Source organism: Phaenicophaeus curvirostris, chromosome 34 (assembly GCF_032191515.1).
Source record: "Phaenicophaeus curvirostris isolate KB17595 chromosome 34, BPBGC_Pcur_1.0, whole genome shotgun sequence".
In the NCBI taxonomy this organism is placed as follows: Eukaryota; Metazoa; Chordata; class Aves; order Cuculiformes; family Cuculidae; genus Phaenicophaeus; species Phaenicophaeus curvirostris.
The window spans coordinates 2,392,966-2,465,054 of record NC_091425.1 but is presented as its reverse complement, the minus strand read 5'-3'; the positions used below and the strand labels follow the sequence as shown (position 1 = coordinate 2,465,054).

At 42.3% G+C, this 72,089-nt stretch overlaps 1 protein-coding gene across 1 annotated transcript; it reads left to right on the top strand.

Annotated features, from left to right (window-relative positions):
* Positions 1 to 29,439: 29,439 nt before the first annotated feature.
* On the top strand, positions 29,440 to 69,571 carry LOC138732646 (putative surface-exposed virulence protein BigA). The gene is made up of 7 exons (XM_069879287.1): positions 29,440 to 29,641; positions 30,672 to 31,229; positions 31,593 to 31,922; positions 66,230 to 66,514; positions 66,596 to 66,862; positions 68,048 to 68,571; positions 69,146 to 69,571. Exons 1-7 carry the CDS (start codon positions 29,440 to 29,442, stop codon positions 69,569 to 69,571), a joined length of 2,592 nt encoding a protein of 863 aa, XP_069735388.1.
* The last annotated feature ends 2,518 nt before the right edge of the window (positions 69,572 to 72,089 follow it).

The following is a 72,089-nucleotide window of genomic DNA, read 5'->3' as shown; positions in this document are numbered from 1 at the left end:
AAGGACGATGATGTCAAAATAGACATAGGCATTGTAAATGCTGCTGATGTCATAATAGGCAGAGGCATTGTAAATTACGATAATGTCACAATAGGTAGAGGCATTGTAAATGACGATGATGTCACAGTAAGCACAGGCATTGTAAATGACAATGATGTCACAATAGGCACAGGCATTGTAAATGTAGATAATGACACAATAGGCACAGGCATTTTATATGATGATGATGTCACAATAGGCACAGGTATTTTAAATCTGGATGTTGCCACAATAGGGACAGGCATTGTAAATGACGATGATGACAAAATAGGCACAGGCATTGTAAATGACGATGATGTCATAATGGACATTGTAAATGACGATGATGTCCCAATAGGCAGAGGTTTTGTAAGTGACGATGATGTCACAATAAGCACAGGTATTGTAAATGAAATTGATATCACAGTAGGCTCAGGCATTGTTAACGAAGGTGATGTCACAATAGGCACAGGCATTGTAAATGACGATGATGTAAAAATAGGAACTGGCATTGTATATGACGATGATGTCACAATCAGCACAGGTATTGTAAATGACGATGATGTCACAATCAGCACAGGCATTGTAAATGACGATGATGAAACAATAGGCACCGGCATTGTAAATGAAGATGATATCAAAATAGCCACAGTCAGCACAGGCGTTGTGAACGCCGATGATGTCACAATAGGCACAGAGGACACAATAGGTTTAAATGACGATGATGTCACAGTAGGCATATGCATCTTTAATGAAGATGGTGTCACAACAGGCACAGGCGAGACAGGCATTGTAAATGATGATGATGTCACAATATGGACGGACGACACAGCCATTTTTAATGATGTTTATGTCAATATAGGAACAGGCATTGCAAATAACGTTGTCACATTAGGCATAGGCATTGTAAGTGACGATTATGTCAGAATACGCAGACAAGACACAGGCATTTTAAATGATGAAGATGGCACAATAAGCACAGAGGACACAGGCGTTATAAATGACGATGATGTCATAATAGGCAGAGACTATACAGGCATTGAAAATGACGATAATGTAAAAATAGGCACAGGCATTGTAAATGACGAAGATATCACAATAGGCACAGGCATTGTTAATGATGAAGATTTCACAATAGGCACAGGCATTGTTAATGACGATGTCACAATAGGCACAGGCATTATAAGTGAATATAATGTCACCTTAGGCACAGATGGCATAGGCATTGTATATGCTGATGAAGTCACAATAGGCAAAGACAACACAGGCATTGTATATGATGATTATGTCACAATAGGCACAGGCATTGTAATTGAATATGATGTCAGAATAAGCACAGGGATTGTAAATGACGATGATGTCACAAGAGGAACCAAATAAAAAGGCATTGTACGTGACGAAGATTTCAGAATATGCACAGATGACACAGGCATTGCAAATGACAATGATGTCACTATAGGCACAGACATTTTAAATGATGATGATGTCACAATAGGCACAGAAAATGTAAGTGACGATGATGTCAAAATAAGCACAGATGACACAGTAATTTTAAATGACGATGATGTCAAAATAGGCACAGGCATTGTAAATGACGATGATGTCACAATAGGCACAGGCATTGTAAATGAAGATGATGTCAAACTAGGCTCAGATGACCCAGGCATTGTACATGACAATGGTGTCACAATAGGTACAGGGATTGTAAATGACGAAGATGTCACAATAGGAACAGGCGACACAGGTATTGTAAAAGACGATGATGTCAAAATAGGCACATATGACAGGCATTGTAAATTACGATGATGTCATAATAGGCACAGGTATTGTAAATGACGTCGATGTCACAATAGGCACAGGCATTGAAACTGACGTGGATGTCACAATAGGAACAGGCATTGTAAATGACGTTGATTTCTCAATAGGCACAGGCATTGTAAATGACGTTGATGACACAATAGGCACAGAGGGCACAGTCATTGTAAACGAAGATGATGTCACACTAGGCACAGACGACCCAGGCATAGTACATGACAATGGTGTCACAATAGGCACCAGCAATGTAAATGGCGATGATGTCACAACAGGCACAGAAAATTAAAGGCATTTTATGTGACGATGATGTTACAATGGGATCAGACGACACAGTCATTGTAAATGACGATGACGTCACAATAGGCAACAGCATTGTAAATGACGATGATGTCACAATGGGTACAGGAATCATTGTAAATGACGATGATGTCACTTTAGGTACAGACGACAAAGGCACTGTATGTGAGGATGATGTCAAATAGGCACACATGACACATGCATTATAAATGACGATGATGTCAAAATAGGCAAAGACGACACAGGCATTGTAAATGAAAATGATGATACAATAGGCACAGTCATTGTAAATGACGAGGATGTCACAATAGTCCCAGACGACACAGGCATTGTAAATGACGATTATGTTAAAATAGTTACATAAGACACAGGCATTGTGAATGAAGATGCAACAAGAGGCACAGACAACACAGGCGTTGTAAATGATGATGATGTCAAAATAGGAACAGGCCTAGTAAATTACGATGATGTCACAATAGGTACAGAAGAAACAGGTATTGTAAATGAAGATGATGTCACAATAGGCAAAGACGACACAGGCATTGTAAATGACAATGATGTCACAATTGGCAATGGCATTGTAAATGATGATGATGTCACAGTAGGCAACGGCTTTGGAAATGATGATGATTTCACAATAGGCACAGGAATAGTTAATAACAATTATCTCACAAGAATCACAGGCATAGTAAATGACGATGATGTCACAATAGACACAGGCATTGTAAATGATGATGATGTCACAATAGACACAGGCATTGTAAATCATGATGACGTCACAATTGGCACAGGCATGTTAAAAGACGATAATGACATTAGGCACAGATGTGACAAGTATTGTAAATGACGATGATGTCACAATACGCTCAGGCCTTGTAAATGACGATGATGTCACAATAGGCACAGGCATTGAAAATGAAGATTATGTCACAATATTCACAGGCATTGTAAATGACAATGATGCCACAACAGCAAAAGTCATTGTATATGTAGATGGTGTCATAATAGCCACAGGCATTGTAAATGACGATGATGTCACAATAGGCACAGGAATTGTAAATAACGATGATGGCACAATAGGCACAGGCATATTAAATGACCATGATGTCACAATAGGCACAGGCTTTGTAAATGACGTTGATGTCACAGTAGGCACAGGAAATATAAATGACAATGACATCACAATAGGCACAGGCACTGTATATGAAGATGATGCCACAATAGGCACAGGAACTGTAAATAACGATGATGGCGCAATAGGCACAGGCATATCAAATGACCATGATGTCACAATAGGCACATGCTTTGTAAATGACGTTGATGTCACAGTAGGCATGGGAAATGTAAATGACGATGACATCACAATAGGCACAGGCATTGTATATGAAGATGGTGTCACAACAGGCAAAGAAAATGGAGGCATTGTAAATGACGAAGATGTCACTATATCCACAGGCATTGTAAAAGAATATGATGTCACAATAGGCACAGACGACACAGGCATTGTAAAAGACGATGGCGCAATAGGCACAGACGACACAGGAATTGTAACTGACGATGATGTAACAAAACGCACAGTCAATGTAAATGATGAAGATGTCAAAATAGGCACAGACGAGGCAGGTAATTTAAATACCGATGATGACAAAATAGGCACAGAAAACACAGGCATTTTAAATGACGATGAGGTCACAATAGGCACAGATTTCAGAGTCGTTGTAAATGGCGATGATGATATAATAGGGACAGACATTGTAAATGATGATAATGTCAAAGTAGGAAAAGGCATTGTAAATGAATTAATGTCACTATAGGCACAGGCATTGTAAATGACGATGTTGTCACAATAGGCACCGACGACAGAGGCATTTTAAATTATGATGATTTCACAAGATTAACTGGCATTGCAAATTACGGTGATGTCACAATAGGCACAGACGACACAGGCATTGTGAATGATGATGATTTCACAAGAGGAACAGGCATTGTAAATGACGATGATGTCACAGTAGGGAGAGAAGACACAGGCATTATAAATGCTGATGATGTCAAAATAGTCACAGACGACACAGGCATTGTATATGACGATGATGTCACAATAGTCATAGGTGAGACAGTCATTTTATGTGATGATGATGTCACAATAGGCATAGGAATTGTAAATGATGATGATTTCACAATAGGCAAAGGCTTTGTAAATGATGATCCTGCCACAATATGCACAGGCATTGTAAATGACGATGATGTCACAATAGGCAAAGGCATTGTAAATGAAGATGTTGTCGCACTAGGCACAGAGGGCACAGGCATTTTAAATGACGATGAGGTCACAATAGGCACAAATTACAGAGTCATTGTAAATGACGATGATGATATAATAGGGACAGACATTGTAAATGATGATAATGTCACAATAGGTAGATGCATTGTAAATGATGATGATGTCACAATAGGCACAGGCATTGTAAATAGAGATGCTGACACTGTAGGCACAGGCATTGTAAATGACGATGATGACACAACAGGCTCAGGCATTGTAAATGACGATGATGTCACAGTAGGCACAGGCATTCTAAATGAAGATGATATGCCAATAGGCACAGGCATTGTATAAGACGATGATGTCACAATAGACAAAGGCATTGTAAATGACGATGATGTCACAATAGGCACAGGCAGTCTAAATGAAAATGATGTCATAATAGGCACAGGCTTTGTAAATGACGATGATGTCACAATAGGTACAGGTTTCGTAAATGACTGTGATGTCACAATAGGCACAGGTCTAGTAGGTGACGAAGATATTACAATAGGCACGGACGACACAGGCATTGTGAAAGACGATGATATCAATATAGGAACAGGCATTTCAAATGATGTCACAATCGTCACATTGTAAGTGACGATTATGTCAAATTCGCAGAGAAGACAGGGACATATTAAATTATGGTGATGGCACAATAGGCACAGAGGACAAAGGCATTGTAAATGACGATGATGTCATAATAGGCAGAGACGATACAGGCGTTGTAAATGACGATGATGTCTATTAGGCACAGGCATTGTTAATGACGAAGATGTCACAATAGGCACAGGCATTGTTAATGTCGATGATGTCACAATAGGCACAGGCATTGTTAATGACGAAGATGTCACAATAGGCACAGGCATTGTTAATGACGATGATGTCACAATAGGCACAGGCATTAAAAATGACTATGATGTCACAATATGCAAAGGCATTGTAAATGACGATGATATCAGAATAGGCACAGACCATACAGGTATTGTATATGACGATGAAGTCACAATAGGCACAGGCATTGTAAATGACAATGATGTCACAATAGGCACAGGCATTGTAAATGACGATGATGTCATAATAGACACAGGCATTTTAAACAATGACGATGTCAAAATTGGCACAGATGGCACAGGAATTGTAAATAACGATGATGTCACAAGAGGTACAGGCCGTGTAAATGACGATTATGTCACAATAGACACAGAAAAAAAAAGGCATTGTACGTGATGATGATGTCACAATGGGCACAGACGACAAAGCCATTGTAAATGGCGATGATGTCACAATAGCCACAGAAACACAGGCATTGTAAATAACTATGATGTCACAATAGGCACAGTAATTTTAAATGACGTTGATGTCACAATATGCACAGGCATTGTAAATGACAACGATGTCACAATATTCACAGGCATTGTAAATGACAATGATGCCACAACAGCAAAAGTCATTGTATATGTAGATGGTGTCATAATAGCCACAGGCATTGTAGATGACGATAATGTCACTATGGGCACAGGAATCATTGTTAATGACGATGAGTTCACAATATGCATGGACGACACATGTATTGTAAATGAAGATGATGTCACAATAGGCACAGGCGACACTGGCACTGTAAATGACGAAGCTGTCACAAATGGCACAGACTGTATAGGAATTGTACATGAGGATAATGACATAAAGGGAACCGACTACACGGATTGTTCAAGACGATTATATCACTAGGTGAACAGACAACACAGGCATTGTACGTGCGATGATGTCACAGAGGGCACAGACGACTCAGGCATTGTGAATGAAGATTATCTCTCAAGAGGCACAGATGACACAGGCATTTTAAATGAAGAGGATGTCACAAAATGCAGAGATGACACAGGTACTGAAAAAGACAACGATGTCACAATAGGTATATGACACAGGAATTTAAGTGTCGATGATGTCACAATAGGCCGAGGCATTGTAAATGATGATGATGTCACAGTATGAACCAGCATTTTAAATGAAGATGTCACAATATGCAAAAGCATTGTAAATGACGATGATGTCACAATACGCACAGGCATTGTGAATGACGATGATGTCACAATAGGCACAGGCATTGTAAATGATGATGGTGACACAATAGGCACAAGCCTTGTAAATGACGATGATATTACAATAGGCACATGCATTGTATATGACGAAGATGTCACGATGGGTACAGGCATTATAAATGTAGATGATGACACAATAGGCACAGGTATACAGTCTTTGTAAATAACGTTGATGTAACAACAGGCACAGGGATGCAGGCATTGTAAATAATGATAACGTTACAATAGGCAGAGGCATGGTAAATGACGATGATGTCACAATAGGCATAGGTATTGTAAATGTACATGATGACACAATAGGCAGAGGCATTGAAATGACGATGATGTCACAACAGGCACAGGCATATAAAATGGCGTTGATGTCAAAAAAGGCACAGGCATTGAAAATGACGTTGATGTCACAATAGGCATATGCATTGTAAATGACTTCGATGTCTCAATAGTCACAGGCATTGTAAATGATGATGATGTTACACTAGGCTCAGATGACCCAGGCATTGTACATGACAATGGTGTCACAATAGGCACAGGCATTGTAAATGACGATGATGTCACAATAGGCACAGACGACACAGGAATTGTAAATGACTATGATGTCAAAATTGGCACATGACTTGTAAATGACGATCATGTCAGAATAGGCACAGACGACACAGGTATTGTAAATGACAATGATGTAAAAATAGCCACGGAAGAAAGAGGTATTGAAAATAATGAAGAGGTCAATACAGAAGCAGGCATTGTAAATGAAGATGATGTCATAATAGGAAAAGGCAGAGTAAATGAAGATGATATAACAATAGGCAAAGGCATTGTAAATGACGATGATGACAACAAAGGCTCAGACACTGTAAATGATGATGATGTCACAATAAGCACAGAAGAACCAGGTATTGAAAATAACGATGATGTCAATACAGAAGTAGACATTGTAAATGAAGATGATGTCACAATAGGCACAGGCATTGTAAATGACGATGATGTCACAACAGGCTCAGACATTGTAAACGATGATGATGTCACAATAGGCACAGGCATTTTATATGACAATGAAGTCACAATAGGTTCAGGCATTGTAAATGACGATGATGTCACAATAGGCACAGGCATAGTAAATGGTGATGATGTCACAACAGGTACAGACGACAAAGGTACTGTAAATGACGATGATGTTACAATAGCCACAGAAGACAGAGGCGTTGTAAATGACGATGATGTCACAATAGGCACAAGGATTGTAAATGACGATGATGTCATAATAGGCACAGATATTGTAAATGACAATCATTTCAGAATAGGCACAAGGATTGTAAATGACGAAGATGTCACAATAGGCACAGGCATTGTAAATGATGATGATGTCAAAATAGGCACAGAGGACACAGTCATTTTAAAAGACGATGAGTTCACAATAGGCACATATGACAGAGTCATAGTAAATGACGATGATGTTATAAAAGGCACAGGCATTGCAAATTACGATGATGCCACAATAGATAGAGGAATTGTAAATGAAGATAATGTCACAGTAACCACAGGCATTGTAAATGAAGATGATGACACAATAGGCACTGACGACACAAAAATGTAAATAAAAATGATGTCACAATTGGCAAAGGCAGAATTGTAAATGATTATGTCAAAATAGGCACAGGCATTGTATACGATGATGATGTCACAGTAGGCACAGGCATTGTAAATTACGATGTTGACACAATAGACACAGGCGTTGTAAAGGACGATGATGTCAAAATAGGCACAGGCATTGTTAATCGAGATTTTGACACAATAAGGAAAAGCATCTTAAATGAAGCTGATGTCACAATAGGCATAGGTATTCTAAATGACGATGACGTCACAATAGGCAGTGGCACTGTAAATGACAATGATGTCACAATAGGCACAGGTATTCTAAATGACGATGATGTCACAATGAGAACTGGCAATGTAAATGACGATTAAGACACAATAGGCACTGGCATTGTAAATGACGATGATGTCACAATAGGCACAGACCTTGTAAATGACGATCATGTCACAATAGGCACAGGCTTTTTAAATGACGATTATGTCACAATAGGCACAGGCATTATATATGACGATGATGTCACAATAGGTTCAGGCATTGTAAATGAAGATGATGCTGCAACACACACAGAGGGCACAGGCATTTTAAATGACAATGAGGATGAGGTCACAATAGGCACAGATGACAGAGTCATTGTAAATGACGACGATGTCACAATAGGCACAGGCTTTTTAAATGACGATAATGTCACAATAGGCACAGGCATTGTAAATGACTATGATGTCACAGTTGCAACAGGCATTTTTAAATGACGATTATGTCAGAATAGGCACAGATGACACAGGCATTGTAAATTACGATGATATCAGAATATGTAGAGGCATTGTAAATGACGATGGTGTCACAATAGAAAAACGCATTGTAAATGACGATGGTGTCACAATAGGAATACGTATTGTAAATGACGATTTCATAAAAAGCACAGACGACACAGGCATTGTATATGAAGATGATGTCACAATAGGCAAAGGAATTGTAAATGATGATGGTTTCACAATAGGCACAGGCATTGTAAATATAGATGATGACCCAATAGGTACAGGCATTCTAAATGAAGATGATGTCACAAAATGCACAGGCATTGTATATGACGATGATGTCGTAATAGGCACAGGCATTGTAAATGACGAAGATGTCAGAATAGGCACAGAAGATACAGGCACTGTAAAAGTGGATTATGTTACAATAGGTACAGACGACTCAGGCAATGTAAATGATGATGGTGTCACAATAGACACAGACGAAACAGGTATTGTAAATGATGATGATGTCTCAATAGGCACAGGGATTTTAAATGACGATGATGTCACAGTAGGCACCGGCCTTTTAAATGACGATGATATCACAGTAGGCACCGGCCTTGTAAATTACGATGATTTCACAATAGGCACATGCATTTTAAATGATGATCATGTCACAATAGGCACAGGCATTGTAAATGATGATGATGTCACAATGGGAACAGGAATTGTAAATGACGATGATGTCAGAATAGGCACAGATGATACAGGCACTGTAAAAGTGGATTATGTTACAATAGGCACAGAAGAAACAGGTATTGTAAATGAAGATGATGTGAAACTAGGCACATACGACACAGGAATTTAAATGACGATGATGTCACAATAGGCACAGACAACACAGGCATTGTGGATGATGATGATTTCACAAGAGGAAACGGCATTGTAAATGGCGATGATGTCACAATAGGGTGAGATGACATAGGCATTGTAAATGAAGACGATTTCAAAAGAGGCACAGAAGACACAGGCATTGTAAATGACGATGGTGTCACAATCGGCACTGGCATTGTAAATGATGATTATGTCTCAATAGGCCCAGGCATTGTAAATGAAGATGATGATGCAATAGGCACAGAGGCCACAGGCACTTTAAAAGATGATGAGGTCACAATAGGCACAGATGACAGAGTCATTGTAAATGACGATGATGTCACAATAGGTAGAGGCAATGTAAATGATGATGATGTCACAATAGGCACAGGCATTCTAAATGATGATGATTTCAAAAGAGGCACAGACAACACAGGCATTGTATATGAGGATGATTTCAAAATAGGCACAGGCATTCTAAATGAAGATGATGTCACAATAGGCACATGCATTGTAAATGACGATGATGTCACAATAGGCCCAGGCATTGTAAATGACGATGATGACACAAAAGGCACAGGCATTGTAAATGACAAGGATGTCACAAGAGGCACAGGTATTGAAAATGACGAAGATGTCAGAATAGGCACAGACGACTCAGGCACTCTAAATGATGTTGATGTCGCAATACGCAGAGATGAAACAGGCATTGTAAATGATGATGATGTCGCAATAGGCACAGATAACAGAGTCATTGTAAATGACGATGATGTCATAATAGGCACAGGCATTGTAAATGACGATGATGTCACAAGAGGCAGAGGCATTGTAAATGACGATGATGTAACAATAAGCACAGGCACTGTAAATGAAATGATGTAACAATAGGCACAGGCACTGTAAATGACGGTGATGTCGCAATAGGCACAGACAACACAGGCATTGTGAATGACGATGATGTCACAGTAGGCATAGATATTGTAAATGACAATGATGTCACTATAGGCAGAGGCATTGTAAATGACAATGATGTCACAATGGGCACAGGAATTGTAAATGACGATGATATCAGAATAGGCAGAGACGATACAGGCAGTGTAAAAGTGGATTATGTTACAATAGGCACACAAGAAACTGGTACCGTAAATGAAGATGATGTGAAAATAGGCACATATGTCACAGGAATTTAAATGACGATACTGTCACAATGGGCAAAGAAGACACAGGCACTGTAAATGACGATGATGTCACAATTAGGACAGGCATTGTAAATGACGATGCTGTCACAATAGGCACCGACAACACAGGCATTGTATATGACGATGATGTCACAATAGGCACAGGCATTGTAAAGGTAGATGATGACCCAATAGGCACAGGCATTGTAAATGACCGTGGTGTCACAATAGGCACAGGCATTGTAAATGACGATGATGTCACAATAGTCTCAAGGATATTAGCATTGTAAACGGCGATGATGTCACAATAGGCAGAGGCAATGTAAATGACGATGATGTTAAAATAAGCACAGACGACACAGGCATTGTAAATGACAATGATATCAAAATATGTAGAGGCATTGTAAATTACGATGGTGTCACAATAGGCATATGCGAGACAGTCATTGTAAATGACGAAGATCACAGAATCACAGAATAACCAGGTTGGAAGAGACCCACCGGATCATCGAGTCCAACCGTTCCCATCAAACACTAAACCATATCCATCAGCACCTCATCCACCCGTGTCTTAAACACCTCCAGGGAAGGTGACTCAACCACCTCCCTGGGCAGCCTGTTCCAGTGCCCAATGACCCTTTCTGTCAAGAATTTTTTCCTAACGTCTAGCCTAAACCTCCCCTGGCAGAGCTTGAGGCCATTCCCTCTTGTCCTGTCCCCTGTCACTTGGAAGAAGAGGCCAGCACCCTCCTCTCTACAACGTCCTTTCAGGTAGTTGTAGAGAGCAATGAGGTCACCCCTCAGCCTCCTCTTCTCCAGGCTAAACAACCCCAGCTCTCTCAGCCGCTCCTCATAAAGCCTGTTCTCCAGCCCTTTCACCAGCTTTGTTGCTCTTCTCTGGACTCTCTCCAGAGCCTCAACATCCTTCTTGTGGTGAGGGGCCCAGAACTGAACACAGGATTCAAGGAGCGGTCTCCCCAGTGCCGAGTACAGAGGGAGGATAACCTCCCTGGACCTGCTGGTCACGCCGTTTCTGATACAAGCCAAGATGCCATTGGCCTTCTTGGCCACCTGGGCACACTGCTGGCTCATATTCAGTCGGCTGTCAACCAACACCGCCAGGTCCCTCTCCTCCAGGCAGCTTTCTAGACAGACTTCTCCTAGTCTGTAGCATTGCATAGGGTTGTTGTGCCCCAAGTGCAGGACCCGGCATTTGGCCTTGTTAAACCTCATGCCATTGGACTCTGCCCAGCGGTGCAGCCTGTTCAGATCCCTTTGCAGAGCCTCCCTACCTTCCAGCAGATCGACACTTCCACCCAGCTTAGTGTCGTCCGCAAACTTGCTAAGGGTGCACTTGATGCCTTCATCCAGATCATTGATAAAGACATTGAACAGGGCTGGACCCAGCACTGAGCCCTGGGGAACCCCACTTGTCACTGGCCTCCAGCTGGATTTCACACCATTTCCCACCACAAAGATGTCAGAATACACAAACGCATTGTAAATGACGATGATTTCAAAAGAGGCACAGAGGACACAGGCATTGTATATGACGATGATGTCACAATAGGCACAGGAATTGTAAATGATGATGATTTCACAATAGGCACAGGCTTTGTAAATGATGATGATGTCACAATAGGCACAGGCATTGTAAATGACAAGGATGTCACAAGAGGCACAGGCATTGTAAATTACGAAGATGTCAGAATAGGCACAGACGACTCAGGCACTGTAAATGATGATGATGTCGCAATAGGCACAGATGAAACAGGTATTGTAAATGACGATGATGTCACAATAGAGAGAGATGACACAGGCATTGTAAATGACGAAGATGTCAAAATAGGCACAGACAACACAGGCATTGTAAATGACGATGATGTCACAATAGCCACAGACCACACAGGCATTGTAAATGACGTTTATGTCACAACAGTCACAGGCATAGTAAATGACGATGATGTCACAATAAGCACAGACATTGTAAATAACGATGATATCACAATAGGCACTGGATTTTTAAAGGACGATGATTTCACAATAGGCACATGCATTTTAAATTACAATCATGTCACACTAGGAACAGGCTTTGTAAATGACGATGATTTCACAATAGGCACAGGCATTGTAAATGACGATTATGTCACTGGCACTGTAAATGAATTGATGTCACAATAGGCATAGTCATTGTAAACAACGGTGATGTCAAAATAGGCACAGATGAAAAAGGCATTGTGAATGGAGTTGACTTCACAGGAAGAAAAGGCATTGTAAATGACGATGATGTCACAATAGGGAGAAACGACACAGGCATTGTAAATGACGATGGTGTAATAATAGGCATAGGCAAGACAGTCATTGTATATGACGATAATGTCACAATCGGCACTGGCATTGGAAATGATGATTATGACACAATAGGCACAGGCATTGTAAATTACGATGATGTCTCAATAGGCACAGGCATTTTAAATGGCTATTATGTCACAATATGCACATGCATTGTAAATCAAGAGGATGTCACAATAGGCATAGGCATTTTGTATGACGATGATTTAATAATAAGCAATGGCACTGTAAATGATGATGATGTCTCAATAGGCACAGGCATTTTAAATGGCTATTATGTCACAATATGCACATGCATTGTAAATCAAGAGGATGTCACAATAGGCACAGGCATTGTATATGACGGTCATGTAATAATAGGCAATGGCATTGTAAATGATGATGACGTCACAAAAGTCACAGGCATTGTAAGTGACGATGTCACAATAGTGGTAGGCATTGTAAATGGTAAAGATGTCATAATAGGCACAGGCATTTTAAATGAAGATGTCACAATTGGCACAGGCATTGTATATGACGATGACGTCAAAATAGGCACAGGCAATATAAATGATGATGATGTCGCAAAGGCACGGACGAAATAGGTATTGTAAATGAAGATGATGTTAAAATAGGCACGTACTACACATGAATTGTGATTGAAGATGATGTGACAATAAGCAAAGACGACACAGGCATTGTATGTGACGACGATGTCACAACTGGCGCATGCACTTTAAATGGCGATGATGTCACAATAAGCACAGGCATTGTAAATGTAGATGATGACACAATAGGCACAGGCATTTTAAATGTAAATGTTGCCACAAAAGGGACAGGCATAATAAATGATGATGATGTCATAATAGGCACAGGCATTGTAAAAGACGATGATTTCACAAATAGGCGCAGGCATTGAAAATGACGATGATGTCACAATAAGCACAGCATTGTAAATGTAGATGATGACACAATAGGGACAGGCATTGTAAATGTAGCTGATGACACAATAGGCACTGGCATTTTAAATCTAAATGTTGCCACAAAACGGACAGGCATTATAAATGACAATGATGACAGAAAAAGCACAGGCATTGTAAATGATGATGATGTCAGAATAGGCACAAGAATTGTAAATGACGATGATACCACAATAGGGACAGATGACAGAGTCATTGCAAATGACATTATAGTCACAATGGCCACAGATATCATTGTAAATGACGATGATGTCACAATGGGAAGGGACCACAAAGCCATTGTACATGACGATGATGTCAAAATGGGCACAGAATACACAGGCATTATACATGACGATGTTGTCACAATAGTCACGGATGTCACAGGAATTTTAAATTACGATAATGTCAGAATAGGCACAGGCATTGTAAATGAGAATGATGTCAAAATAGGCACAGGCATTGTAAATGACGATGATGTCAAAATGGCCACAGAGCACACAGGCATTGTAAAAGACAAGGATATCACAATAGGCACAGATGACAGATTCATTGTAAATAACGATGATGTCATAATAGGCACAGGCATTGTATATGACGATGATGTCACAATAGGCACAGGCATGGTAGATGATGATGATGTCACAATAAGCACAGGCATTGTAACTGACGATGATGCCACAATAGGCACAGGCATTGTAAATGACGATGATGTCACAATAGGCACAGGCATTGTAAAGGACGATGATGTCACAATATTCAAAGGCATTGTAAACGACGATGATGTCACAACAGGCACAAGCATTGTAAATGACGATGATGTCACAACAGGCACAGGAATAGTAATTGACAATGATTTCACAATAGGCATAGGCATTGTAAAAGACGATGATATGAGAATATGCACAGAAGCCACAGGTATTGTAAATGACTATGATGTCAAAAAAAGCACATAAAACAGGCATTGTAAATGATGATGATATCACAATAGGAACAGTCATTGTAAAGGACAATAAGTCGCAATAGACACAGGAAATGTAAATATCGAGGATGTCAAAACAGGCACAGATACTTAAAATGACGATGATTTTACAATAGGATGAGGCATTGTAAATGACGATGATGTCACAAAAGTCACATGAATTGTAAATTATGATGATGTCACAATAGGCAAAGGTATGGTAAATGACGATGATGTCACAAAAGGTACAGGCATTGTAAATGAAGATGATGTCAAAATAGACAATGACGACACCGGCATTGTAAGTGACGATGATGTCACAATAGGCAAAGGTATAAAAAATGAAGAAAATGTCTCAATAGGAACAGGCATATTAAATGACGATGATGTCACAATATGCACAGACATTGTATATGACGATGATGTCACAATAGGTACAGTCATTGGAAATGACTATGATGTCACAATAGGCACAGGCCTTGTCTTGTGATATCAAGATGATATCACAAAAGGCACAGGCATTGTAAATGATGATGATGACACAATGGGCACAGGCATTGTAAATGACGATGATGTCACAATAGGCACAGGCATTATAAATGACGATGGTGTCACAATAGGAACAGGCACTGTAAATGATGATGATGTCACAATAAGCACAGGTATTTTAAATGACCATAATGTCACAATAGGCACAGGAATTGTAAAAGTTTATGATGTCACAATGGGCACATGCATTGCAAATGATGATGATGTCAGAATAGGCACAGGCATTGTAAATGATGATGATGTCACAATATTCATAGGCAATGTAAAGGACGATGATGTCACAACAGGCACAGGCATTGTAATTGACGATCGTTTCACAATAGGCATAGGCATTGTAAATTAGGATTATGTCAGAATATCCACAGAAGGCACAGGTATTCTAAACAAATATGGTGTCAAAACAGGCACATAAGACACAGGCATTGTAAATGACGATGATGTCAAAATAGGCACAAGGAAATTGGCATTGTGAATGACGATGATCTCACAAGAGGAACAGGCATTGTAAATGAAGATGATGTCACAATAGAGAGAGATGACACAGGCATTTTAAATGACGATGACGTCAAAATAGGCACAGACAACACAGGCGTTGTATACGACGATGATGTCCCAATAGGCACAGACGACACAGGCATTGTAAATGACAAAGATATCACAATATGTAGAGGAAATGTAAATGATGATGGTGTCACAATAGTCACAGATGGCACAGGCATTGTAAATGATGATGGTGTCACAATAGCCAGAGATCACACAGGCATTGTAAATGACGATGATGTCACAAGAGGCACAAGGACATTGGCATTGTAAATGACGATGATGTCACAATAGGCACAGACATTGTAAATGACGATGATGTCACAATAGGCCCTGGCATTGTAAATGAATTGATGTCACAATAGGCACAGGCATTGTAAAGGACGATGATGTCACAATAGGCACAGGCACTGTAAATGAACTGATGTCACAATAAGCACAGGCATTGTAAATGACGATGATTTCACAATAGGCGCAGTCATTGTAAATGACGATGATCTCACAAGAGGAACAGGCATTGTAAATGACGATGATGTCACAATAGATATAGATGACACAGGCATTGTAAAAGACGATGATGTCTCAATAGGAACAGACAACACAGGCATTGTATATGACGATGATGTCACAATAGGCACAGATGACACAGGCATTGTAAATGACAAGATATCACAATATGTAGAGGCATTGTAAAGGACGACGGTGTCACCATAGGAACAGAGGGCACAGGCATTGTAAATGATGATGATGTCACAATAGCCACAGACCACACAGGCATTTTAAAGGATGATGATGTCGCAAAAAGGCACAGGCATTGTAAATGACCATCATGTCACAATTGGCACAGGCATTGTAAATGACGATGATTTCACAAGAGGCACGGGCAGCAAAATGACGATGATGACACAATAGACACAGGCAGTGTGAATAACAATGATGTCACAATAGGTAAAGGAATTGTAAATGTAGGTGTTGGCACAATTGGCACAGGCATTGTAAATGACGATGATGTCACAATAGGCACAGGTATTGTAAATGACGATGATGTCACAAAAGGCACAGCCATTTTAAATGATGATGACTTCACAATACGAATAGGAATTGTAAATGACGATGAAATCACAATACGAACAGGCATCGTAAATGACAATGATGTCGCAAAAAGCACAGGCATTGTAAATGATCATGATATCACAATAGGCACAGGAATTGTAAATGATGATGATGTCACAATAGCCACAAACGACACAGGCATTGTAAATGACAATGATATCACAATAGGCATAGACAACACAGGCATTGTAAATGACGAAGATATCGCAATAGCCACAGGCGTTGTAAAAGACGATGATGAGACAGTTGTCACAGATGACACAGGCATTGTAAATGACGATGATGGCACAATAGGCACAGGCATTGTTAATGACGATGATGTCACAATAGCCATAGAAGAGACAGGTAAATTACGTTACAATGATGTCACAATAGGCACAAATGACAATGGCATTGTAAATGACGATGATGTCAAAATACGAGAGGTGACACAGGCTTTGTAAATGACGATGATTTCACAATAAGCACAGGCATTGTAACTGTCGATGATGTTACAATAGGCAAAGGCATTATACACGACGATGATGTCACAACAGGCACTGGCATTGTAAATGATGATGATGTCACAATATGCATAGGCTACACAGGCTTAGTAAACGATGATAATGTCGCTATAAGCACAGGAATTGTAAATGACGATGATGTCACAATAGGAACAGACGACACAGGGATTTTAATTGACAATGATGTCACAATAGTCACAGACGACACACACTCTAAATGACGATGATGACACAATAGGCACTGGAATTGTAAATGAAGATGATGTCAGAATAGGCACAGGCATTGCAAAGGACGATGATGTCACATTAGGCACAGAGGAGACAGGATTTGTAAATGATGATGATATCACAGTAGGCGCAGACGAGACAGGAATTGTAAATGGCGATGATGTAACAATAGGCACAGGCATTCTAAATTACTATGATGTCACAATAGGGACAGGTGACACAGGCATTGTAAAAGACGATGATGTCACAATAGGCTCAGATGACACAGGTATTATAAATGCTGGTGATGTCAAAATAGGGACAGAAAACAGAGGCATAGTATATGAAGATGATGTCACAATAGGGACAGGGGAAACAGGCATAGTAAATGATGATGACGTTACAAGAGGCACAGGCGAAACAGACATTGTATAAAAGGATGATGTCATAAGTGGCACAGACGGTACAGGCATTGTAAATTACGATGAATCTAATAGGCACAGGCATTGTAAAAGACAATGAATTCACATTAGGCACAGGCGACAAAGGCATTGTAAATGACGATGAAGTCAAAATAGGCACAAAAAACCGAGTCATTTTCATTGATGATGATGTCACAATAGGCACAGGTGACAAAAGTATTGTAAGGTTGTGCCCATCTACAAAAAGGGTCGCAGGGAGGACCCAGGAAACTACAGGCCTGTCAGTCTGACCTCAGTGCCAGGGAAAGTCATGGAACAGGTGATCTTGAGTGCTATCATGAAGCACATGCAAGAGAACTGGGTGATCAGGCGCAGTCAACATGGGTTCACAAAAGGCAGGTCTTGCCAGACTAACCTGATCGCCTTCTATGACAAAGTGACCCGGCTACTGGATGAGGGAAAGGCTGTGGATGTGGTCTTCCTGGACTTCAGCAAAGCCTTTGACACAGTTTCTCACAGCGTTCTGCTTCAGAAACTGTCAGCCTCTGGGCTGGACAGGCGCACACTCTCCTGGGTGGAAAGCTGGTTGGATGGCCGGGCCCAGAGAGTGGTGGTAAATGGTGTGAAATCCAGCTGGAGGCCAGTGACAAGTGGGGTTCCCCAGGGCTCAGTGCTGGGTCCAGCCCTGTTCAATGTCTTCATCAATGATCTGGATGAAGGCATCGAGTGCACCCTGAGCAAGTTTGCGGACGACACTAAGCTGGGTGGAAGTGTCGATCTGCTGGAGGGTCGGGAGGCTCTGCAAAGGGATCTGAACAGGCTGCACCGCTGGGCAGAGTCCAATGGCATGAGATTTAACAAGGCCAAATGCCGGGTCCTGCACTTGGGGCACAACAACCCTATGCAGTGCTACAGACCAGGAGAAGTCTGTCCAGAAAGCTGCCTGGAGGAGAGGGACCTGGGGGTGTTGGTTGACAGCCGACTGAATATGAGCCAGCAGTGTGCCCAGCAGTGGCCAAGAAGGCCAATGGCATCTTGGCTTGTATCAGAAACGGCGTGACCAGCAGGTCCAGGGAGGTTATTCTCCCTCTGTACTCGGCCCTGGTGAGACCGCTCCTCAAATACTGTGTTCAGTTCTGGGCCCCTCACCACAAGAAGGATGTTGAGGCTCTGGAGCGAGTCCAGAGAAGAGCAACAAAGCTGGTGAAAGGGCTGGAGAACAGGCCTTATGAGGAGCGGCTGAGAGAGCTGGGGTTGTTTAGCCTGGAGAAGAGGAGGCTGAGGGGTGACCTCATTGCTCTCTACAACTACCTGAAAGGACGTTGTAGAGAGGAGGGTGCTGGCCTCTTCTTCCAAGTGACAGGGGACAGGACAAGAGGGAATGGCCTCAAGCTCTGCCAGGGGAGGTTTAGGCTAGACGTTAGGAAAAAATTCTTGACAGAAAGGGTCATTGGGCACTGGAACAGGCTGCCCAGGGAGGTGGTTGAGTCACCTTCCCTGGAGGTGTTTAAGGCACGGGTGGACGAGGTGCTGAGGGATATGGTTTAGTGTTTGGTAGGAACGGTTGGACTCGGTGATCCGGTGGGTCTCTTCCAACCTGGTCATTCTGTGATTCTGTGATTCTGTAAATAACGATGAAGTCAAAATAGGCACAGGCATTGCAAATGACGATGATGTCAGAATACGCACAGACATTGTAGATGACGATGATGTCACAATATGCACAAACAACACAAGCATTGTAAATGATGATGATGTAACAATAGGCACAGGCATTGTAAATGACGATGATGTTAAAATAGGCACAGACGAGGAAGGCATTGCAAATGACGACGATGTCGCAATTAGTACAGTTGACAGGCATTGTAAATGATGATGACGTTAAAATAGGCACAGGCATCATAAATGATGATGATGTTAAAATAGGCACAGACATTGTAGATCACGATGATGTGGCAATAGGCACAGACTTCGTAAAAGACGATGATATCACAATAGGCAGAGAAAACACTCATTTTAGTTGACGATTGTGTCAGAATAGGCACAGACGTCAAAGTTATTGTAAATAAAGATGAATTCACAATAGAGACAGGCATTGTAAATGACGATGATGTCACTACGGGAACAGACATTGTAAAGGAGGATGAGGTCAAATTAGGCACAGACGGCACAGGCATTATAAATGACAGTGATGTCATGATAGTAACAAGCATTGTAAGTGACGATGATGTCACAATAGGCACAGGCATTGTAAATGACGAGGACGTCACAATAGGCATAGGCATTGTAAATGTTGATGATGTCAGTATAAGCAAAAGCATTGTAAATTTCAATGATGTCACAATAGGGACAGAAGACACTGGCATTGTAAAAGACGATGATGTCACAATAGGCACAGGCATTGAAAATGAGGATGATGTCACAACAGGCACTGGCATTGTAAATGACAATGATGTCACAATAGGCACAGACGACACAGGCATTGTAAATGATGATAATGTCAAAATAGGCACAGGCATTGTAAATGATGATTATGCCAAAATAGCCACAGGCATTGTCAATAACGATAATGTCAGAATAGGCACAGACGACACAGGCATTGTAAATGACAATGATTTGACAATGGCAACAGACGACACGCATTCTAAATCACGATGATGACACAATAGGCGCAGTATTTCTAAATGACAATGATGTAACAATTGGCACTGCCATTTTAAATGATGATGATGTCACAATAGCCACAGGCATTGTAAATGACGATGATGTCACTATAGGCACAGGCATTGTAAATGATGATGATGTCACAATAGACAGAGGAATTGTAAATGACGATGATGTCACTATAGGCACAGGCATTGTAAATGACGATGATGTCACCATAGGCAAAAGCATTGTAAATGACGATGATGTCACAATAGGCACAGATTTTTTAATTGACTATGATGACACGAGAGGCATAGGCATTGAAAATGATGATGATGTCAGAATGGAAACAGGCATTGTAAATGACAAAGATGTCACAATAAGCACAAGCATTGTACAGGACGATGATGTTACAATAGGAACAGGCATTGTAAAACCTGTCACATTGTAAATTTCCTGTCACAATAGGAAAAGACGTCATAGGCATTGTAAATGACAATGATGTCACAATAGCCGCAGGTATTGTAAATGACGATGATGTCACAATAGGCACAGGCATTGTAAATGACGGTGATGTCACAATAGGCACAGAGGACACAGGCATTGTTAATGAGAATTATATCACAATATGTAGAGGAATTTTAAATAACGATGGTGTCACAGTAGGCACAGGCAAGACAGTCATTGTAAATGACGATGATGTCACAATAGGCACATGCATTGTAAATGACGATGAATTCAAAAGTGGCTCAGACGACACAGGCATTGTACATGACGATGATGTCACAATAGGAACAGGAATTGTAAATGATGAGGATTTCACAATAAGCACAGGCTTTGTAAATGATGATGTCACAACAGGCACAGGCATTGTAAAATACAATCATGTCACAATAGGCACAGGCTTTGTAAATGATGATGATGTTACAAAAGGAACAGGCATTGTAAATGACGACGGTGTCACAATAGTCCCAGGCATTGTAAATGAAGATTATGTCGCAATAGGCACAGAGGGCACACACAATTTAAATGACGATGATATCACAGTAGGCACAGAAAGCACAGGCATTGTAAATGACAATGAGGTCAAAATAGGCACATATGACAGAGTCATTGTAAATGACGACGATGTCACAATAGGCACCAGCGATGTAAATGACGATGATGTCACAGTAGGCACAGGCATTGTAAATTATGATGATGTCACAACAGGCACAGGCATTGTAAATGAAGATGATGTCACCATAGGCACATGCATTGTAAAAGACGATGATTTCAAAAGAGGCACAGATATCACTGGCGTTCTATATGACGATGATTTCACAATAAGCAAGGGCATTTTAAATGACGTTGATGTCACAAGAGGCACAGATGACAGAGGCATTCTAAATGACGATGATGTCACAATAGGCACAGATGAAAAAGGTATTGTAAATCACGATGATGTCACAATAGGCAAAGAAGACACAGGCATTGTAAATGACGATGATATCTCAATAGGCACCGGCTTTCTAAATGACGAAGTTTTCACAATAGGCACATGCATTTTAACAGACGATCATGTCACAATAGGCACAGGCACTCTAAATGAATTGATGTCACAATAGGCACAGGCATTGTAAATGATGATGATGTCAAAATAGGCACCGGCTTTTTAAATGATGATGATATCACAATAGGCACATGCATTTTAAATGACAATCATGTCACAATAGGAACAGGCTTTGTAAATGATGATGATGTCACAATAGGCACAGGCATTGTAAAGGACGATGATGTCACAATAGGCACAGGCACTGTAAATGAATTGATGTCACAATAGGCATAGTCATTGTAAATGACGGTGATGTCAAAATAGGCACAGTTGACACAGGCATTGTGAATGACGTTGATTTCAGAAGAAGAACAGGCATTGTAAATGACGATGGTGTCACAATAGGCATAGGCGAGACAGTCATTGTATGTGACGATGATGTCACAATAGGCACAGGAATTGTAAATATTGATCATTTCGCAATAGGCAAAGGCTTTATAAATGACGATGATGTCACAACAGGCACAGGCATTGGAAATGACGATGCCACTATAGGCACAGGCATTGTAACTGACGATTATGTCACAATAGGCACAGGCGTTATAAATGTAGATGATGTCACAATAAGGACAGGCATTGTAAATGACGATGATGTCACAACAAGCAAAGGCATTGTAAATGATGATAATGTCACAATAGGTACCGGCATTTTACATGACTATGATGTAACAATGGGCACAGACGACACAGCCATTGTAAACGATGATGATATAACAACAGGAAAAGACATTGTGTGTGATGATGATGTCACAATAGGCACAAGCAATGTTAATTATGATGATGTCACAATAGCCACAGGTATTGTAAATGTAGATGATGACTCAATAGGACACAGGCTTTGTAAATGATGATGATGTCACAATAAGAACAGGCCTTGGAAAAGACGGTGATGTCACAATAAACAAGGCATTGTAAATGACGATGATGTCACAATAGGCACAGACTTTGTAAATGACTATGATTACAAAAGAGGCATAGGCATTGTAAATAATGATGATGTCACAATAGGCAGAGGGATTTTAAATGATGATGATGTCACAATAGACACAGGCATTGTAAATGACAATAAGTCGAAAAAGCTACAGGTATTGTAAATAAGGACGATGTCACATTAGGCACAAACATTTTAAATGATGATGATGTCACAATAGGCACAGGCATTGTAAATGACGAAGATATCACAGTAGGCACAGGCATGGTAAATCACTATGATATCACAATAGGCACAGAAGAAACAGGCAGTGTACATGAAGATGAAGTCAAAATGGGCTCAGACGACACAGGCATTGTAAATGATGATATTGTCACATTTGGCACAGGCATCATTGCAAAGGACGATGCTGTCACAATGGGCAGAGATGGCACAGGCATTGTACATGACGATGATGTCACAACAGGTACAGAAGAACAGGCATTGTAAATGAAGATGATATGATAATAGGCACAGACGACACAGGCATTGTACATGACGATGATGTCACAACAGGTACAGAAGAACAGGCATTGTAAATGAAGATGATATGATAATAGGCACAGACGACACAGGCATTGTAAATGATGATGATGTAGAAAAGGCACTGATGACACAGGCATCCTAAATGATGATGTTATCACAATAAGCACAGGCAATATAAATGACGATGGTGTCACAATAGGCACAGGCACTGTAAATGATGATGATGTCACAATAAGCACAGGTATTTTAAATGACGATAATGTCACAATAGGCACAGGAATTGTAAAAGATTATGATGTCACAGTGGGCACATGCATTGTAAATGATGATGATGTCAGAATAGGCACAGCCATTGTAAATGTTGATGATGTCACAACAGGCACAGGCATTGTAATTGACAATGATGTAAAAATAGGCTCAGGGATTGCAAATGATGATGATGTCAAAATAAGCCCAGGCATTGTAAATGAGGGTGATGTCACAATAGGCACAGGCATTGTAAATGAAGATGATGTCACAATAGGCACAGGCATTGTAAATGACAATGATATCACAATATGTAGAGAAAATGTAAATGATGATGGTGTCACAATAGTCACAGATGGCACAGGCATTGTAAATGATGATGATGTCACAATAGCCAGAGATCACACAGGCATTGTGAATGACGATGATGTCACAAGAGGCACAAGGACATTGGCATTGTAAATGACGATGATGTCACAATAGGCACAGACATTGTAAATGACGATGATGTCACAATAGGCCCTGGCATTGTAAATGAATTGATGTCACAATAGGCACAGGCATTGTAAAGGACGATGATGTCACAATAGGCACAGGCACTGTAAATGAATTGATGTCACAATAAGCACAGGCATTGTAAATGACGATGATTTCACAATAGGCACAGTCATTGTAAATGACGATGATCTCACAAGAGGAACAGGCATTGTAAATGACGATGATGTCACAATAGAGATAGATGACACAGGCATTGTAAAAGACGATGATGTCTCAATAGGAACAGACAACACAGGCATTGTATATGACGATGATGTCACAATAGGCACAGATGACACAGGCATTGTAAATGACAAGATATCACAATATGTAGAGGCATTGTAAAGGACGACGGTGTCACCATAGGAACAGAGGGCACAGGCATTGTATATGATGATGATGTCACAATAGCCACAGACCACACAGGCATTTTAAAGGATGATGATGTCACAAAAAGGCACAGGCATTGTAAATGACCATCATGTCACAATTGGCACAGGCATTGTAAATGACGATGATTTCACAAGAGGCACGGGCATCAAAATGACGATGATGACACAATAGACACAGGCAGTGTGAATAACAATGATGTCACAATAAGTAAAGGAATTGTAAATGTAGGTGTTGGCACAATTGGCACAGGCATTGTAAATGACGATGATGTCACAATAGGCACAGGTATTGTAAATGACGATGATGTCACAAAAGGCACAGCCATTTTAAATGATGATGACTTCACAATACGAATAGGCATTGTAAATGAGGATGACTTCACAATACGAATAGGAATTGTAAATGACGATGAAATCACAATACGAACAGGCATCGTAAATGACGATGATGTCGCAAAAGGCACAGGAATTGTAAATGATGATGATATCACAATAGGCACAGGAATTGTAAATGATGATGATGTCACAATAGCCACAAACGACACAGGCATTGTAAATGACAATGATATCACAATAGGCATAGACAACACAGGCATTGTAAATGACGAAGATATCGCAATAGCCACAGGCGTTGTAAAAGACGATGATGAGACAGTTGTCACAGATGACACAGGCATTGCAAATGACGATGATGGCACAATCGGAACAGACTACACAGGCATTGTAAATTACGATGATGTCACAATAGGCACAGGCATTGTTAATGACGATGATGTCACAATAGCCATAGAAGAGACAGGTAAATTACGTTACAATGATGTCACAATAGGCACAAATGACAATGGCATTGTAAATGACGATGATGTCAAAATACGAGAGGTGACACTGGCATTGTAAATGACGATGATGTCACTACGGGAACAGACGTTGTAAAGGAGGATGAGGTCAAATTAGGCACAGATGGCACAGGCATTATAAATGACAGTGATGTCATGATAGTAACAAGCATTGTAAGTGACGATGATGTCACAATAGGCACAGGCATTGTAAATGACGAGGACGTCACAATAGGCATAGGCATTGTAAATGTTGATGATGTCAGTATAAGCAAAAGCATTGTAAATTTCAATGATGTCACAATAGGGACAGAAGACACTGGCATTGTAAAAGACGATGATGTCACAATAGGCACAGGCATTGAAAATGAGGATGATGTCACAACAGGCACTGGCATTGTAAATGACAATGATGTCACAATAGGCACAGACGACACAGGCATTGTAAATGATGATAATGTAAAAATACGCACAGGCATTGTAAATGATGATTATGCCAAAATAGCCACAGGCATTGTCAATAACGATAATGTCAGAATAGGCACAGACGACACAGGCATTGTAAATGACAATGATTTGACAATGGCAACAGACGACACGCATTCTAAATCACGATGATGACACAATAGGCGCAGTATTTCTAAATGACAATGATGTAACAATTGGCACTGCCATTTTAAATGATGATGATGTCACAATAGCCACAGGCATTGTAAATGACGATGATGTCACTATAGGCACAGGCATTGTAAATGATGATGATGTCACAATAGACAGAGGAATTGTAAATGACGATGATGTCACTATAGGCACAGGCATTGTAAATGACGATGATGTCACCATAGGCAAAAGCATTGTAAATGACGATGATGTCACAATAGGCACAGATTTTTTAATTGACTATGATGACACGAGAGGCATAGGCATTGAAAATGATGATGATGTCAGAATGGAAACAGGCATTGTAAATGACAAAGATGTCACAATAAGCACAAGCATTGTACAGGACAATGATGTTACAATAGGAACAGGCATTGTAAAACCTGTCACATTGTAAATTTCCTGTCACAATAGGAAAAGACGTCATAGGCATTGTAAATGACAATGATGTCACAATAGCCGCAGGTATTGTAAATGACGATGATGTCACAATAGGCACAGGCATTGTAAATGACGGTGATGTCACAATAGGCACAGAGGACACAGGCATTGTTAATGAGAATTATATCACAATATGTAGAGGAATTTTAAATAACGATGGTGTCACAGTAGGCACAGGCAAGACAGTCATTGTAAATGACGATGATGTCACAATAGGCACATGCATTGTAAATGACGATGAATTCAAAAGTGGCTCAGACGACACAGGCATTGTACATGACGATGATGTCACAATAGGAACAGGAATTGTAAATGATGAGGATTTCACAATAAGCACAGGCTTTGTAAATGATGATGTCACAATAGGCACAGGCTTTGTAAATGACGATGATGTTACAAGAGGAACAGGCATTGTAAATGACGATGATGTCACAATAGGCCCTGGCATTGTAAATGAATTGATGTCACAATAGGCACAGGCATTGTAAAGGACGATGATTTCACAATAGGCACAGGCACTGTAAATGTACTGATGTCACAATAAGCACAGGCATTGTAAATGACGATGATTTCACAATAGGCGCAGTCATTGTAAATGACGATGATCTCACAAGAGGAACAGGCATTGTAAATGACGATGATGTCACAATAGAGATAGATGACACAGGCATTGTAAATGACGATGATGTCACAATAGGAACAGACAACACAGGCATTGTATATGACGATGATGTCACAATAGGCACAGATGACACAGGCATTGTAAATGACAAGATATCACAATATGTAGAGGCATTGTAAAGGACGACGGTGTCACTATAGGAACAGAGGGCACAGGCATTGTAAATGATGATGATGTCACAATAGCCAGAGATCACACAGGCATTGTGAATGACGATGATGTCACAAGAGGCACAAGGACATTGGCATTGTAAATGACGATGATGTCACAATAGGCACAGACATTGTAAATGACGATGATGTCACAATAGGCCCTGGCATTGTAAATGAATTGATGTCACAATAGGCACAGGCATTGTAAAGGACGATGATGTCACAATAGGCACAGGCACTGTAAATGAATTGATGTCACAATAGGCATAGTCATTGTAAATGACGGTGATGTCAAAATAGGCACAGTTGACACAGGCATTGTGAATGACGTTGATTTCAGAAGAAGAACAGGCATTGTACATGACGATGATGTCACAATAGGCATAGGCGAGACAGTCATTGTATATGACGATGATGTCACAATAGGCACAGGAATTGTAAATATTGATCATTTCGCAATAGGCAAAGGCTTTATAAATGACGATGATGTCACAACAGGCACAGGCATTGGAAATGACGATGCCACTATAGGCACAGGCATTGTAACTGACGATTATGTCACAATAGGCACAGGCGTTATAAATGTAGATGATGTCACAATAAGGACAGGCATTGTAAATGACGATGATGTCACAACAAGCAAAGGCATTGTAAATGATGATAATGTCACAATAGGTACCGGCATTTTACATGACTATGATGTAACAATGGGCACAGACGACACAGCCATTGTAAACGATGATGATATAACAACAGGAAAAGACATTGTGTGTGATGATGATGTCACAATAGGCACAAGCAATGTTAATTATGACGATGTCACAATAGCCACAGGTATTGTAAATGTAGATGATGACTCAATAGGACACAGGCTTTGTAAATGATGATGATGTCACAATAAGAACAGGCCTTGGAAAAGACGGTGATGTCACAATAAACAAGGCATTGTAAATGACGATGATGTCACAATAAGAACAGGCCTTGGAAAAGACGGTGATGTCACAATAAACAAGGCATTGTAAATGACGATGATGTCACAATAGGCACAGACTTTGTAAATGACTATGATTACAAAAGAGGCATAGGCATTGTAAATAATGATGATGTCACAATAGGCAGAGGGATTTTAAATGATGATGATGTCACAATAGACACAGGCATTGTAAATGACAATAAGTCGAAAAAGCTACAGGTATTGTAAATAAGGACGATGTCACATTAGGCACAAACATTTTAAATGATGATGATGTCACAATAGGCACAGGCATTGTAAATGACGAAGATATCACAGTAGGCACAGGCATGGTAAATCACTATGATATCACAATAGGCACAGACGAAACAGGCAGTGTACATGAAGATGAAGTCAAAATGGGCTCAGACGACACAGGCATTGTAAATGATGATATTGTCACATTTGGCACAGGCATCATTGCAAAGGACGATGCTGTCACAATGGGCAGAGATGGCACAGGCATTGTACATGACGATGATGTCACAACAGGTACAGAAGAACAGGCATTGTAAATGAAGATGATATGATAATAGGCACAGACGACACAGGCATTGTAAATGATGATGATGTAGAAAAGGCACTGATGACACAGGCATCCTAAATGATGATGTTATCACAATAAGCACAGGCAATATAAATGACGATGGTGTCACAATAGGCACAGGCACTGTAAATGATGATGATGTCACAATAAGCACAGGTATTTTAAATGACGATAATGTCACAATAGGCACAGGAATTGTAAAAGGTTATGATGTCACAACAGGAACAGGCATTGTAATTGACGATGATGTAAAAATAGGCTCAAGGATTGCAAATGATGATGATGTCAAAATAAGCCCAGGCATTGTAAATGAGGATGATGTCACAATAGGCACAGGCATTGTAAATGAAGATGATGTCACAATAGGCACAGGCATTGTAAATAACGATGATGTCAGAATAGCCACAGGCATTATAGAAGAAGATGGTGTCACAAAAGCACAGAGGACACAGGCAATTTAAATGACGATGATGTCAAAATAAGCAAAGATGACTCAGGCATTGTAAATAACAATGATGTCACAATAGGAACAGACAACATGCATTTTAAATGACGATGATGTGAAAATAGGCACAGGCATACTAAATGATGATGATGTCACAATAGGCACAGGAATTGGAACTGATGAAAATGTCACAATAGTTACAGTTATTGTAAATGACAATGATTTCACAATAGGCACAGACGACGCATTCTAAATCACGATGATGACAAAATAGACGCAGTCTTTGTATATGACGATGATGTCACAGTAGGAACAGTCATTGTAAATAACGATGATGTTAAAAGAGGCAGAGGCAGCACAGGCATTGAAATGACAGTGATTTCACAATAGTCACAGATGACGAAGGCATTATAAATGACGATGATATCACAATAGGGACAGGAGACACTGTTATTGTAAATGAAGACTATGTCACAAAAGGCACAGATGACACTGGCATGTAAATGATGATTATGTTATAATATCCACAGACGGCAAAGGCATTGTAAATGAAAATGATGTCACAATAGCCAAAGAAGACACAGCCATTGTAAATGAGGATGATGTCACAATAGGTATAGGCATTGTAAATGACGATGATGTCACAATAGGCACCGATGACAAAGGAATTGCAAAAGATGATGATGTCACAAGAGACACAGGCACTGCAAATGTTGATGATGTCGAAATGGGAACAGGCATGGCAAATGAAGATGATGTCAGAATAGGGAGAGACGACACAGGCTTTGTTAAAGACTATGATGTCACAATAGGCACAGAAGACAAAGGACTATTAAATGACGATGAAGTCATAGTTTGCGCAGACTACACAGGCATTCTAAATGGTGAAGTTGACACAACAGGCAGAGTCTTTGTAAATGACGTTGATGTCACAATAGACACAGGCCTTATAATTGACGGGGATGTCAAAATAGGCACAGGCATTGTAAGTGAAGTTGATGTCTCAACTGGAAAAATCATTCCAAAGGACGATGATGTCACTATTGGCAAAATCATTCTAAATGATGATGATGTCACAATAGCCACAGGTACTGTAAATGACGATGATGTCACGATAGCCAGAGGAATTGTAAATGATTATGATGTCACAGTAGGCACAGGAATTGTAAATCTTGATGATGTCACTATTGGCAAAGGCATTGTAAATGATGATGATGTCAAAATAGTCACAGAAGAAACAGGCGTTGTAAGGGACGATGATGTCAGAATAGGCACAGGTATTGTAAATGACGATGATGTCACAAGAGGCACAGGCATTGAAAATGACGGTGACATCACAATAGCCACAGGCATTGTAAATGAAGATGATTTCACACTAGACACAGGCATTGTAAATGACGATGATGTCACAATAGGCACAGGCAGTGTAAATCACGACGATATCACAATAGGCATAGGCATTTTACATGCCTATGAAGTCACAATAAGCACAGGCATTGTAAATGACTACGATGTCAAAATAGGCAAAGAAAACACAGGCATTGTAAAAGACGATGGTGTCAAACCAAGCACAGAGGACACAGGCATTGTAAATGACGATGATGGCACAATCGGCAAACACTACACAGGCAGTGCAAATGATGATGAAGTAACAATAGGAACAGGCATTGTAAATGACGATGATGTAGAAGGAGGCACGGGCTATGGAAATTGCGATGATGTCATAATAGGCAGAGGCATTGTAAAGGACGATGATGTCTCAATAGGCACAGATGATACAGGTAATTTAAATGACGATGATGTCACAGTAGGCATAGGACTAATTGAATTTGTAAATTACGATGATGTCAGTATAGGCAAAGGCATTGTAAATTATGATGATGTCACAATAGGCACAAACGACAATGGAATTGTAAATGACAACGATGTCACAATAACGAGAGGCGACACAGGCATCTTAAATGGCAATGATGTCACAAAAGGCACAGGCATTGTAAATGACGATGATGTCACAAAAGGCACAATCATTGTAAATGACAATGATGTCAAAGTAGGAACAGGCATTGTAAATGACGATGATATCACAATATGCACAGACAGCACATGCATTGTAAATGACGATGATGTCACCATAGGCACAGTAGACACATGCATTGTAAATGAGGATGATGTCACAATAGGTGCAGGCACTGTATATGACGAAGATTTCACAATAGGCACTGACAAAACAGACATTGTAAATGATGATAGTGTTAAAATAGGCAGAGGCGACAAAGGCATTGTAAATACTGATGATGTCACAATAGGCACAGGCACAGTAAATGATGATGATGTCAAAATAGGAACAGGCATTGTAAATGATGGTGTTAGCAGTATAGGCACAGATGACACAGTCTTTGTATAGGAAGATGATGTCACAATAGGCCCAGAAGAAAAAGGTGTTTTAAATGACGATGATGTCACAATTTTAACAGACGACACAGGCATTCTAAATGATGAAGTTGACACAATAGGCAGATTTTTTGTAAATGAGGTTGATGTTACAATAGATACAGCCATTGTAAATGATGATGATGTCAAAATAGGCACAGGCATAGTAAATGACGATGATGTCACAATAGGTGCAGGCATTGTAAATGATGTTGATGTCACAATAGGCACAAGCATTGTAAATGTCTATGATGTCACAATAGGAAAAGGAATTGTAAATTACGATGATGTCACAACAGGCACAGGCATTGTAAATGACGATGATGTCAAAATAGGCACAGAAGACAAAGACATTGTAAATGACGATGATATCAAAATAAGCACAGAGCGCACAGGCATTGTAAATGACGATGATGTCGCAATAGGCAAAGAAAAAAAGCCATTGTAAATGACAATGATGTCAAAATAGCCACAGGCATTGTAAAAGATGATGATGACACAACAGGCACAGAAAACACAGGCATTGTAAATGACGCTGATGGCAAAATCAGCACAGACTAACAAGGCATTGTATATGACGATGATGTCACAATAGGCACAGGCATTGTAAATGACGATTATTTCACAATAGGAACAGGCATTGTAAATGATGGTGATGTAACAATAGGAACAGGCATTGTAACTGTCGATGATGTCAAAATAGCTACAGGCATTGTAAATGGCGATGATGTAACCGTAGGCACAGGCATTATAAACGATAATGATGTCACAATAGTCACAGGCATTGCACATGTCGATGATGTCAAAATAGGCACAGGCATTGTAAATGACGATGATGTCAAAATAGGCACAGGCATTGTAAATGACGATGATGTCAAAATAGGCACAGAGCACACAGGCATTGTAAATGACGATCATCTCACAATAGGCAAAGACGGCATAGGCATTATAAATGAATATGATATCAAAAAAGGTGCAGGCATTGTAAATGACGATGATGTCACTATAGGCACAGACGACACAGGCATTGTAAATGAAAATTATTTAACAATAGGCACAGACGACACGCATTCTAAATCACGATGATGACAATATAGGCGCAGTCTTTGTAAATGACGATGATGTCATAATAGGTACAGGGATTGTAAATGACAATGATGTCACAATAGGCAGAGGCAGCACAGGCATTGAAATGACAATGGTATCACAATAGGGACAGATGACACAAGCATTGTAAATGACGATGATGTCACAATAGGGACAGGAGACAGTTACTGTAAATGACGATGATGTCACAAAAGGCACTGGTGACACTGGCATTGTATATGACGATGATGTTACAATTGGCACGGGAATTGTAAATAATGATGACAGCACAATAGGCACAGGTATTGTAAATGTCTATGATATCACAATAGGCGCAGGCATTGTAAATGACGATGATGTCACAATAGGCATAGACAAGACAGGTAATTTAAATGACGATGATGTCACAATAGGCATAGGGGACACTGGCTTTGTAAATGACGATGATGTCACTATAGGCAAAGGATTGTAAATTACAATGATGTCACAATAGGCACAGATGACACTTGCATTGTAAACGACAATGATGTCACAATAAGGAGAGGTGACACAGGCATTGTAAATGACGATGATTTCACAATAGGCACAGGCATTGTAAATGACGGTGATGTCACATTAGGCACAGGCATTGTAACTGTGGATAATGTCACAATAGGCACAGGCATTGTACATGACGATGATTTCAAAAAAGTCAAAGACGGCATAGGCATTGAAAATGAATATGATGTCAAAATAGGCGCAGGGATAGCAAATTAGGATGATGTCAAAATAGTCACAGAAGAAAGAGGTATTGTAAATGACGATGATGTCACAAAAGGCACAGGTGGCACAGGAATTGTAAATGATGAATATGTAACAAAACGCTCAGATGACAGAGGCATTGTATATGACGATGATGTCACAATAGGGGGAGGCGACACAGTTATTGTAAATGACGACGATGTCAAAATAGGCACAGACAACAAGGCATTTTAAATGATAATGATGTCACAGTAGGCACGGATGACACAGAGCATTGTAAATGACGATGACGTTACAATAGGCAAAAGCATTGTAAATGACGGTGATGTCACAATAGCCACAGGCATTGTTAATGAAGATGATGTCACAGTAGTCACAGGTATTATAAATTACGATGAATTCGCAACAGGCACAGGCATCGTAAATGATGATGATGTCACAACAGGCACAGGCATTGCAAATGACGGTGATGTCACAATAGGCACTGGCATTGTACATGACGATGATGTTACAATAATCACAAACGACACAGGTATTATAAATGACGATGATGTCACAATAGGCACAGGAATTGTAAATGATGCTGATGTCACAATAGGCACAGCCATTGTAAATGGCGATGATGTCACAGTGGGCACAGGCATTGTAAGTGACGATCATGTCACAATAGGCATAGGCATTGTAAATGACGATCATGTTAAAATAGGCAAAGACAGCATAGGCATTGTAATTGACTATGATGTCACAATAGGTGCAGGCATTGTAACAGATGATGACGTAAAAATAGGCACATACATCACAGGCATTGTATATGACGATGATTTCACAATAGGCACAGAAGACAAATTTATTTTAAATGAAAATGATGTCACAATAGGCATAGGAGACACAGGCATTGTAAATGATGATGATGTCACAAGAAACACAGGCATTGAATATGATGATGATGTCTAAATGGGCATAGAAGACAGAGGAATTGTAAATGACGAAGATGTCAAAATAGGGACAGGCAACACAGTTATTGCAATTGACGATGATGTCAGAGTAGGCACAGGCGACAAAGGCATTGTAAATGACGATGGTATCATTCTCAAGCGTTTCTGCTTTCTGCGTTGTTTGCATTTCTCAAGTGTTTCTGCGTTGTTTGCATTTCTCAAGCGTTCTTCTTGAGAAACTGTCAGCCTCTGGCCTGGACAGGCACACACTCTCCTGGGTGGAAAACTGGTTGGATGGCCGGGCCCAGAGAGTGGTGGTAAATGGTGTGAAATCCAGCTGGAGGCCAGTGACAAGTGGGGTCCCCCAGGGCTCAGTGCTGGGTCCAGCCCTGTTCAATGTCTTCATCAATGATCTGGATGAAGGCATCGAGGGCACCCTTAGCAAGTTTGCGGACGACACTAAGCTGGGTGGAAGTGTCGATCTGCTGGAGGGTCGGGAGGCTCTGCAAAGGGATCTGAACAGGCTGGACCGCTGGGCAGAGTCCAGCAGCATGAGGTTTAACAAGGCCAAATGCCGGGTCCTGCACTTGGGGTACAACAACCCTGTGCAGTGCTACAGACTAGGAGAAGTCTGTCTAGAAAGCTGCCTGGAGGAGAGGGACCTGGGTGTGTTGGTTGACAACCGACTGAATATGAGCCAGCAGTGTGCCCAGGTGGCCAAGAAGGCCAATGGCATCTTGGCTTGTATCAGAAACGGCATGACCAGCAGGTCCAGGGAGGTTATCCTCCATCTGTACTCGGCACTGGTGAGATCGCTCCTCGAATACTGTGTTCAGTTCTGGGCCCCTCACCATAAGAAGAATGTTGAGGTTCTGGAGCGAGTCCAGAGAAGAGCAACAAAGCTGGTGAAGGGGCTGGAGAACAGGCCTTATGAGGAGCGGCTGAGAGAGCTGGGGTTGTTTAGCCTGGAGAAGAGGAGGCTGAGGGGTGACCTCATTGCTCTCTACAACTACCTGAAAGGAGGTTGCAGAGAGGAGTGTGCTGGCCTCTTCTTCCAAGTGACAGGGGACAGGACAAGAGGGAATGGCCTCAAGCTCCGCCAGGGGAGGTTTCGGTTAGACGTTAGGAAAAAATTCTTGACAGAAAGGGTCATTGGGCACTGGAACAGGCTGCCCAGGGAGGTGGTTGAGTCACCTTCCCTGGAGGTGTTTAAGGCACGGGTGGATGAGGTGCTGAGGGATATGGTTTAGTGTTTGATGGGAACGGTTGGACTCGATGATCCGGTGGATCTCTTCCAACCTGGTTATTCTGTGAATCTGTGATTCTGTGAAATGAAGATGATGTCACAATAGGCACATAAGTCAAAGGCATTGTAAATGACGATGATGTCACCATCGGCACAGGCATTGTAAATGACGATGATGTCACAATACACACAGAGATTGTAAATGAAGATGATGTCACAATATGCACAGGCATTGCGACTTGCTATGATATAACATTAGGCACAGGCATTGTAAATGACGATGATATCGCAATAGGACAAGGCATTGTAAATGGCGCAGTAACTATTTCCACAGAAGATGCAGGCATTGTAAATGACGATGATGTCACAATAGGCATAACAATTGCAAATGACGGTGATGTCAGAATACGCACAGGCATTGCAAATGACAATGATGTCACAATAGGAACAGGCATTGTACATGACGATGATGTCACAATGGGCACAGGCATATAAATGACCATGATGTAACAATACGCACAGAAGACACAGGCATTGTATATGACGATGATGTCTAAATGGGCACAGAAGACAGAGGAATTGTAAATGACGAAGATATCAAAATAGGGACAGGCAACACAGTTATTGCAATTGACGATGATGTCAGAGTAGGCACAGACAACTCAGGCATTGTAAATGATGATGATCTCACAATAGGCACAGGCAATGTAAATGACGATGATGTCAAAACAGGGACTGGCAACACATGCATTAAAAATGATGATGTCACAATAGGCACAGGCATTGTAAATGACGATGATGTCACAATAGGCACAGGCAGGGTAAATTACGATGATGTCACAATAGGCACAGGTAACAGGCATTGTAATTAACAATGATATCACAATAAGCACAAACAACACAGGCATTGTAAAGGACGATGATGTCACAATAGGCAAAGAAAACACAGGCATTGGAAATGACGATGATGTCACAATAGCCACAGGCATTGTAAAAGTCTATGATGTCGCAATAGGCAGAGAAAACACAGGGTTAGTAAATGACGATGTCACAATATGCACAGAAGACGCAGGCATTGTAAATGACGATGATGTCACAATAGGCACAGATGACACAATCATTGTGTCTGACCACGATGTCACAATAGGCACAGAGAATGTAAATGACAATTATGTCACAATAGGTACAGGCATTGTAAATGACGATGATGTCACAATAGGTACAGGCATTGTAAATGATGTTGATGTCACAGTAGGCACAGCATTGTAAATGACGATGATGTCACAATAGGCACAGCCATTGTAAATGACGAATATGTAACAATAGGCACAGGTATTGTATATGACGATGATATCACAATAGGCAAAGGCGAAACAGGTATTGTAAATGGTGATGATGCCACAATACGCTGAGGCATTTTATATGAACATGATGTCAGAATAGGCACAGCCATTGTAAATGATGATCATGTCACAATAGGAACAGTCATTATAAATGACGGTGATGTCACATTAGGCACGGGCACTGTAAATGACAATTTGTCGCGACAGGCACGGGCACTGTAAATCTCCAATGTAAATCTCACTGTGGAATCTCCATCCTGGGTGATACTGCCCCAAGCAACCTAATCTGACTTTGGGGTTGCCCTGCTCTCAGCAGGGACTGCACTAGATGAACTCTAAAAGCCTCTTCTGACCTAAAGTATACAAGGATTCTGCAGTTTAAGTGGTGCTTCATCATACAATGGCCTGAGTTGTAGCAGCTCTTCTGATTCTGATGGGGGATGGAACTGGATGATCTTCAAGATCCCTTCCAACCCAAACTCTTCTATGATTCTGTGATTCAAATGATGATGACATCACAATAGGCACAGACAAAACAAATATTGCATATGACGATGATGTCACAACAGGCACAGGCATTGTAAATGGCGATGTTTTAACAATAGGGAAAGGCATCTTAAATGAAAATGATGTCAAAAAATGCACAGATGACACAATCATTGTAAACGACAATGATGTCACAAAAGGCACAGGCATTGTAAATTACAATGATATCACAATAGCCACAGAGAACCAAGTCATTGTAAGTGACGATGATGTCACAATACGCACAGGCATTGTAAATGACGTTGATGTGACAATAGGCACAGACGGCACAGGCATTGTAAATGACGATGATGTCACAATAGGCACAGGCATGGTAAATGAAGATGATGTCACAATAGACGCAGGCATTTTAAATGACGATGATGTCACAATAGGCACAGGAATTGTAAATGGCGATGTTATCACAATACGCAGAGGTATTGTAAATGACGATGATGTCACAATAGGCACAGACGATGCAGGCATTGTAAATGACTATGATGTCATTATAGGGAAAGGCGACACAAGCATTGTAAATGACGATGATGCCATATTAGACACAAAAGGCAGTGGCATTGTAAATGACGATGATGTCCCAATAGGAACAGAAGACACAGGAAATGTTAATGATGATGATGTTACAATAAGCACAGGCATTGTAAAAGACAACGATGTCACAATAAGCATAGGCATTGTAAATGACGATGATGTCTCAATAGATGTAGGCATTGCAAATGACGATGATGTCAATATAGGAACGGAAGACACAAGCATTTTAAATGAAGATGATGTCACAATAGGAACTGAAGACACAGGCACTGTAAATGACGGTGTCATAAATGGCTCAGACATAATAGTAAATGACGATTTTGTCTCCACGGGCATAGACGACACAGACATTGTACATGACGATGATGTGACAAGATGCATAGGCATTGTAAATGATGATGATATCAATATAGGCACAGGCATTGTAGAAGACGATGTCACAATAGGAACTGGCATTGCAAATGACGGTAAAGTCACAATAGGCACAGACGACAAAAGCATTTAAAATGACGGTGATGTCACGATAGGTACAGGCATTGCAAATGACACTGATGTCACGATAGGCACACACGACAAAGGCATTGTAAATGACGATGATGTAAAAATAGGCACAGGTATTGTAAATGACGATGATATCACTATAGGCAAAGGCGACACAGGTGTTGTAAGTGACGATGATGTCACAATAGGCAGAGACGACACAGGCATTGTAAATGACGATGATGTCATAATAGGGAAAGGAGACACAGGCATTGTAAATGATGATGATGACACATTAGGCACAAAAGGCAGAGGCATTGTAAATGACGATGATGTCCCAATAGGAACAGACAACACAGGCATTTTAAATGACGATGGTGTCAAAATAGGCAAAGGCATTTTAACGACGATTATGTCACAATAGGCACAGGCATTTTAAATGACCATGATGTCACAATGCGCACAGAAGACAAAGGCATTGTAAATGACGATGATTTCATAATAGGCACAGAAGACACAGGCATTGTAAATGATGATGATGTCACAACAGACACAAAAGAAACAAGCATTTTAAATGACGATGACGTCAAAATAGCACAGAAGACAAAGGCATTGTAAATGTAGATCATGTCATATTAGGCACAGACGGCACAGGCATTGTAAATGACGATGATGACACAATAGGCACAGGCACTGTAAAAGACTATGATGTCACATTAGGCACAGACGAGACAGGCATTGTAAATGACGATGATGTCACAATAGGCACAGACGACGCAGGCATTGTAAATATGGATGATGTCACAATAGAAACAGATAACACAGGAATTGTAAATGACGATGATGCCACAACAGGCATAGAAAATAAAGGCATTGTACATGATGATGATGTCAGAGTAGGGACAGGAGTCACAGGCATTGTAAATTACGATGGTGTTACAAAAGGCACGGTGGGCACAGGCATTGTAAATGACAATGATGTCACAATAGGCACAGGCACTGTAAATAACGATGTTGTCAAAATAGGTACAGGCATAGTAAATGAAGATGATGTCAAAAGAGCCACAGACATTGTAAATGACAAAGTCACAATAGGCACAAACAACACAGGCATTGTAAATTACGACTATGTCACAATAGGCACAGGCATAGTAAATGACGATAATGATAAAATAGGCAGAGGCATTGTAAATCACAATGATGTGGCAATAGGCGCAGGCATTGTAAATGACTATTATGTCACAACAGGAACAGGCATTGTAAACGACGATGATGTCACAATAGGCACAGACAACACAGGCATTATAAAAGACGAAGATGTCAAAGTTTTAATAGCCACTGTAAATGACGATGATGTCACAATACGCAGAGAAGACATAGGCATTGTAAATTACAATTATTTCACAATAGGCACAGGCATTGTAAAAGACGATGATGTCACATTAGGCACAGACAAGACAGGCATTGGAAATGACGATGATGTCACATTAGGAACAGACAACGCAGCCATTGTACATGACGATGAAGTCACAGTAGGGACAGGAGACACTGGCATTTAAATTGATGATGATGTCACAAAAGGCACACACAACACAGGCATTGTAACTGACGATGATGTCACAATAGGCACAGGCATTGGAAATGACGATGATCTCACAAAAGCACAGATGGAACAGGCATTGTAAAAGACGATGATTTCACAATAGGCACAGACGGCACATGCACTTTAAATTACGATGATGTCAAAATAGAAACAGACTACACAGGCATTGTAAATGATGATGATGTCAAAATAGGCCCAGGCATTGAAAAGACGATGATGTCACAACAGGCACAGACATTGTTATTGAAGATGATGTCAAAATAGGAACAGGCATTATAAATGACGATGATGTCACAGTAGGGACAGGAGACACAGATATTGTAAATGACAGTGATGTAAAAATATGCATAGGAAACAAAGGCATTGTAAATGACGACGATGTCACAATCGGCACAGACGGCCCAGGCATTGTAAAAGATGATGTCACAATAGTCACAGGCATTGTAAAGGGCGATGTAGTCAAAATAGGCACAGACGACACAGACATTTTAAATTAAGATAATGTCACATTAGGCACAGGCATTGTAAATGACGATGATGTCAAAATAGGCACAGAAAACACAGTTATGTTAATTGACAATGATATCACTATAGGCACAGACGATACAGACACTGTAAATGACGATGATTTCATGAAAGGAACAGGCATTGTAAAAGACGATGATGTCACATTAGGCACAGAAGACGCAGGCATTTTAAATAAGGATGATGTCACAATAGAAACATACGACACAGAAATTGTAAATTACGATGATGGCACAGATAACAGAGGCATTGTTAATGACGATGATGTCACAATAGGGACAGGCCACACAGGCATTATAATTGACAATGATGTCACAATAGGCACAAACGACGCAGGAATTGTAAAAGACGATGATGTCATAATAGGAACAGATAGCAAAGGCACTGTAAGTGACGATGATGTCACAATAGGCGCAGGCATTGTAAGTGACGTTGATGTCACATAAGGCACAGACGGCACAGGCATTGTAAATGATGGTGATGTCATAATAGGAACAGGCATTGTATATGAATATGATGTCACAATAGGCACAGGCAATGTAAATGACGATGATGTCACAACAAGTACAGGCAGTGTAAATGACGATGATGTCACAATAGCCACAGATGACACAGGCATTGTAAATTACTATGATATCACAATAGCCATAGGCATTAAAAAAGACGATGATGTCAAAATATTAATAGCCATTTTAAATGTCGATGATGTCACAAGAGGCACAGACGACACAGGCATTCTATATGACTATGATGTCACAATAGGGACAGGCGACACAGTCATTGTAAATGACGATTATGTGACAAAAGGGACAGGCAACACAGGCATTGAACATGACGATGAAGTCAAAATAGGCACACGCGACACAGGCATTGTTATTAAAGATGATGTCAAAATAGGCACAGGCATTATAAAAGACCATGATGTCAAAATAGGCACAGATGACACAGGAATTGAAAAAGACGATGATGTCACAATAGTCACAGGCATTGTAAATGACGATGATGTCACAATAGGCACAGACGACACAGGCATTGGAAATGAAGATGATGTCACAATAAGGACAGGTACTGTAAATGATGATGATGTCACATTAGGCACAGACGAAGAAGGCATTGTACAAGACGATGTAGTCACAGTAGCGACAGGAGACACTGGCATTGTAATTGATGATGATGTCAAAAATGCACAGGCGACACAGGCATTGTAAGTGACGATTTTGTCACAATAGGCACAGGCACTGTAAATAACAATGATGTCACAATAGGCACAGACGGCACAGGAACTTTAAATTACGATGATGTCATAATAGGCGTAGCCATTGTAAATGAAGATGATGTCAATATAGACACAGGCATTGTTTATGAGAATGATGTCACAATAGGCACAGGCATTGTAAATGACGATGATGTCAAAATATGCATAGCCATTTTAAAAGATGATGATGTCACAATAGGCACAGACGACACAGGCATTGAAAATGACTATGATGTCACAGTAGGCACAGGTATTATAAATGACGATGATGTCAAATTAGGGACAGGCTTTGTAAATTATGAGGATGTCACAATAAGCGCAGATGACATATGCAATGTAAATTACAATGATATCACAATAGGCACAAACGACACAGGCATTGTAAATGATGATGATGTCACAAAAGGCACAGTGAAACATGCATTGTAAACGACGATGATGTCACAATAGGCACAGGCATTGTAAATGACGATGATGTCACAATAGGCAAAGGCATTGTAAATGACGATGATGATAAAATAGGCAGAGGCATTGTAAATCACGTTGATGTCACAATAGGCACAGACGAAACAGGCATTGTAAATGAAGATGATGTCACAATAAGCACAGGTAGTGTAAATGACGATGATATCAAAATATTAATAGTCATTGTATATGACAATGATGTCACAATAGGCACAGATGACACATGCATTGTATATGACAATGATATTCCAATAGGCATAGACAACACAGGCCTCTTCTCCCAAGTGACAGGGGACAGGACAAGAGGGAATGGCCTCAAGCTCAGCCAGGGGAGATTTAGGCTGGACATTAGGAAAAAAATTTCACAGAAAGGGTCATTGGGCACTGGAACAGGCTGCCCAGGGAGGTGGTTGAGTCACCTTCCCTGGAGGTGTTTAAGGCACAGGTGGACGAGGTGCTAAGGGATATGGTTTAGTGTTTGATAGGAATGGTTGGACTCGATGATCCGGTGGGTCTCTTCCAACCTGGTGATTCTATGATTCTATGATTGTAAATGACGATGATTTCACAATAGGCACAGACGACACGCATTCTAAATCACGATGATGACAAAATTGACACAGTCTTTGTAAATGACGATGAAGTCACAATAGGCACAGGAATTGTAAATGACGATGATGTCACAATAGGCACAGGCGGCACAGGCATTGAAATAAAGATGATGTCACAATGGGACAGGCGACACAGTTATTGTAAATGATGTTGATGTCACAAAAGGCACAGATGACACTGGCATTTTAAATGATGATGATGTCATAATATGCACAGACGGAACTGGCATTTTAAATGAAGATGATGTCACAATAGGCACAGTTGGGTGATGTAAACAGTGTCCTGTGGGCGGTGTGTCTCCTCGGAGCCATTGAAAGCCGACCTCCGCTTTCTCTTCCGCTCTAGAGCGGGCAGAGGATGGGCTGCAAGGCTGAGAAAACCTGAGCGAGACAAGAGGCCAGCTAGACTCAAAGTGGGGAGAAACGCTGATGCCTGGTGAACAAGGGAGTTTCCACTGCTGAAATGGATGGGAACGGATGTCACGAGCATCCTTCTGTTTGGGGCCGGCAAGGGAACTAGAACCATTTCTCTGGGGAGAACTTGCACATGGCCGGAGGGTTCTGTCATGGGAGGTGACTGAAACCCGATTCCCAATCCTGGTTTGGTGAAGGAGAAGAAAGGGCTGTGAGACCTGAAGGCAGGGCTCTGCCTCGAGGCAAAGGTGAGTGAAATAAGCTCGAGTTTCTCATGCTCCTTGTTGCCTCCTCAGTGTCTGTCCTCTACTTCAAGTGTGGCTGAACCAGTACCTCAGGAGGTTGTCGGGTGGGAAAGAGCGGTCACTAAAATATTTCTCCCGTTAGCTTAAGTGCTAAGGTATCCCGTGGCACTGAGCTCAGGGTCAGGAGATGGACACGCGGCCTTTTAGAGGCTGCTCTACCTGGGTGAACCGCTGTACTCCTGCCTCCCTCGAGGGAAGCCTCCGTTTGGAAAACTCGACGGCCTCAGCGTGGCAGGGAGAGCTAGAGGAGCTCTGCCTGGTCCCGTGGCAGGCTCGGGCCAGTCTGGCACAGCTTAGAGCTTGCTGGGCGTTGGGGTGTCTCAAAGTGGCGAGAGCTGCTGGGGAGGGGAGTGGTTCATTTAAAGCACGGTTACTTGGAGTTTTTTGTCATAACAGCTCCTTGCTTTTGCTTTGTCAGCAGGGAGAATCTGACAGCAGTACTGTCAACAAGAGTCCCTGTGGGATCCCGACCCCTCCACAGGGAGAGAGGGAGAAGCGACGTGGCGGTGCCCTGCAGGCCAGCAGCATTCGGGTACGTGGCTTTCTCGGGACTCATCTTTGCTGATCACCGTCAATCAAGTTGATGGCGTGAGCTGGAGCATTATCTGCTTAGGGTTAGCACGTGATGGCATCGTGCTTACTGAATGCTGGATCGAGACAACAATACTAGGATGCCATGGGCTTGGCCAGCCAAACATGTGCATGCCACACACCATAAACATGTCACACACATGCTAGGCACACACCACACACATGCCACACATGCCACTGCTCTCATGCACACGCCACGTACATGCTACGCTCACGCCACAACTCATGCACATCCCATGCGCACACCTTGCACCTGCAAGCAACATGCCACACACTCCATGCGCATGTTATGTACATGCCTTTTACACGCCATCCACATATCATAAACATGCTAGCACACACCATGGAGATGACACACCACCCGTGCACACACCATGCACACACCTTGCACATGCAAGCAACATGGCAAACATGCCATGCGCATGTTATGTATATGCTGTGTACACATCATCCACATGCCACAGGCACTAGCACACACCATGATTGTGACACACCGTCCATGAACAGGCCACACGCACACCATGCAAATGTGAGCAACATGCCACATGCTATACACACGCCATGTGCATGTTATGTGCATGCTGTGTACATACCATACCCATGCCACGCACATGGTGGCACGTGCCATCAAGATGTCACATCAGCCATGGACAGACCACGCACGTGCTCACACACGCCATGAAGGTGACCCACCATCCATGCGCATGCCTTGCACATGCAAGCAAGATTCAACACACTGCACAAACACAACATTTGCATGTTATGTATGTGGTGTTTACATGTCATCCACATGCCACTCACACATTAGCACATTCAAAGAAGGTGAAGCATATGCCACGCACATTCCTTGCACATGCAAGCAACATGCCACATATGCCATGTACATGCCATACACATGCATCCAACACACGAGCACATGCCATCAAGATGACATCCAGCCATGGACATGCCACACACACACCATGAAGGTGACACATCAGCCATGCACATTTCTTGCACATGCTACGCACATACCTTGCACACACAAGCAACATGCCACATATGCCATGTGCATGTTACGTACATTCTTTGTACATGCTATACATATGCATCAAACACGCCAGCACACATCATCAGGATGATACACCAGCCATACACACGTCATACACATTCTAGGCTCACGCTATGCTCACCCCATGCATGCACCACACATGTGCCTTGCACATGTAAGCAACATAGAATCATAGAATAACCAGGTTGGAAGAGACCCACCGGATCATTGAGTCCAACCATTCCTATCAAACACTAAACCATGCCCCTTAGCACCTCATCCACCCGTGCCTTAAACACCTCCAGGGAAGGTGACTCAACCACCTCCCTGGGCAGCCTGTTCCAGTGCCCAATGACCCTTTCTGTCAAGAATTTTTTCCTAAAGTCCAGCCTAAATCTCCCCTGGCTGAGCTTGAGGCCATTCCCTCTTATCCTGTCCCCTGTCACTTGGGAGAAGAGGCCAGCACCCTCCTCTCTACAACGTCCTTTCAGGTAGTTGTAGAGAGCAATGAGGTCTCCCCTCAGCCTCCTCTTCTCCAGGATAAACACCCCCAGCTCTCTCAGCCGTTCCTCATAAGGCCTGTTCTCCAGCCCCCTCACCGGCTTTTTTGCTCTTCTCTGGACTCACTCCAGAGCCTCAACATCCTTCTTGTGGTGAGGGGCCCAGAACTGAACACAGTATTCGAGGAGCGGTCTCACCAGTGCCGAGTCCAGAGGGAGAAGAACCTACCTGGACCTGCTGGTCACGCTGTTTCTGATACAAGCCAAGATGCCATTGGCCTTCTGGGCACACTGCTAGCTCATATTCAGTCAGCTGTCAACCAACACCCCCAGGTCCCTCTCCTCCAGGCAGCTTTCTAGACAGACTTCTCCTAGTCTGTAGCACTGCATAGGGTTGTTGTGCCCCAAGTACAGGACCCGGCATTTGGCCTTGTTAAACCTCATGCCATTGGACTCTGCCCAGCGGTCCAGCCTGTTCAGATCCCTTTGCAGAGCCTCTCTACCCTCTAGCAGATCCACACTTCCACCCAGCTTAGTGTCGTCCGCAAACTTGCTAAGGGTGCCCTCGATGCCTTCATCCAGGTCATTGATAAAGACATTGAGCAGGGCTGGACCCAGCACTGAGCCCTGGGGAACTCCACTTGTCACTGGCCTCCAGCTGGAGTTAATTCCATTTCCCACCACTTTCTGGGCCCTCCAGCCAACCAGTTTTCCACCCAGGAAAGTGTGCGCCTGTCCAGGCCAGAGATGACAGTTTCTGAAGCAGAATGCTGTGAGAAACTGTGTCAAAGGCTTTACTGAAGTCCAGGAAGATCCATCCACAGCCTTCCCCTCATCCAGCAGCCGAGTCACTTTGTCATAGAAGGCGATCAGGTTAGTCTGGCAAGACCTGCCTTTTGTGAACCCATGTTGACTGGGCCTGATCAGCCGGTTCTCTTGCATGTGCTTCATGATCGCACTCAAGTTCACCTGCTCTATGACTTTCCCTGGCCCTGAGGTCAGACTAACAGGCCTGTAGTTCCCTGGATCCTCCCTGCGACCCTTCTTGTAGACGGGCACAACATCAGCCTCCAGTCCAGTGGGACTTCCCCAGTCAGCCAGGACTGTTGGAAGATGAGGGAAAGTGGTTTGGCCAGAACATCCGCCAGCTCCTTCAATACCCTTAGGTGGATGCAACCGGCCCCAACACCACACTTGTGAGTGTCTAGTCGGGCTAGCACGACTCTGACCACCTCCTCTTGGATCATGGGAACCTCATTTGGCTCCTCTAGCTCCTGGGTTTGTACACAGATGGAACAACTCTCTTTACAATTAAGGACTGAGGCAAAGAAGGCATTAAGTACCTCAGCCTTTTCCTCATCCCCTGTCACTGTTGTTCCTTCTGCATCCAACAGGGACTGTATGGTCTCCCTAGTCCTCCTTTTATTATTTATTTATTTGTAGAAGGATTTTTTGTTCTCTTTCACAGACTTGGCCAATCTGATTTCTAGCTGAGCCTTAGCCCTTCTGATTTTTTCTCTACACAATCTCACTTCTCTCCTGTAGTCCACCCATGAGGCCTGTCCCCTCTTCCAGAGCCCATAAATATTTCTCCTCTTCTTGATATCCCTCAAAATCTCTCTGTTCAACCAAGCTGGTTTTCTCCCCTGCCGGCTTTTTTTCCGGAACACGGGGATGGCTTTCTCCTGAGCTGCTAGCATTTCCTTTTTGAAGAGCTCCCAGCCCTCATGGGCTCCTTTGCCCTTAAGTACTGTCTCCCATGAGACTTTGCCAACCAGCCTTCTGAAGAGTTCAAAGTCTGCCCTCTGGAAATTTAATGCTACTGTCCTACTAACCACCCTCTTCACTTCACCTAGAACAGAAAACCCCATCATCTCATGATCACTTTGTCCTAGACATGTCCCACACCATGTCTATGTTACGTAAATGCCACGTAGACACCATGCATACGCCGTGCACAAGCCTTGCACACAGAAGCAACGTGCCATCCATGTGCCTTGGACACAGAAGCAACGTGCCACACCATGTTCAGGTTATGTACATGCTGTTTACACACCATCCACATGCCTTGCACACGTTAGCACACGCCAATAAGATGACGCACTAGCCATGTACACACCATGCACATGCTGTGCACATGCCACTGTGCCCATGCACACGCTGTGCACATGCCAGGCTCGTGCCACAAGCACACCATCCACATGACACACACACGCCTTGCACACACAAGCAACATGTCACACACACCATGTGCTTGTCATGTTTCTGCCTCATATATGCTGACACACACCACAGACATGGCAGCACGCTGCCCTCCCGCTGGCTGCGGCCAATGGGATGCAGGCTGGGACTGGGAGAGGGACAGCGCCCCGTGTCCCTCCCGTCCCCCCGAAACCCTCCTGTCCCTCCCGGGGTGCTGCGCGAGGCTGGAGGGAGGGCCTTTCCTCTTATGTCTGCTCACTTTTTTAGTTTCTCTATGACAGCTTTATTGGACTTGACTTTTAGCCTCATGACTGTGCATAAGACATGGCTGAATGCAACGGGAAGACTGCTGGGGAAATGGCAAGAAGAGGATCGACAAGAAACAGTGGAACACGCCCTTTAGAGTTTGCTGCTCGTCCTGCTGCTGAGAAATGGGAGTGTCTCTGAATTTGCTACTGCATGAGACAGATTAAAGACGTTTAATAGAAGTTCAGTTCTATCTAAATGGTAGGTGGGACTATGCTTATGTAAAGCATATTGTATGTAACTGTAACCCATAAGCTTCAAAGCACTGTATCTCAGCAGCTAGAACATGGAAGGAATCTTCTAATCTGTACAGGTTTTTAACAATGATAATTGACATTTAGGGTCTTAATAACATCTATAATTTTATATCATTTCAATCAAGCCTGGCTGTCATACATTGAAATTTCAGTAAAGCCCCAACATTTTATACTTAGGAGTAATTTCTTATTACCCATGCTAAGTGGGATGCTATAGTTTTGCTGTTAAAAGGGTGGGTCTTGTTCAGAAACCTCTGCAGGTCATAGTTGGGTTGGTTAAGTCTGTGCCACACCTGTGGTCAGCAACTAGGTACAGGTGAAGCGTTTGCCCCTTAAAAGGCCTCTTGATTCAGAGCTGCCTCTCACCTGCAGCTCGAGCATCCAGTGAAGGAAGGGGCTACAGAAGCCTGCCTTTCTTCCTTTCTTTGCTGGGTTTTGCGCAGTCGTGTGGTCTTCTTTGTGGGGCATTTGAGCCTCCTGTCATTGTTTCTTCTGTGAGTTTCAGGTAATGATTTTGCTTGTGGATTTGCTTTTTAGTCTTAGAGTAAAATTGGTTTGCAATGTGGCAGCTTCAGAGAGATGTTACCACAAACATTTGCAGTCGATGTCATCTCTATTTGTTCTTGTTTTATTAGTAGAAGTAAGGGGTTTTTTTAGGTTTTTTTTTTTTAATCTATTGGGGATTTAGGATTTAGGCTCAGGCTAAATAAGATTTCCAGTGTGGTTTTAGCGATAGCTGCTACTGTTTTTCCCGGAGGTGGTTTGTTTAATTTGGGGTTTGTATCATAAGCAGTTGAAAATTATATTTGCCCAGAGCTTTTTGATGAAATGCCCAAGAAAACTGTTAGCTTGCCTGTATTGCATGGATTTTTTTTTTCTAAATCTACATCAGTACCAGAGGACTCAAAAGAGGTAAATACGAGAGCAGTATTTAAAGCACTTTCTAGGGGAAAGTTAGTAAACTATTCACCAGTAAGGCTGTGACAACTGTGCCAGGCAAGTTATTGGAAATGGTAACCAAGAATGGAATTAGAGGGTATGGCTAAGTGTGGTGTTTGGGGTTATCCTACCGCATGCATCTGTCGGAGTTTTTTGAGGTAAACTGCAATCATGTAAATTAGGATGATTTAGTTGGCACTGCTTTATCTACTGTTTAGATGATGTTTTCTCAAGAGCAGGAAGAAAAAGCTATTCCTATGCACTAGCTAAAACTACGTATGGTTTTTTTTTGCTGGCAGATAGAACTGCTGAGTTCTGTTGACTTACTGAAAGAGAGTATTGGGGGGGGGGGTGTTGAATTTCTGCCCTCTTTTGTGCTTTTCTGTTGTTGCTTAACTCCTGCTCAGAATTGAAAATGTTTTGAGTAGAGAGAATGTAAGAGGTTTTAGATGTAGTGCCTACTTACACAAGAACTGTACTGTTATCATGTTTTTAGAAAATGTTTTCATTTATGTGGTGTGTGTTCCAAGTAGTTTTATGTAGAAAGCCTTGTTTAAAAAGCAGTGAATAGTGAGCTCTTGCAGAGGAGTTAAGGTTGTTCAGACAGGGTAGATGAATGTGGTCCAGAAACACTGCTTTTTGGTCAAGTGAGTAAAATAGCAACTGAATGATGCTCTTCCTTGCCAAGCTGTGTGCAGCTGTGCCATCATGGAATTTCCTGTTGTGTGTTTTCAGTTTAGGAAAACAGATAATTTGGTTAACACTTTGATCAAAATACTTTGCTGTGCTGCTTTTCTGGTAGTACTCTTGGGATAACAATTGCGAGGGGGGTTTTTTTCATATTTTATGTTTTTTATTACATGACATTTCAGACTGCAGTGCCGAACAAAACTGCTACGATTTTACTGTAAATATAGCTCAGCCCTAACTCAGTCTCTGCCATTTCTAGAAGTTGTTCCAAACCCATCACGTGGCTTGGCACAGTTAAATACAATTGGCACTCTCTGTTCCGTAAAGGTACTTAATGGAGCCACTGTGCAGGATGAACTGGTTTTCACAGTGGGATGCAGTGGGGTTTATGCAAGTTAGCACAGAGGTCACTGCCAGCCCTGTCCACATTGTGTCTCTCTTAGCTGGAGTTGCTGTGTGTTGCCTGGAAAACGCCCTCGGTTTGGTTCTGGCTTCTGCAGTACATCCTCACGTAAAATTTCACACAGGGAGTAACCAAAACAATTGTATAACTGGAGGGAAAGGATAATGCAAGCACCTTCCCATGTAGCTAGGGAACTCCCTCTGTTAAACAGGCTCTGTTTTCCTTCCCCCCATAGTGGGGAGGCCTTGTTACTGTGCCTGACTCCTTTATTGATGTGAGGCCGGAGATAATCATAAGATCAGAAAGTGGCTGTCTGCAGAAGCAAGAATGATAATTAAGACCAGATATTGATCATCTGCCCATGTCTTGTGTCTTTAGTCACTGAGGAAATGCCAATCCAAAAATTCCTACTTGCCAGTCCATAGGAAGAATATTTTCTCTGTAATGATGACAAATTGTCAAGTCTGGAATTCAATGGCTGTATTAATATCAAGTGCGTCTTCTTTTCCTTCATTGAATTTTAAGGCAAAGCTTCTGGAATCCATACAAACAGGTGTGAGGGGAAGGAGCCCTCTGTCTGACCAAATATATGCATCTGCCTGATCTAGGCATGTTTCAAACTCCTTTTCCACTCAAAGTGCATAAAGGCTCTGTATGTTTCATAACATTTCTCAATATCCCTTTTATCAGTGCACCTTTTTCCTGTTTGAGCATTTGTGAGTTTGGCTTAAATTGCAGGCATTAAAGGGCTTAGGCCAGAAGTTCTCTTCTGGAAGCTTAGTGTAGGGCATCCCCTAGTCCTGTAAGCGCAGTACAGCTCAAAGGAATAATTATCTGAGTGATGAATACTGTTCAAGGCAGTTATTCTGACAGTGCTTCCCTGTCCCTGGAATGCCACCCACCTCTGGCTTAGGTAAGCAAAGCCCCAACCGTGACTTGCTTTTGTTTTTCTCACAAAGTGCCTTCTTGAAGATGAATCAAAAAATTAATCTTGAGGGGAAAAACCATCTACTGCTATTGATGTTGTTTATGAAATGTTTATGGTGCTGAAAAGGCAGCACACATGAGCGTTAGGCATACCTTGAATACTCTAAGCAGTCACTACGGAAGCTTAAAATATTTGAATGCATAAAAGTAGTAGGAGCCACTGGGAAATGTCTATTTTTTTATTGTGTATTTAGATTTGTAAAACTTGTTTTATGGACTTAATGATTCTGTACAGTTCAATAGATCTTAGTCTTATAATGATTTTTGAATGGTGCAAGGTATAGCCCATGTGATTTAAAGAAAGAAGAGGGGAGGGAGAATACATCCACAAAAACCCTAGCACTGAAACATGAACCCATTAAAACTGTTTTTGTGAATTAGTCCTTTCTGCAGTGCTTTCTGCGACGGTACTTCTCTAAGGAATGTAATTCATATTATTCCACAGAGAATTAGAAGTTCTTCTGATTATTTCTGACCTGATGAACTGTTTTCTGAAGCAATGCTCGCTCGGGGGTCGAGGTTCACAACTTGAAATATGTTAGTAACTCCAATGGAAAGACAGACTTTATGGTTGTGCACTTCTAGCTGTATAGCATGTTTTATAAACAAAATACTTGCAAATACTGTGGCCTTAACACTAGTGTGACTAAATGCAGGGAGGAATATGACCTTGCAATTTCAGTCGTGGTATTGCTTGTTTAAAAAACCCAATTATGTCACCATCAAATTAGTATTTTCTGTCTTGTGTCTGTACTTTCAATGTCTTTATTTTTACTTTTTACTTTAACTTACTTCAACATACCCAGAAAAAAAACACTTAAGCACTTACGAAAAGCAAATAAAAAGCTTCTTTCGAAAGCTTTTCAAAGGAAAGTCTTAACTGACTTAGAAGCTTCAAAATTCATTACTGTGTTTTTCTCATCGTTACTGACATAATGAAAATAAAATAATTGAATTTATATCATAGAATCATTTGGTTCGAAAAATCCTTTGAGATCCGAGTCCAACTGTATCCATCCACCACTAAACCGTATCCCTCAGCACCTCATTTTCCCTGAGTGGCTTCTTCTGGTGCCTGATACCCCTTTCCATGAAAGGGGTTTTCCCAATATCTAATCTGAAACTCCCCTGGTGCAACTCAAGGCCATTTCCTCCTGTCCTATCGCTAGGTACATCTGCCTTGCTCCAACCTCCTTTCAGGGAACTGCAGAGCACAATGAGGTCTCCCCTCAGCCTTCTTTTCTCTAGGCTAAAGAAGTTCCCTTGGCCGCCTCTCATAAGGCTGGTTCTCCAGCCCCTTCACCAGCCTCAGTGCCCTGTTCTTGATACACTCCAGCTGCTCAAAGCCTGTCCTGTAGCCAGACGCCCAAAACTGACTCTAAGCCCAAGCGTGCCCAAGAAGGTCAATGGCTTCCTGACCTCTATCAGAAACTGCTTGGCCAGCAGGACCAAGGAAGAGATTATGCCCCTCTACTCAGCACTGGTGAGGCTGCACCTCAAATACTTTGGTCAGTTTTTGGGCCCAGGAGGGTTGAAGAACCTTAAACAGGAACCATGTGCTATAAAAACTTAATTTATAACTTTTGTTTTTGTTCAAAAATTTCTACAGTTCTATAAATTACAGAGCACCTTCTCACTACTACTTAGCAATTCAGAGGTGTGGACGTAGTAAGATGGATGAGGTAGGAGCTCATCAGGGACATTGAGATGAGGGGCAGCCTGGACTGTGGTGATCACTCATTGGTGCAGTTCAAAGTGCTGAGGGTTATGTTTTAGGTTCATGAAATAATTACTATACCTTGAGATAAATGAGCTCAAATGCCAAAGGTCAAGGAGTTGATTATCCCAGGATAAAGGTATTACCATATTTAAGAGAACACTGGTAGTTTTTTTCCAAAAGATTACACTTGCACTCGACGTCTTCCCACGTTAGCTGCGAAAACTTTTCTGCTCTGCGAGTGGACAGGTTTTCAGAAACTGCTCATCCATATTTCTTCAAATACAGCTTTAGCAAAGTTTACCTTGTCTTTCTGCCTTGTCAGTTCAGCTAATAGATAGACTTATTTTGTTACCTTTAAATCCTTTTCTTCACGGAGTAAAATAAATTGCTGTTTCTTCACTTTGAGAACTTAAAGTCAATGAAGATTTCAATGGCTTTTGTATCTCAAGAAAGATAATTTCCATATGCTCTCAATATGGGTAGGATGCCCCCTTATTTGTTAGCTTTGACCGACTGACTGCTTGTATGAAGCTTTAGTGCAACTGTTCGGACTTAGACTAACTTCTCTATGTTTTTCAGGTAATGTGATTTTTGTCCCTTGGGAATATAGCAGAGTTAACTGAAAGAAGCCACTCGATAGCTTAGCAGAAGAGAAAATAGAAAGCCTTGTCTTGCTGTAAGCAAAGCATCCTCTGACAGCAGAGGAAAACTTTTTCTGCAATAGCTAAGTAACTAATTGGGCAATAACAGTCTCTCAAATACACGCAGAGAAATGTTTTCTTCACTCAATTTGTGCCACAAGATTTTTCTTTCATAGCTGAGGGGTGACCTCATTGCTTTCTACAACTACCTGTAAGGACATTATAGAGAGGAAGGTGCTGGCCTCTTCTTTCAAGCGACAGGGGACAGGATAAGAGGGAATGGCCTCAAGCTCCGCCAGGGGAGGTTTAGGCTAGACGTTAGGAAAAAGTTCTTTACAGAAAGGGTCGTTGGGCACTGGAACAGGCTGCCCAGGGAGGTGGTTGATTCACCTTCCCTGGAGGTGTTTAAGGCACGGGTGGACGAGGTGCTGAGGGATATGGTTTAGTGTTTGATGGGAACGGTTGGACTTGATGATCCGGTGGGTCTCTTCCAACCTGGTTATTCTGTGATTCTGTGATTTGGATCTAAACAAAAAAATTAACAAAAACCCCATCCAGCTGCTCTGAATTCTCTTGTGATGGTAGATCTCCTGCCTAGAATCCACTCTCAAGCCTTGCAGTGTATGGCACTTGGTTTCCCATCAGTCTCAAAGCTTTCTGAAATCTCTAGAACATTTTGGGCAGCAGCTGTAGGCCTGGAGCAGTGAAGGTAATCATACCAAGTCACAGCTTGCAGTTTTCAATTCCTTCTCAGTCTGTTTTCCCAGCAGGAAAGATCTCATTGGCTGCTCTTTTTCTTCTCTGTTTTTTTTCCCTTTTAGCTGTTAACTGATGCACTACTTGAACAACCTTTTGCTGCTCGTAGCCCTAAAATGTGAGTGTATTATTGAATTATTTGTATGTGGCATCAAGATTCAGGCTGCACCCTGAAATAAATAATCTATTGTGTTAGTAGGGTATTAAGTCCACGTACTGAGGGATCCGTACTTTTCCACTTGGCAAATTGCAAATAGCTGTAGCGTTAGACCAGTCCTCGGTACTGGTACTTTGGGTTTTGGCCCAAAGACCTATCAGTTGCAATTCTGGAGCTCAGTTGATTCTGGAACAAGTCCTAGTGACTTGGATGCAAGGACCCACTCTGTGAAGCCACGTGGATTCAGCAGCGGTACGTGCTACTGTACCAGTCGACTACTGGAGCCCTTTTGTTTACTACTACAGATGTCAGCTAGTGAAGGTTTACTCCAAGTTTGGGCTAAAGCCCATTTCTTTCTCTCTCTTTGCAGAGACAGCTTCAGCTCTGTCTCCGTTGCTAGGCTTAAGAAATCTAATCATTAGATTCACAGCCAAGCAGCTGCATGAAGGGGGAAGTTCAGGCAACATATTAGTAATATTGGGGTAAGAATTCCTCCAGATTGCTGGTAGATGATGTAAAGAGGTTTGGCAAGCACCTCCACCAGCTCTCAATACCCTCGGGTGAATTCCCTCTAGCCCCACAGACTTATGAATATTGAATTTGCCTAGCAGGTCTCTAGCCCTTTCCTCTTGGAAGCTTGTTCTGTTCTTCCTCCCTACCTGCAGCCTCATCAGGTGGAGTATCCAGGGTACATCTTGCCTTACTACTAAAGGCTGAGGCAAAGGCGGCCTTAAGCGCCTTATCCATCCTCATCCTTGGTCACTATTGTTCCCCCTGCATCCAGTGAAGGAGGGAGATTCTCCTTGGTTCCTTCCTTCATTATAAAAAAATCCTTCTTAAAACATATTGATAATCTTTCAGGGAACAGGCTAATCTGAGTTCTAATTGGTCTTTAGTCCTTCAGATTCTTTTCTCTACACGATCCCTCTTTGTCTTTGTAGTCCTCAGGAGTTACCTGCCCCTTCTGCCAGAGTTTGTATATTTTCCTCTTTTTTCCTGGTTTCCAGCCAGAGCATTTTACTCAGCCAGGCCTACGATTAATACAGCGCGGGGGGACACCTGCACAGGGAGCACAAAAATAGGAGTAGAGACACAAAGAAAGAGCACAGACACCCACAAACCAAGCCCGGAGACAACAAAAATGGGCACAGAAATACCAAAACCAAGTCTGGAGACCCAAACCCCAAACCTAAGGCCCCCCAAAATGGGCTCAGAGATCCAAATACCAAGTCCCACAAATGGGCTCAGACTCAAACAATGGGCACAGAGACTCCCAAGAACGGGATCACAGCCCCTCCAAATGCACAAAGACACCCTAGAAGAAGTACAGTGGTCCCCAAAATGGGAACAGAGATGCAAAAAAGCAAGTACAGAGACTCTTAAAATTGGCCCGGTCCATGTGTGTTCACTTCAGCACTGTCTGTCTGTAGAAGCATTTTGAGTGATAAATTCTGAAAGAATTGTTCCTCTTGATGCCCCTTTCTGTACACATTGCTAGAAATAGTGTATTTTAATACTAAGAGGGTGCCTCGGCTTCTTTTCTATGCCAAACTTTCACAGGAATGATTGAGAACAGCTTAGCACACAGCATTTATATTTGGTGAGACAAGAGTTTGGTTTAAATAACTGTTAATCATGTACTAATAACTTGGTTAATTATTTAGTAATGTAATGACTGTTAATCATGTGCAAATAATAGAGAACTGAAATAAATTGGATTCTCCCTGGTTCTTTGTAAATCTCAGTCCAGTGATGCTGTTTACAGTCCTGCCAGCCGTCTCTCTGCTGCCCCCGGGTGGCCGAAGCGCGGTACTGCAGCCCGGGTGCCGCATGCGCAGTGGAGCGAGAGCCGAGCTCTCTGCTGCCCCGGGGAGGCTGAAGGGGGATGTGTTGGGGGTTAATGAAAGGGTTTTATGTAAGTAGCACGACCAGGCTTGATTTAAATGATATAAGTTAACTGCATATACATTATTTATCCATTAAGTATCAACAATCCTTGTTAAAACTTGTCCAGAGTACAGTGAATATTTTACTCTCTGAGACACGATTTTAAGAAGCAGATCAATAAGTTCCATACAACACGGGTTTATGAAAGGCAGGTCTTGCCAAATAAACATGATTGCCTTCTGTGATAAAGTGACTTGGCTGCTGGATGAGGGAAAGGCTGTGGATGGATCTTCCTGGACTTCAGTAAAGCCTTTGACACAGTTTCTCAGAGCATCCTGCTTAGGAAACTGTCACCTCTGGATTGCACAGGCGCACATTCTCCTGGGTGGAAAACTGGTTTGATGACTGGGCCCAGAGAGTGGTGGTAAATGGAGTTAACTCCAGCTGGAGGCCAGTTCCAAGTGGGGTTCCCCAGGGCTCAGCACTGGGTCCAGCCCTGTTCAATGTCTTTATCAGTGACCTGGATGAAGGCATCGAATGCACCCTTAGCAAGTTTGAGGACAACACTAAGCTGGGTGGAAGTGTGGATCTGAACAGGCTGGACCACTGGGCTGAGTCCAACGGTGTGAGGTTTAACAAGGCCAAATGCCGGGTCCTGCACTTGGGGCACAACAATCCTGTGCAGTGTTATAGACTGGGAGAAGTCGAGCTGGAAAGCTGCCTGGAGGAGAAGGACCTGGGTGTGTTGGTTGACAGCCGACTGAACATGAGCCAGCAGTGGCCCAGGTGGCCAAGAAGGCCAATGGCGGCTTGGATCAGAAACGGTGCGGCCAGCAGGTCCAGGGAGGTTATTCTCCCTCTGTACTCTGCACTGGTGAGACCGCTCCTTGAATCCTGTGTTCAGTTCTGGGCCCCTCACCACAAGAAGGATGTTGAGGCTCTGGAGTGAGTCCAGAGAAGAGCAAAAAAGCTGGGGAAGGGGCTGGAGAACAGGCCTTACAAGGAACAGCTGAGAGAGCTGGGGTTGTTAAGCCTGGAGAAGAGGAGGCTGAGGGGAGACCTCATTGCTCTCTACAACTACCTAAAAGGAATTTGGGGAGGGGAGGGTGCTGGCCTCTTCTCCCAAGTGACAGGGGACAGGACGAGAGGGAATGGCCTCAAGCTCTGCCAGGGGAGGTTTAGGCTGAACATTAGGAAATAAAATTTCCAGGAAAGGGTCATTGGGCACTGGCAGAGGCTGCCCAGGGAAGGGGTTGATTCACCTTCCCTGGAGGTGTTTAAAGGATGGGTGGATGAGGTTTAGTTAGGGGCATGATTTAGTATTTGATAGCAATGGTTGGATTTGATGATCCAGTGGGTCTTTTCCAACCTGGTCTCATAGAGTAGCAAAATCACAGACACTGCTATTTCTCAGCAGCCAATGAAGTAGCAAATTCTAAAGGGCATTTTCAACTCTTAGTTATTGATCCTCTCCTTGCCCTTCTCCCAACAGCCTTACCGCTGCATATAGCCACATCTTTTATGTAGTCATCAGGCCAAAATTTCCAGGCTGAGAAAAACAATAAAGCATTCACAGAGAAGCAAACTGTAATAGCAGACCCCAGACATAAGAGGAAAGGCTGTGAAACTCCTATATTTACATCAAGGACAGAGACAGCCTGTGTTTTTATCAACTGAGCTGTGGCCCTTCCTCTCACAGAACTAACTCAATACGATCACTGCTGCAACATCATTAGTCAGGCTCCAGTTGCAGGGGCCTGTGAATCCCAGGCACGTACAAAAAGCAAGTCAGCTAGGGTCCCATGCCTCTAAGTTACAGAGCGCTGGGGTGGGGAGGGGGAGAGGGGAAGAAAATGCCCTAAAGTTCTACTACTTCAGACATCTGGAAGATATCAACACATGGATCTTTTCAGCAGTAGAAGCTTAGAGGAACCTTTCAGCCTAGGGGTCTTATAAAGCCATGTGTGTACATAAAAAAGAGCTTGACTTGTTTGAGAGGAAGTAGGAGCCCTACAGACTGACAGAGGATTATAAAAAAGGGCAGGGACTAGCCCAAAGATTCAGAAACAGCAAGAGGAGCAAAGAGGAGTGTCAAGATACAGAGTGAATTTAAAAGCTGGAACAGCAACAGTGAGCAGTACAAAGAGATAGAGAAAGAAAGAAAGAAAGAGAAAGAAAAGCAAGGCATTTGCAGGTACAGAGGAAGAACAAACTGCAAGGATCAAGCCAGTGAAATTCTGGGGGAAAAGAATGAAGAATGCAGATTAGAACAAAGATGGAAAAGGAAAAAAAAAAAAAGAGAGAAAAGAGCACAACAAAAGAAGAGTAGGGGTATAGGGATACAAGGGAACAAAAATTGTAGCATCACGATAAATGAAAGGAACCAAAAAGTCCAGCTCTAAAATGCTCGTTACCTAGTCCCATCACTGTCATAACAAGCAATGTTACAGTGAAAGCGCACATACCCTTATGTCTTGTAAGGATGTTTTCAGGCATGTAGTAGTGTTCTTGCTGAGAATGTATGACAGAGTTAATAAAATACAGCTGCTCCCCAGGCCCTATTTAATTTAGGTCATTTAGGTTCTGGTTTGGGTTTTTTGTGTTTTGTTTGTTGTTTTTTTTTGTCCTCTAAAGAAGCAGAGGCATCTGTTGGAGGTATGAGTTTTGGAAGAGTCCAGGCTAAGCAGCACATATAGCTATAACTATGGGGTTTTTAGTCAGTAGTTTTTGATTGGGTGTTGGAGGGGGCACAATATATTAACAGTTTGATTTCCGTCTTTGTTTTTTTCTGGGTGCTTTGCCTAGAGTTTCTGGTTATGGGATGATTTGTTGTTCCTCATTCTGTGTGGGATGATGCTTTGGCCCTAGGGGCTCTGCAGTTTGTAACAGGCACCTCGTGGGTGATAATAATCTGGAATTAAGTTTGTTGGCCTAGGGTAGGAAGTTGAGTCTGTGGGCTGGTGGAAGATAGAAGGGGCCAGGGGAACCTTGGGAAGGGCTCAGGAGCACAGCTCCCAAGGAACAGCAACACAGAAGGCTCAGGGGGGTTAAAATATAGGGCAGGTACTGTTAGGAAGGAGCAGGGTTCCTTCTCTGATACTTCAGGGGTGGAAAAGGGCTTTAATGGTTTGGGGAAAGGGAGATGGGTTCATCAGTCTTTCTTGGGTCAGTTTGGTGGTCAGATGCAAGTGCCATTCAGGTGTCTGTTGTTCTAGTCTCTCTGTAGCCAATGAGGTAATGATGAGGTTGAGACACAAGTTGAAAAGTATCAGTTACTGTAAAAAATGTAATCTCTAGGGCTGTGAGATCTCTGCTCCCTTATACCTTCTACTTATTGTGTTCCTCAACTAACTTTGTGTCCGTCCTGTCTCCATCCATCTGAATGTCCAAAGAAGAGCTGGTGAGGGGGCTGGTGAACAAGCCTTATGAGGAGTGGCTGAGAGAGCTGGGGGTGTTCAGCCTGGAGAAGGGGAGGCTGAGGGGAGACCTCATTGCTCTCTACAACTATCTAAAAGGAAGTTATGGAGGGGGAGGGACCTGGCCTCTTCTCCCAAGTGACAGGGGACAGGACAAGAGGGAATGGCCTCAAGCTCCGCTAGGGGAGGTTCAGGCTGAACATTAGGAAAAAATTTTTCACTGAAAGGGTTATTGAGGACTGGCAAAGGCTGCCCAAGGAGGGGGTTGAGTCGCCTTCCCTGGAGGTGTTTAAAGGATGGGTGCATGAGGTGCTGAGGGGCATGGTTAAGTGGTTGATAGAAATGCTTGGACTCGATGATCCAGTGGGTCTTCTCCAACCTGGTGATTCTTTGAATATCAGAGACCTTGCTACTTAAAGGTACAGACTCACTGCCTATCTACAGCACAGGATTCTGCCCCTTGTTTCCCTTGCATCTCTCAGGGAAGAGATTGGATATTGTTTTGGCTTGTAACAGTTAGCAGCTGAGCAACTCTTCTTCATCTGGTCTGTGGGCATGCAAGCCTCCCTTATTTAGTAGAGTTTTGGGTTTTTCCTGAACTTTCCAGTGAGGTTTGCTCTATTATTGCTCACAGCAGTTGTTACCTTGTCCCTGTTATCCATTGAGGTTTTTTATGGTCATTGAGTTTCCAATTTAGGTCTTAGAGCAGTCAAATCCCACTGTTGTGAGTTTTTCATTGGCTGACTGCCTCTGTAATTCCAGTCTCCATTGCTGTGTGGTGAGTGTCCTTTGTTTTTTAGGTCTTCTCTGTTAATAACCTTTACTGGTTTTCGATAAGAATGTTTTTTCAAGTTCTTCTTGTTCACTCCTGTGACTAAAGTCTGGTAGCTTCCTAGAATTTGGATCTCCATGGCTCATCTTCCTTTTGTCCTGGGTATCACCCACTACTGGTCCTCCAACTTAAGTGGTGAGGAGGAGAGGAGAAGTAAGCAGACAGCAGAGAATTTTGGGGTGCTGGTGGGGTAGTCACAGAATCACAGAATAACCAGGTTGGAAGAGACCCACCGGATAATCGAGTCCAACCGTTCCTATCAAACACTAAACCATATCCCTCAGCACCTCATCCACCCGTGCCTTAAACACCTCCAGGGAAGGTGACTCAACCACCTCCCTGGGCAGCCTGTTCCAGTGCCCAATGACCCTTTCTGTGAAGAATTTTTTCCTAACGTCTAGCCTAAACCTCCCCTGGCGGAGCTTGAGGCCATTCCCTCTTGTCCTGTCCCCTGTCACTTGGAAGAAGAGGCCAGCACCCTCCTCTCTACAACGTCCTTTCAGGTAGTTGTAGAGAGCAATGAGGTCACCCCTCAGCCTCCTCTTCTCCAGGCTAAACAACCCCAGCTCTCTCAGCCGCTCCTCATAAGGCCTGTTCTCCAGCCCTTTCACCAGCTTTGTTGCTCTTCTCTGGACTCTCTCCAGAGCCTCAACATCCTTCTTGTGGTGAGGGGCCCAGAACTGAACAAAGGATTCGGGGAGCGGTCTCCCCAGTGCCGAGTACAGAGGGAGGATAACCTCCCTGGACCTGCTGGTCATGCCGTTTCTGATACAAGCCAAGATGCCATTGGCCTTCTTGGCCACCTGGGCACACTGCTGGCTCATATTCAGTCGGCTGTCAACCAACACCCCCAGGTCCCTCTCCTCCAGGCAGCTTTCTGGACAGACTTCTCCTAGTCTGTAGCACTGCATAGGGTTGTTGTGCCCCAAGTGCAGGACCTGGCATTTGGCCTTGTTAAACCTCATGCCATTGGACTCTGCCCAGCGGTCCAGCCTGTTCAGATCCCTTTGCAGAGCCTCCCGACCCTCCAGCAGATCGACACTTCCACCCAGCTTAGTGTCGTCCACAAGCTTGCTAAGGGTGCCCTCGATGCCTTCATCCAGATCATTGATGAAGACATTGAACAGGGCTGGACCCAGCACTGAGCCCTGGGGAACCCCACTTGTCACTGGCCTCCAGCTGGATTTCACACCATTTACCACCACTCTCTGGGCCCGGCCATCCAACCAGTTTTCCACCCAGGAGAGTGGGTCAGGCTTATTCTCATCATTGTGGGGCTGATGGTGAGGAGGAAGTTGAGTATGTCTAGAAGAGCAAAGTATTATTTGGCAACATAGTATTTACTTTTGGTTTGGCAGGTACTGTGCGGGCCACCTTGGGAATGGGAAGAGCATTTGAGATGATCTGGGTAGTAGGGAGAAGGAGCATGGGGCAGACTTCTCACAGGTGTGAGAGTGATTCTCTTAATTTAATTACCCTGGGTGATAACAGCTGCAGCATCTGACATTAGAACTGCTGTGGAGCAAGTGAGTGGAAGAACATGGCAGTTAGGCAGAACAAGTTGTCATGTAAGGTGCTGACATTGATCAGTGCAATGCTGGCTGTTGGCACTATTTTAGTTTTCCCTTTGGTTTTCTTGCAGATGGCAAAGTGGAACCTGGCAACTGTAGGATCATCCCAGGGAGCTGATGCTCTTGGAGGTTTTTTTTCTGCTGAGGAAGCCTCTTGGTGGTCTGAAAGTTAAGTTGAGGGGTGGGGTGTGACAGAGGGGAGAAGGCTGGGGATGGCAGGGAGGGGTTTTAAAAGTAGCCTAGAGGAGAGGGCTGTGCGGGAAGTGTCCCCTTTGGGCAGGGAGAGCTGGAGGGTGTTACTTCTCAGCCCAAAGCTAGCACGTTCCAGGCAGGGCCGTTCCAGTTTGTCTGTGCCGTGTGCTTTATATTCTGTTTCTCTTTCACGTTTCTTAAGCCTTGATGACCCCTTTGCTTTAAAGGAATGCAACATATGACTTGAGCAGCATCTCGAGGGTCTTGAATGCCTGTACTCATGGGTACAATACCAATTAGGCACCATTCTTCTTGCATCATAACCTAAGTGTGGATTGGCTTCACATTTTCCAAGTTTCTAGTCAGCCATCTTTTCCTGTGGCCTTGCAGCCTGTGTTGGCGGCCACAATCACTAGTCATGTATTTTCAAGGATCCCTGTTGACCTGAGACTTCTTCCATGCATCTTATGCCCTTAGGCATTTAATCAGTGATTCTTTCACATACATCCTCCCAGTCTTGGCCACATCCCGTTGTAATGAGGGATCCTTTACAGCATGCCAGACATGCCTCGAACACCATATCTAGGGTCCTGAATGCTCGTACCCATCAATGCACTGTCAATCAGGCACTGCTTTTCTTGAATCATGCTCCTAAAGCCGGGATCTGTCTTGTTTTGGCACTGTGTATTTCTGTTTGTTTTCCTTGCAGATGCTGAAGAGGAACCCAGTGACTGCAGGATTATTTCCGTTAGTCGATGTGATTTGAGCTTCTTTGGCCAAGGACAGATTCAGTTGTGGCCCTCTGAAAGCTAAGTTGAGGGACCAGAGGTGGGTTGGGGATCGCAGGAGGGGTTTTGAAGGTAGCCTAGGCTGTGCAGGGAGAGTTCTCTTTGGGCAGGTGAAGGCAGAGGGGCCTACTTCTCAGCCCAAACCCTGCATGGGCAGGGCAGTTCCAGCCTCTATCTGTTGTTGTCTAGTTTGTGTAGTCACCGTGCCGTGTGTTAAATTTTCTCCAGGTCTTGATGTCCTCTTTTGTGCTCAAGGCATGGCGGTCATGCATTGGGCACCATGTCTAGGGTCCCAAATGCTCGTACTCATCAATGCAGTGTCAATGGGGCACTGCTTTTCTTTCTTTGTATTTCTAAAGTATGGAAGCACCCGGTCAGTTGTCTTTGGCTGCGGCCTTGCAGCCTGCCTCGCCAACCGGGATAGTTAGTCTTCCATTTTCTTGGATCTCTGTTCTGGGACTTGTTCCATGCATCCACTGCATCTTTAGAACTTTAAAAGGGCTTCTTGCCCATTGTTCTTGCCAGTTGCGGCCGCATCTCTTTGGAACCATGCACGGTTCTTCATTTTTCCAGGGCTGCTGTAGGTTCTTCCTCAGGGCCCTGTCCATTCCCTTGCCCATTGGCATGCGTGGTCCAGGAATCCTCCTTGCTGCTGCTACTCTTCTTTTGTCCCCGGTTCACGACATCGGTCTTGTGTGTTGGTGTTCTGTGTGTATTTGTGTCTGGTTGGAGCTGCTCTGCCAGGTGCGTAGAGGAGGTGATAAGAGTCAGCTGAGGTATAGTGGCCTGGTTCTGACCTTAAAGTTTTAACATGACTAGATGTTGAAGTCTAGGGGCATCCATTACCTTGCAGAACTAGCAGCCCTAGGTGTGGTGGTTTCTGCTAGTCTCTGGAACCATGGAGGGGACGCAGGGAAGTACCCCAGGGAAGCTGCTAAGATCAAATGCTAGCTCTGGTTGGAGTCTTCTCTGGATGCACTTTCACTGCAAGCTGCATAAACACAACTAACAGAAAGTTTTAGTATAGGGTACTGAATTGTGATTTAACTGTGTTTATTAATGCGCTTAAGGAAAAGTGAGAATCTCCTGCAGGGAAGATGCTAGCATGGAATGCTGCTGCTTCTGAATGTCTTCTCTTAGAGAGCTTTCACTGCAAAGCAAGACTTGTGGAGCTTTCAGTCTAGGCTTGTGTACTGTAACATCAGAATGCCTATTGAAGCGTCATTCAAAATTTCAGGTCATTCAGCACAAGTACCACAGGGAAGCTGGTATGATCTAACGCTGGCTTTCGTTAGAGTCTTCTCTGGAAGCGCTTTCACTGCAAGCTGCATGAGCATGACTAAGAGAATGTTTTAGTATAGGGTACTGAATTTATATACTAAAATGTTCTGTTAGTCGTCCTTATGCATGGAGAAGACATTCAGAAGCAGCAGCATTCCATGGTACCATCTTCCCTGTGGGAGATACTCACTTTTCCTAAAGCGCATTAATATCATCTGTTAAGCCACAATTCAGTGCCCTATACTAAAATGTCCTGTTAGTGGTGATTACGCAGCTTGCAGTGAGTGTGCTTCTGGAGAAGACTGAGAGCCAGCATTTGATTTTAGCAGCTTCCCTGGGGTACATACCTGTGTCCCCTCCATGGTTCCAGAGACTAGTAGAAACCACCACACCTAGGACTGCTAGTTCCGCAAGATAACTTCACAATAGGCACAGACTACACAGGTATTGTATGTGATGATGATGTCAAAATAACCACAGACGACACAGGCATTGTAAATGTAGATGATGAGACAACAGGCACAGGTGCTGTAAATGATGATGACGCAGCAATAGGCACAGACATTTTAAATGATGATGATGTCACAATGGCCATGGGCATCATTGTAAATGAAGATGATGTCACAATAGGCATGGACATCACAGGCACTGTAAATGACTATGATGTCACTATTGGAACAGGCATAATTGTAAATGATGATGATGTCACAATAGGTACAGGCATTGTACATGAGGATGATGTTGCAATAGGCAAATAAGACACGGGCATTGTAATTGATGATCATGTCGAAATAGGCACAGACATTGTAAATGATGATGATGTCATAATAGGCACAGGCATTGTAAAAGACAATGATGTCACAATAAGCATAGGCATTGTTAGTGATGATGATGTCACAATAGGCACAAGAATTGTAAATGACGAATATGTAACAAAATCCAAAGGCATTGTATGTGATGATGATGTCACAATAGGTGCAGATGACACAGGAATTGTTAATGATGATGATGTCACAATAGGCACAGACACAGTAAATGACGATGATTTCACAACAGGCACAGGTATTTTAAAAGACGATAATGCCACAATATGCATAGGCATTGTATATAACGATGATTTCACAATAGGCAAAGGCATTGTATATGACGATGAGGTCATAATATGCACAGGCATTGTAAATGACGATGATAACACAATAGACACAGGCATGGTAAATGACCATGATGTCACTATAGGCACAAATGACTCAGACATTGAAAATGACTGCCATGACACAATAGGCACAGATGACAGAGGCGTTGTAAGTCACGGTGGTGTCACAATAGGCACAGAAGACACAGGCATTGTATATGAAGATGATGTCACAATAGGATCAGGATTTGTAAATGTAGAGGATGACACAATAGGCACAGGCTTTGTAAATGACTATGATGGCACAAAGTTCACAGGCATTGTAAATGACGATGATGTCACAATAGGCACAGACATTGTAAATGAGGATGATGTCACAATAGGAACAGTTGACACAGGCATTGTAAATGATGATGTCAAAATAGGCACAGATGACACAGGCATTGTATATGAAGATGATGTCACAATAGACACAGATGACACAGACATTGTAAGTAACGATGGTGTGACAATAGGCACAGGCATTGTAAATGATGATGATGTCACAATAATCACAGGCATTGTAAATGGCGATGATGTCACAATAGGCACAGGAATTGTAAATCATGACAATGTCACAACAGGCACCTACGACACAGGCATTGTAGATGATGATGTTGTCACAATAAGCACAGGCATTTTAAATGAAGATGTCACAATACGCACAGGTATTGTAAATGACGATGATGTCACAATAGGAACTGGCATTGTAAATGACGGTGTTGTCACAATAGGCACTGACGAGACAGGAATTGTAAATGATGATGATGTCACAATAGGAACTGGCATTTTAAATGATGATGATGTCACAATAGGCACAGGCATTTTTAATGAAGATGATGTCACAATAGGCACAGGCGTTGTAAATGACGATCATGTTGTAATAGAAACAGGCATTGTAAATTACGATGATGTCACAATAGGGACAGGCCTCGTAAATCATGGTGATGCTACAATAGGCACAGATGACACAGGCATTGTAAAAGACGATGATGTCAGAACAGGCACAGACACTGTATATTATGATGATATCACAATGGGAACAGGCTTTGAAAATGACGATGATGTCTCAATAGGCACAGACATTATAAATGATGATGATTTCACAATAGGCATAGTGATTGAAAATGACGATGATGTCACAAGGGGCACAGGCATCATAGTAAGTGACAATTATGTCACTTTAGGCACGGACAACACAGGCACTGTAAAAGATGATGATATCACAATGGGCACAGGCGTAATTGTAAATTACGATGTCACGATGGGCACAGATGATACAAGCATTGTACGAGACTATGATGTCACAATGGGCACAGACAACAGAGGCATTGTACATGACGATGATGTCACAAAGGGGATAGACCACCCAGACATTGTACATCATGATAATGTCACAATGGGAAGAGAAGACACAGGTGTTGTACATGATGATGATGTCACAATGGGCACTGAAGGCGCAGGCATTTTACATGACGATGATGTCACCATGGGATCAGATAACAAAGGCAATGTTCATAGCGATGACGTCAGAATGGGCACAGACAACGCAGGCCATATAAATGATGATGATATCAAAGTCACAGACGAGACAGGCATTGTAAATGACGTTGATGTCACAATAGGTACAGGCATTGTAAAAGATGATGATGTCACAATAGGCACAGGCATTGTAAATAATAGTGATGTCACAATAAGCACAGGCATTGTAAACCACGATGATGTCACAACAGGCACATGCATTGTATATGACGATGTCACAATAGGCACAGGCATTGTAAAAGATGATGATGTCACAATAGGCACAAGAATTGTAAATGATGACGATGTCACAACAGGCACAGGCATTGTAAATATTGTTAATTTCACAACAGGAAAAAGCATCATAAATAATGATGATGTCACAGTGGGCACAGGCATTATAGTAAATGACCATGATGTGAAATAAGGCACAGACGACACAATCATTGTTGATGATGATGATGTCACAATAGGCACAGGCATTTTTAATGAAGGTGATGTCACAATAGGCACAGGCATTGTAAATGATGAAGATGTCACAACAGGCACAGGCATTGTAAACTACGATGATATAAAAATATGCTCAGACATTGTATATGACGATGATGTCAAAATAGGCACAGGCATTGTAAATGATGATGATGTCATAACAGGCACAGAAGACAGGCATTGCAAATGTTGATGATGTCAAAGTTGGCACAGGCATCATTGTAAATGACGATGATGTCAAAATAGGCACAAAAGACACAGTTATTATAAATGAAGATGACGTCAGAATAGGCACAGATGACACAGGTACTGTAAATGATGATGATTTCACAATTGGCAGAGGCATAATTGTAAATGACGATGATTTCTCCATGGGCACAGATGACACAGGCATTGTACATGACGATGATGTAACAATTGGCACTAGCGACACAGACATTGTACATGATGATAATGTCATAATGGGCACACAAGACACAGGTGTTGTAAATGAAGATGATGTCACAATAGGCACAGATGACACAGGCATTATAAATGATGAAGATGTCAAAATAGGCACAGGCATTGTCAATGATGATGATTGCCCATGATGTCTCCATGGGCACAGATGACACAGGCATTGTCCATGACGATGATGTCAGATGGGCACAGATGACACAGGCATTGTACATGATGATAATGTCATAATGGACACAGCACAGGAATTGTACATGATGGTGATGTCAGAATTGGCACAGACGACACAGCCATTGTACATGATGATAATGTCATAACGGGCACAGAAGACAAAGGCATTGTAAATGACGATGATATCACAATAGGCAACAGCATTGTAAATGTGGATTAAGACAAAATAGACACAGGCATTGTAAATGATGATAAAATCACAATAGGCAGAGGTATTGTAAATGTTTATGTTGACACAATACGCACAGGCGTTGTAAATGACAATGATGTAACAGTAAGAAAAAAATGTACATGACGATGATGTCACATGGGGAACAAGCATGATAGTAAATGAGGATGATGTCACAAAAGACACAGTCATTGTATATGATGTTCATGTCACAATAGGCACAGGCATTGTAAACCACGATGATGTCACAATAGGCACAGGCATTGTAAACCATGATGATATCATAATCGGCACAGACACTGCAAATGAAGATGAAGTCACAATAGGCATAGGCATTTTAAATGACTATGATGTCAAAATAGGCACAGACGAAAGGCATTGTAAATGACGATGATGACATAACAGGCACAGAAGACACAGGCATTTCAAATGTCGATGATATCACAATTGCCCCAGGCATCATTGTGAATGACGATGATGTCAAAATAGGCACGGAATACACAGGCTTTGTAAAGGAAAATGGTGTCACAATAGGTACGGAAGACACAGGCATTGTAAATGAAGATCATGTAATAATAGGCACGGACGAAACAGGCACTGTAAATGACGTTGATGTCACAATAGGCACAGAAGACACAGGCATTGTAAATGACGATGATGTCAAAATAGGCACAGATGACACAGGCATTGTAAATGACAGTGGTGTAACAATAGGCTCACGCTTTGTAAATGACGATGGTATCACAATAGGCACAGGCATTGTAACTGGCGATGATGTCACAATATGCACAGGCATGTAAACAATGCCTCCATGGGCACAGACTACACCGGCATTGTCCATGAAGTTGATGTCAGAATGGGCACAGAAGGCACAGGAATTCTACATGACGATGATGTCACAATGGACACAGACAACACAGGAAATCTACGAGAGGGTGATGTCAGAATTGGCACAGACAACACAGGCATTGCACGTGATGCTAATGTCATAATGGGCACAGAAGACACAGGCATTGAAAATGACGATGATTTCACAATGGACACAGACAACACAGGCATTGTAAATGACGATGATGTCAAAATAGGCACCTACAATGCAGGCAGTGTAAATGATGATGATGTCACAATAGGCACAGGCATTGTAAATGACGATGACGTCAAAAAAGGCACAGGCATTGCAAATGACGATGATGTCACAATGGACACAGGCATTGTAAATGACAAAATCACAATAGGCACAGGCACTGTAAATGTTTATGTTGACACAATAAGCACAGGCGTTATAAATGAAAATTATGTCACAATATGAACAGAAAATGTAAATGACGATGATGTCACATTGTGAACATGCATCATAGTAAATGAGGATGATGTCAAAATAGACACAGTCATTGTAAATGATGTTCATGTCACAATAGGCAAAGGCATTGTAAATGACAGTGATGTCACAAAAAGCAAGAAGACACAGGCCTTGAAATTTATGAAGAAAAATCACAGAGGACACAGACGTAAATTACGATGATGTTACAATAGGCACAGACGACACAGGCATTGTAAATGATGATGATGTCACAATAAGCACAGACAACACATACATTGTAAATGACGATGATGTCAAAATAGGTACACACAATGTAAATAACGATGATGTCACAATAGACACAGGCATTGTAAATGATGATGATGTCACAATAGGCACAGACATTGTAAATGACGACGATATCACAATAGGCACAGGAATTGTGAATGACGATGATGTCATTTTAAATTACATAGATATCGCAAGAGGCACAGACAACAAAGGCATTGTAAATAACGACGTCATAACAGGCACAGAAGACACAGGAATTGTAAATGACGATGAGGTCACAATAAGCACATGCAATGGAAATGACGATGGTGTCACAATGTACGCAGGCATTGTATATGACAAAAATATCACAATGGGCACAGGCATCTTTGTAAATGACAATGATGTCAGAAGAGGCAAAGACGTAACAGGCATAGCAAATGACGATGATGTCACAATACACACAAGCATTTTAAATGACGATGATGGCACAATAGGCAATGACATTGTAAATGACGATGATTTCCAAATAGGCACAGGAATTGCAAATTACAATGATGTCACAATAGACACAGACGTCAAAGACATTGTAAAGGACGATGATGTCACAATAGGCACAGGCTACACAGGTATTGTAAATGATGATGATATAAGTATAGGCACCGGCGTTGTACATGACAGA

Excerpts from the sequence above, each read along its gene's own strand:
- LOC138732646 (XM_069879287.1), top strand. The coding sequence starts at position 29,440 with ATGGTAAATCACTATGATATCACAATAGGCACAGACGAAACAGGCAGT. Across the intron at positions 31,230-31,592 it reads TGATGTCACAATAGCCACAG|GCATAGGCATTTTACATGCC; the intron begins GTACTGTAAATG and ends ATATCACAATAG. Across the intron at positions 66,515-66,595 it reads TGATGATGATGTCACAATAG|GCACAGACATTGTAAATGAT; the intron begins GTACAGGCATTG and ends ATGTCGAAATAG.